This window comes from Eleutherodactylus coqui, chromosome 10 (assembly GCF_035609145.1).
Source record: "Eleutherodactylus coqui strain aEleCoq1 chromosome 10, aEleCoq1.hap1, whole genome shotgun sequence".
Lineage (NCBI taxonomy): Eukaryota > Metazoa > Chordata > Amphibia > Anura > Eleutherodactylidae > Eleutherodactylus > Eleutherodactylus coqui.
In genome coordinates, this window is record NC_089846.1 from 4,239,079 (window position 1) to 4,299,638 (window position 60,560).

Sequence of the window (60,560 nt, forward strand, 5' to 3'; positions counted from 1 at the left end):
TCTCCCGTTCCACCATTACTACCCTCAGCATCTCTCCCTCCACTATTACTACCCTCAGCATCTCCCGCTCCACCATTACTACCATCAGCATCTCCCGCTCCACCATTACTACCCTCACCATCTCCCGCATTATTATTACTACCCTTAGCATCTCCCGCATTATCATTACTACCCTCAGCATCTCCCGCTCCACCATTACTACCATCAGCATCTCCCGCTCCACCATTACTACCCTCACCATCTCCCGCATTATCATTACTACCCTTAGCATCTCCCGCTCCACCATTACTACCCTCACCATCTCCCGCTCCACCATTACTACCCTCACCATCTCCCGCATTATCATTACTACCCTTAGCATCTCCCGCTCCACCATTACTACCCTCACCATCTCCTGCACCACTATTACTACCCTCAGCATCTCTCCCTCCACTATTACTACCCTCAGCATCTCCCGCTCCACCATTACTACCCTCAGCATCTCCCGCTCCTCCATTACTACCCTCACCATCTCCCGCTCCACCATTACTACCCTCAGCATCTCCCGTTCCACCATTACTACCCTCAGCATCTCCCGTTCCACCATTACTACCCTCAGCATCTCCCGCTCCACCATTACTACCCTCAGCATCTCCCGCGTTATCATTACTACCCTCAGCATCTTCCGCATTATCATTACTACCCTCACCATCTCCCGCTCCACCATTACTACCCTCAGCATCTCCCGTTCCACCATTACTACCCTCAGCATCTCCCGCTCCACCATTACTACCCTCAGCATCTCCCGCATTATCATTACTACCCTCAGCATCTCCCGCATTATCATTACTACCCTCAGCATCTCCCGCATTATCATTACTACCCTCACCATCTACCGCATTATCATTACTACCCTCAGCATCTCCCGCTCCACCATTACTACCCTCAGCATCTCCCGTTCCACCATTACTACCCTCAGCATCTCCCGCTCCACCATTACTACCCTCAGCATCTCCCCCTCCACCATTACTACCCTCAGCATCTCCCCCTCCCCCATCACTACCCTCAGCATCTCCCGCTCCACCATTACTACCCTCAGCATCTCCCCCTCCCCCATCACTACCCTCAGCATCTCCCGCTCCACCATTACTACACTCAGCATCTTTGGTGCTGCACAGAGCTTTCTATGACTGGAAATCACAGCCTTCAGATCAGAACCTCCGGGTTTCGGTACGTCATCGGCCTCCGAACACCTTAGAACTCCTCTTCCTGGAGGGCAGTGATGACGACCTCATGCCGGGTCATGTGAGTCCTGCAGCTATTCACCGGCTGAAGGGAGCTAGTAATTGGCTGCAGCAGTCACATGACACATTACTGGCTCAGGAACTGAAGTTCACAAGGGACTGAAGAGTCAGCTGTTTGCACCTGGAGACCTAGGGGGGAAGCATATTAACTTTTCCCACATCATTTCTGCCCTATTCAGCAATTCCAGCAACCTGATTGGTTGTTTGGTGAATCAGCCAACCCAAACAACCAATCAGGTTGCTGGAATTGTGAATCAGCCAACCCAAACAACCAATCAGGTTGCTGGAATTGCTGAATAGGGCAGAAGTGTTGTGGAAAAAGTTAATATGCAGGGGGGAAAGGTAAGAACTACTGCAGACTGAAGAGGTTTTTGAACACAGTATGTCTGCGGTCATGTACCTTATCCAAGCCTTTGGGTTCCCTCTGGGTTCAGGTCTACTTTACTACAGCTGGTCTCCATACACACGGGCTGAGGCCCCTTTCTGGGCTGGTAACAACCCTGCAGCCATCATGTGCTGTATTCTACATCAGTGGAGTTGTTGTTAGCCATTTGGTCATTCACGACCCTCGGGGACCCTAAAGGCGAGCTCCCTTCATGTTCTTTGGTTTTGCCCTGCTTCTTTCGGTTGAGTGATATCAATGCCAGTATCAGCGCTGACAGTATCCAGCTAATACTGGCCTGGATATCACACAACTGAAACATCAGTGGCAGAGGCGTAACTTGAAGCTCCTGGGCCCCAATGCAGAACCTGTAACGGGCCCCCAACTATAATGCTTTATTCATAGTACTGGGCTCCCTATATGGAGGAGAGAGGTCTTATGGGCCCCCTAAGGCTCCTGGACTTGGGTGCAACTGCATCCCCTGCATCCTCTATAGTTACACCCCTGATCAGTGGGGTAGGGACAGATAAGTCAATTCCTACTGTGCTCTACTTTGACCCAAACAGGAAGTGAAGCTCTTATATCACCTCCCCTTCCAGAAGCTTCTAGAATCTTCTGGCTCAATCCCTCCTCTGCTAATCAGAGCTAAGGTAACACAGAGGGGATTTTCCAATTGCTAAGTGCAGGCAGAGATACAGACATATAGTTAAATACACAACAATATATGTATATGGCGACACAGCTTCTGTTTGATGTTAATATTTCTCAGTAGCATCAGTACTGAGTCACTACATTGTAAGTGTGTGTGTTCTGGCAGTGTAGCTATCAGAGTGACCAGCAGAGGGCTCCAAAGCAGTCATTCTGCTAACTTAGGAGAGAGAACACCTGTGTGGCAAGAAAGAAAGTAAAAGCTTCAGTTCCTGCCACACTCAGGGGGGTTTCCTCAAGGCTAGAGGAGACTGCCTTCTCCGTGATGAAGGCCTGTGAGACCCCAGAGAGCAGCTTATATGTTGCTGTCCCAAGAGAACATCTAAATAGAATGTCGTTGAAAATAAGCAGATTTGTTTACTTTCACCACAAACGGGCCGGTGTGGGTTTGCTAAGTGCTGGTGAACTGTCTCAGAATAGAAGACGGATATCCTGAGTGACAATCCCCCAGATGACCACAGTGTATTGTGTCTCTATATATTCACAGTATGTGTGAGAATATACAAATGTAATGTATGTCAGAAACAATTCGGCCTTAGAAGGAGTTGTCGTGTTGCTGCAGATTCCGGCATGCGGCTCCATCTCAGGCAGATCTGTAGATGATGAGAGTTGTGATGATTAGATGGACGGTCACCGGAGGCCCTAAAACTGGTTCCCCCCTTGGCCTATAAGAGGCTCTCGGAGGCCCCTTGTGTGTAGTGACCTCTTCTTCTGCTTGTAGAGCTTGTTGGCCACTAGACGCCTCTACGACGCAGAGAAGAGATGTCACCCCATTACCGGAGTCTGAGAGGTCTGGCGATGTCCTCCGAACAGCTAGACCTGGCTAAACCCAGCAATCATTCCACTCACAGCGACTCTTCCCAGAATGCCCTAGGAATAAGTAAAGTATCTTCCTTAAAGGGGTTGTCCCGCGCCGAAACGGGTTTTTTTTTTTTTTTTTTTAACCCCCCCCCCCGTTCGGCGCGAGACAACCCCGATGCAGGGGTTAAAAAAACAACCCGCACAGCGCTTACCTGAATCCCGGCGGTCCGGCGTCTTCATACTTACCTGCTGAAGATGGCTGCCGGGATCCTCTGGCTCCGTGGACCGCAGGGCTTCTGTGCGGTCCATTGCCGATTCCAGCCTCCTGATTGGCTGGAATCGGCACGTGACGGGGCGGAGCTACACGGAGCCGGCATTCTACACGAGCGGCCCCATAGAAGACCCGGACTGCGCAAGCGCGGCTAATTTGGCCATCGGAGGGCGAAAATTAGTCGGCTCCATGGGAACGAGGACGCCAGCAACGGAGCAGGTAAGTAAAAAACTTTTTATAACTTCTGTATGGCTCATAATTAATGCACAATGTACATTACAAAGTGCATTAATATGGCCATACAGAAGTGTATAGACCCACTTGCTGCCGCGGGACAACCCCTTTAACCTGCACTCTTTGGTCCTTTTTAAATTTGTGTTCTCTTATTTATTATTTTCACTCTCTTTATCCTTCTTCTTTGTTTTTACTATCCTGTATTACCCTGCACCTTTAACACTAGTATATACCCAGATGTCTGATGAAGAGGTCTGCAAACCTCGAAGCGCCTTACATTGCTGGCTCTAACTGGGAAAAATAAAGTATCTTTGGATTCTGAGGTCTTTGGCTTTAGTGGCAACAAAACCTGTGACCGACCACTGTCTAATACAGTGTGCTGCCGGACGCCTCCTCCCCCAGACGCTCTCGCGGAAGCAAGTGGTAAGAGACGTCGGGGCAGGTGGATCCCGGCTGCACACTGACATCCCAGTGTGCGCCGGGATCAGCGCTGCTACCGTTAGTAGCGCTGGTTAGTGAATACCAGCAGGGGAGCCGCGGCCCCTGCTAGTATACACTAACGTGGTGAACGGCTGACACGCGTGTCATAGGTTCGCCATCACGGGCCTATAGGTTGCACCAGTGTCCTAACTTTCAACTTCCTCCGTTAGTCCTTCAGTGCACTAGGCTGGCAGCATCCTTCGCACTCCTCCTACCCAGCCCACCGCTACATCAGTCTGATCTCTCTCTGGGGACGCTCCAACTGCTTTTTCCATCTTTCTCCATCCTGAGTTGTTGGCCAGGGACCTGGCTGCCTGTAACTCCTCCTGGAGCCTTTTGATGGCGCCACCGGCTATCCTGGAGGAAAAGCTGCTTACATCCTCCAGGGGCCGCAATGCCCCCCAGTCCTCGATGGGAGAACCAGGGTCTCCCACAGAAGCACCCGACTCCAGGAGGGCCTTTGCTGGAATTCCTTGTAGCCAAAGTCTTGAAGGGCTGCGGTCCCCCACCCTAGTTACCTAGATGACCGCTCGGGGTGTTTTCCAGGAGGGGTATCACACAGGATAGGATTAGATACATGGCTCAGCAGACAGTATCACACAGGATAGGATTAGATACACAGCTCAGCAGACAGTATCACACATGATGGGATTAGATACACAGCTCAGCAGACAGTATCACACAGGATAGGATTACATACATGGCTCAGCAGACAGTATCACACAGGATAGGATTAGATACACGGCTTAGCAGACAGTATCACACAGGATAAGGTTAGATACTTGGCTCAGCAGACAGTAGCAAACATGGCAGGATTAGATACACGGCTCAGCAGACAGTATCACACAGGATAGGATTAGATACACGGCTCAGCAGACAGTATCACACAGGATAGGATTAGATACATGGCTCAGCAGACAGTATCACACAGGATAAGATTAGATACACGGCTCAGCAGACAGTATCACACAGGATAGGATTAGATACACGGCTCAGCAGACAGTATCACACAGGATAGGATTAGATACACGGCTCAGCAGACAGTATCACACAGGATAGGATTAGATACACGGCTCAGCAGACAGTATCACACAGGATAGGATTAGATACACGGCTCAGCAGACAGTATCACACAGGATAGGATTAGATACACGGCTCAGCAGACAGTATCACACAGGATAGGATTAGATACACGGCTCAGCAGACTGTATCACACAGGATAGGGTTAGATACACGGCTTAGCAGACAGTATCACACAGGATAGGATTAGATACACGGCTTAGCAGACAGTATCACACAGGATAGGATTAGATACACGGCTCAGCAGACAGTTTCACACAGGATAGGATTAGATACATGGCTCAGCAGACAGTATCACACAGGATAGGGTTAGATACACGGCTCAGCAGACAGTATCACACAGGATAGGATTAGATACATGGCTCAGCAGACAGTATCACACCGGATAGGATTAGATACACAGCCCAGCAGACAGTATCACACAGGATAGGGTTAGATACATGGCTCAGCAGACAGTATCACACAGGATAGGATTAGATACACGGCTCAGCAGACAGTATCACACAGGATAGGATTAGATACACGGCTCAGCAGACAGTATCACACAGGATAGGATTAGATACACGGCTCAGCAGACAGTATCACACAGGATAGGATTAGATACACGGCTCAGCAGACAGTATCACACAGGATAGGATTAGATACACGGCTCAGCAGACTGTATCACACAGGATAGGGTTAGATACACGGCTTAGCAGACAGTATCACACAGGATAGGATTAGATACACGGCTCAGCAGACAGTTTCACACAGGATAGGATTAGATACATGGCTCAGCAGACAGTATCACACAGGATAGGGTTAGATACACGGCTCAGCAGGCAGTATCACACAGGATAGGGTTAGATACACGGCTCAGCAGACAGTAGCAAACATGGCAGGATTAGATACACGGCTCAGAAGACAGTATCACACAGAATAGGATTAGATACACGGCTCAGAAGACAGTATCACACAGGATAGGATTAGATACACGGCTCAGCAGACAGTATCACACAGGATAGGATTAGATACACGGCTCAGAAGACAGTATCACACAGGGTAGGATTAGATACACGGCTCAGCAGACAGTATCACACAGGATAGGGTTAGATACACGGCTCAGCAGACAGTATCACACAGGATAGGGTTAGATACATGGCTCAGCAGACAGTATCACACAGGATAGGATTAGATACACAGCCCAGCAGACAGTATCACACAGGATAGGGTTAGATACATGGCTCAGCAGACAGTATCACACAGGATAGGATTAGATACACGGCTCAGCAGACAGTATCACACAGGATAGGATTAGATACACGGCTCAGCAGACAGTATCACACCGGATAGGGTTAGATACACGGCTCAGCAGACAGTATCACACAGGATAGGATTAGATACACGGCTCAGCAGACAGTATCACACAGGATGGGATTAGATACACGGCTCAGCAGACAGTATCACATAGGATGGGATTAGATACACGGCTCAGCAGACAGTATCACACAGGATAGGATTAGATACACGGCTCAGCAGACAGTATCACACAGGATGGGATTAGATACACGGCTCAGCAGACAGTATCACACAGGATGGGATTAGATACACAGCTCAGCAGACGGTATCACACAGGATAGGATTAGATACACGGCTCAGCAGACAGTATCACACAGGATGGGATTAGATACACGGCTCAGCAGACAGTATCACACAGGATGGGATTAGATACACAGCTCAGCAGACGGTATCACACAGGATAGGATTAGATACACGGCCCAGCAGCACATTTTCCGCCAAGCTGATTTTACGGTGAGATTTGCAGTCAGGATGGTAACGGGTACATTTTCGGCTCCTCTCACCGCAGACGGTATATAATATTCATCAGCCGTATACTGGAGGGAAGACACAACAGACGCTTCAGGGTTAATCTGTACTGAAACTAATACAACGACATGTGATCCGCTGCTACATTGTTAATGATCAGTAACCTAAAGCTGCAGATGGAAGATGTGGAGAGCCTCGAAAGTGCCGGCGAGAGGAGAGAAGCAGGAAGAAGTGGTGGAAGAGACCCCTAAGACCCCTTACTGAGTGGTCCGTCATGGTCGTCCATCCCTCTAGACACTCCTCGGAGGATGGTGTCCTCTGTCTCCGCTGATGATGAGTACGCGGTGACCGTCCCTCAGATATAACCGCTACCCCCCAGGGTTCTTCACCATGTCGGTGGAGAGTGAGGGTGATACTTCTCCAGATGTCCTGCGTTGTACCGTGTGCCTGGAGGACTACAGACCCTACGGACCCTTCAAGCCTCGTATCTTGCCCGTCTGCCTGCATACATTTTGTGAGGGCTGCTTGGAAAGACTCGGGTTGGACAATGCTTACAGCATCTCATGCCCCATCTGCCGAGTCTTCAATGATGTCTTTGGAAAGGATGGCATACAGGCATTGCCCATCAACACCAAGGTGCCCTATTTTGAGACCCTAGAAGAGGAGACAGAAGAATCGGACATCTTGGCCTTCATTGACCCTTCCATCCCGTCTTGTCCCATGTGCGGCAGCATAACCTTGTTTGCCCCTTTTGGTCTGGATGCAGATATTACTCAATGCCACACTTGCCAATGGGTGAGCGTGGAGGTTATGGAGTTTGAGAAGACCCAACTCCTGCCAGCCCTGAGCACCATGGAGGTCCATATCGACAAAACTGTGCCAAGGCCTAAGAAAAAGGGGTCTGTTTGCCAGAAACATAGATCACAGCCACGAAGGAGGAAGACGTTGGTAGGAAGACTTATAAGCTACTTGAGGTGAGTTGGGCCTAGGTGACTTCCACTCTAAAATTGGCCTTAGCAATGGGGCAAAACAGTCGATAAAAACTGGTGTGATGGACTCTAGTCTTGGGAAGTACTGTTTCTCCTTATGCAGACCGCCAAGTAAGTGTGAGTAAACCTAAGGCCATACAATGCTCCCTAGGAAATTTGGTATGCAAGTTGGAAATCATATAACGCCTCTGCAGCGCCACCTGCTGAAAGGAAGCTTTCCTATAAGTCAACATCTGACCTTCTGAAAGGCCTTGTACCATGACGGAGGATATGAGTCAAACTGGAGTCTCCTCCAAAGGGAAGAGACCCCCATCTACAAACAGCAGTTCTGGGGTTCTTGCCCCTCATCAAAGCACAGTAGGGTTCTAGTTGACTGGGTGAGAGGCCTCCAACATGAGCTGTTATAGGGAAGCTACATTCCTATAGGTGGTGCTGCAGAGGCATGGACTATAGCCTTGATATGACTGGTATTAGTGTATCTTGACACCACCGGAAGCCAGGGGTTTGACAGGAGGAACGCCCCTCTCACACCCCTAGCTCCTGATTTGGTCAAGAAACAAAGGTCTTGGAATTACCTAAACTGCATGGGGAAGCACTGTAGTCAGTGAGTGAGGAGGCGTAGGTGTCTGTAATGGTCCGCTCACCTGCTGTGCTGTACATCACCTAAGCGGCTGTCCACCGTGCTCCCAGCTGTCCTGCTGCTTGAGGTGTCTGCGGCCCGATGCCTATAAGGAGGAGTCCCTCAGCGCTGTAGGCTGTCTCTTCTCCTAATGTTTAGTGTGTCATCCACCACTGCTGGATGTTACCTGTACTGCTGGTCTTGGTGGACTGGCCGCCGCTCAGTGCCCCGTTCTGCCGACCGGGGGTAAGGAAAGGGAGGGAGTGCCTTCTGCGGCGCCGCCGGCAAACGCACTTCACGGCCCAGTTGGTTCCCTCATGCCCACCCCGGTCAGCACTGTAACGCACAGCGGGCTGCGTTATTCTTTCCTGCCGCCAATGCGCACCTCCTGCGGGGCCTGGGAAGTCAGGTAGGTGCAGCCCTGCATGCTTAGCAGCGGAGCGGCCGGCGGGAAGGGGTTTACTCTAGGCCTCAATAGCAACACGCTCACTCCTTCTGGGCGGCCGACGGGAAGGGGATTTAAGCTTGCCGACACCGCACCTTGGGAAGGAAGCAAGGTCAAGGGCTCCCTAAATTGCACCAACAGCCTCTGCTTACTGGGCTGCCAGGACCTGCAGCACAGCCACCTATTCCAGCCAATCAGGACCAGGAGGGGTCACCCCCGTCAATCTTGACTTCACCAGTTCTTCTGGTGGCGTCAAGATACACTAATACTGATATGACCTGTTTTTATACCAACGTGCTTCAGCCATTGCATCCTGGACTACCTAAAGTGCAGCAGATGAGACGCCCCCTCCTCCTCCCAGCTCCCCCCATCGTATCGACACCAATAAAGGAACAAGTTTTGTATTTGTGTGATTACAAGACTCTTTTAAAGGGGATGTCCAGGGTTTGAAAAACATGGCTGCTGTCTTCCTAAAACAGTAACACATCTGTCCACAGGTTGTGTCTGGTATTGCAGTGTAGGTTGATTAACCCCACGCTGCTCCAGGACGTAACTTTATGTCCTAGCTAGGAAGGGGTTCCCATGTATGAATGTAAACTTACGTCCTAAGGATAGCGTGGGGCTCAGAAGGGAAGCCCGAGACATCTACAGCGGGAGCTGACTGTGACTGACAGCTGGCCTGCCACTGCAAAAGCCGATCCCGCTGCTAACCCTTAACACGATGCAATCCCTGCTGATCACGGCATGTAAAGTGTTCACAGAGGGAGGGAGCCCCCTTTGTGACATCATCGGCCCTCAGACATGTGATCGCAGAGGCCCAATGGGTTGCCATGAGCACCACACACCAAACAGAACTGAGCTCTGTGCTGTAATACCACTAACAACCTGTGGACAGGGATGGCACTGTTTCTGGTTGATGGCAGCTATGTTTTCCTAACTCTAGATAATCCATTAAAGCTACAAAATTTGGGTAAAATTTCCCTTCCTGCAGCAGCCTGGATGGCGGTGGACTCATGGCAACTCATGTTTTATTACACAGGAAACGGTTTTCATCGCGCTGAGACCCCCCGCTCCCCGGGACGGAGGAGGATGGAAGTCTGGTGGAAGACGACAAGAGCGCCTCTTCTGGCTCCTGTGTACATGGATCCGGGTGTCAAAAACATACCCCTGTGAGATATGCAAGGCCTGTAAGCCCACGCCCATTGTCACCTAATCCCCGCCCCCATCTGTTAGCCACACCCTCATTTATTTAAACATGTTGTAGTTTTCACAGTGGTTCTCCAAAAAAGGCAGATGTGGTAAAAAATCCTCGAAATTGTGGTGATTAAGGTAACTCCGCCCCTCCCCCGTTTCTTTTTTACCTGGTTTTACTCTTACCTGTGTTTTGCTCAGGCGTTCCTGCGCTATAGGTAGAGTCTTCCTTGTAGTAATGATGACACGCACCGGCGGTGGTCGCAGCTCCGCCCCTCTGACCATTAGTACTGATTTATAATCATATAGATATAATTAAAGGCTGAATCCACTTCATTCTTTTTGTCCTTCTTGCTCTGACAACGGCTGCGGCTGTGCGGCTGCGGCTGCGGCTGTGCAGGGGCGGCTGCGGCTGTGCAGGGGCGGCTGCGGCTGTGCAGGGGCGGCTGTCGTCAGCGGATCTCCTGCGGATGATGATGTGCGGGTATTGCGGTACAATCGTCTCTTCCAGGGGAGGACATGGGATTGTGTAGGGGAAGGGGCTGCTCAAAGCCATGATAATCCGCACCGCATGAAGGACTGCGCAGCCGCTCCGAAATAAAGAATACCGCCACATTGTACACTAGTGATCCGCCACGTGCACAGGTGGGTCCAGGCGAGCAGCGCAGACGGCCTAGACTCCATAGGACTGCTGGGAGCAGTGCGACCCCTGACCTCATCCCGAGGTCAGTGATCCTGCATGCAGACACTGGCGGAGAGGTCAGAGGTCATACTGATTACAGCAGCGGTGCCAGCAGGACTACAAATAAATTAAATGCTTGTCAGGTGGCTGGAAGCCCATTTTGGGGGTCACTGAGGCTATTAAAGGGGGTTGTTATGACTACTGGGGTCATTATGCAGGACACCATTAGTACTAGAACCACTAATATGGGGGGGGGGGTCATTATTACTACTGGGGCGACTATTACTATTGGGACAACTAACGGGGGTCACTATCACTACTGGAGCCACTATGAGGGGTGTTACTATTACTACTGGGACTACTATGCGGGTCACTTTTACTATTGGGGCCACTATGATGGAACACTATTACTACTGAGGCCACTACGGGGGGCAATATTACTACTGAGGCCACTACGGGGGGCACTATTACTACTGGGACTACTATGGGGAGTCACTTACTACTGGGACTGCTATGGGGGTCACTATTACTACTGAGGCCACTACGGGGGGGGGGGGGGGCACTATCACTACTGGGACTACTATGGGGGGTGTCACTATGACTACTGGGGACACTGTGGGGGACACTTATTACTGGGGCCACTATGGGGGTCACTCCTGAGGGTGTGTAGTTCTGTATATCAGCGGCGGGTCCTGTCACATATATTTGCCGCTCGTCTTCCCTCTTTTCGCTGGGCTCTTCTTTCATATCGTCTATCAAGGAGCCTCAGCCCGACATCCAATAACCATCCCAGGTGAGGTGGCTGATAACAGAGAAATAGCCTGCATGAAAGCAGGCAGACGTACAAGACTGTGTCCGGAGCTGTGAATGGCGCGGCCGGGGTGACCTTGGCCGACGATAGCTTATCACCCACCGATAGCATTCTGTTCTCAGAAACAAAAGACCGTTTTTTGCTTTAAAGGAGAACGCCGCCGCGACCGTAGAGTAGAACAACCCTCACCGCCCGCTGTGGGACCCGCTGAGTCCTGTGCTTGCAAGACGAGGTCACAGGTGAAGAGGAGTGTAAAGAGCGCCCCCTGGTGGTGGCAGCAGAATGTTAGGATGTCATTATGGCCGTGTGACGAGGATCTGCAGCCCCTACAGCAAACATGGAGTTGTGGCCTAAATACGTCACCCCGCTCGGTGGTGAAGACCACCGTAACACAACCCTCCTGTCCCGGGAGCCGCCGGCGGGGCTCGGCCCCTGCTGCCGTTCTTCTCATCTGCCGCTTTGGGATCCCTTTTGAAGTAGTCCAAGATGGCCGCTGCAATCTCCTAGCTACCTCATGCACACGGTGCTCTGCTCTCTGATTGGCCGGAGGGGTGATCATGTGAGCAGTGCTGACCAATCAGAGCAGTGCCGATCCCATTGAAAGCAATGGGATAGAATGCCGCAGACTTCTGCCACAGCTGTGGCAGAAGTCCGTGGCATTCTCCCCACGCTTTCACTGGGGCTAGCGCTGCTGCCGCTGGCCCCATTGAGACCACTAGCGATATGCCGGTTCTATACCGGCGTCTTTCTTGCGCTGTGAGACAAGAGTTTTTCGTGCTCTCGCAGCGCAAGATAGAAAATATCGCCAGTGGGTGTCCATCCTAAGGGCGGCTTTAGACGACCATATATAAGCCGGATTTTCACGCCTGACCGATATACGGTGTCCCTCGCTGCAGGGGAAGGAGGCTGGAAGAACCGGGAGCAGCGCACTGAGCTCTTGCCCCCTCTCCGCCCCTTGCCACTATTTGCAATGGGAGGGAGTGGGACGGGGGTGAAGCTAAGTTCCGGGACTTAGCTCCACTCCTGTCCTACCCCCCCCCCCCCCTTACAAATAGGAGAGAGGCGGGGCTCAGTTCCTGCTCCCGGCTCTTCCAGCCTCCTCCCCCTGCAGAGAGGGACACTGTATATCGGCCGGCTGAATAAGCCCTAAATTTGCTCTCGTCGTAATCGCACCGACCTGCAGAATAAAGTTACGCCGCAGTGCATATATTGTGAAGACAGGACTGCCAAAAATGGTTGAATTGCGTTTTCTTCTACTTCACTTTTTTCAGTACATTAAATAGTAACACTGAAAAATACAACTCGACCAGCAAAAACCAAGGAGCCCTCCGACCGCGGCGGCGCGGGGTAGAGAAATAATTCACATTTTTGGAAAGTGGGAAGGAAAAACAAAAGTGACAAAAAAAAGAAATGAAGTGGACAGGCGCCCCTCTACGAGGTGGGGGGGGGGGGCAGCGTGGATGGCTGGCCCCTTGCTCTAACATTGTATTCAGCCATATCCAAGTCCTGAGGGTGCAGATACAGTTGGACTCGGGACATAGAGCACACAAAACCCAGGACTGCCCCGCCGGACCTGAACCACTTGGGAGGTGCGCATGGTCATCCATCATCCGGTCAGGAATAACGCTGATCGCTTCCGTCTTCTTCCGCCTAGTCCGTGACCCCCACCCCATCCCTCCCCCTCCCCCCCCGCACCAGAAGGCGATTTATGTTGCATCTTTATTGTCTCACTTGCAAAAAACAATCATCAGAATAATGACCACAATGGGCAGAAAGAGGAGGGCGAAGCAGAAGAACTCAACACAGAGCAAGAACACCAAAGCGGAAAAATACAAGCAGCGGCAGCGACGCTCCAGCCGGGACAGCCTATCGATTAACCTGTGCGAGTGCCGGATACAGGGCGGGAAGAGGAAAAGACGCCCCGTCCGGAAGCGTTTTTGAAATCGGTATTCCAGAGCTCCACAGAGCCCAGGTCTTCTGACCAGCGGCTGTGGTGGCACATAGTCCTGCTGGATGCAGACGCCTCCACTTTCCATCATCTGCTCCTGCATTTTACGAACCTCCCATTCCAACATGGGTGTTGTCTGCCGACAGATTGGGCACGTGACCCGGCAGAGGTTGGCGCTATTGGCTGTGTTGACCATGGTTTTGATACAGTTGTCACAAAAGATGTGGTTACAATTGAGTAAGGACTGCTTGTGCTTGGTGGTATCATAGAACTCGGTGCATATGGGACACTCCTGCTCAGGGTCGTCCTCTTCTAGGAGAGGTTTGGAGGAGTCTACTGGTTCCTTAACCTCATTTTCTTCCAGTTTTTTCTCATTATCTTCTTCATCTTCAACCTGAAATCCAGATGAAGTCCTTGGCAAACCATGGAGCAAGTCAACCCCATCTATTAGTTGAGAACTTCCATGTTGAGCACCAACGCTTGTGTCCTCTCCAGCTGTATCGTCGGAGATGGTTACACACAAGTCCTTACTATGGTAAGAGGTGGAAGGGTCAACACTTGAAGTTTCTATGTCTAGCTTACAAGGGTCATTAAGAGGTTCACTCTCATTTGATGGCCCATCAGCATAAGTTCTACCATGAAGATGTCCTCCTTTATGAAGGTTTTCTATGAGCTCCGAGCTTTGATGTATGGATTTCTTGCTCAAGTTGGCACCACAGCCATCACCGCAGGTCGCTACTGATGCTATCATTTCAGCAAAGTCTTGAGAAGAAGATTGAAGTTCCTCTCTGGTTATTAGGCCTCCACATGTCCCTCGTGACTCCATTCCTTAGAACGATAAAGCTCCTTCTAGGAATCTTGCTTGGTTCTTCAGGATCAGGAACCTGAACACACAATATCAATGAGTTGTACATAAATCTATACAGTTATATCATGGGCCCTGTTCACATCTCCATTCAAATTCATTCTAGGGTGATAGGGCTCCTGGGCATGCAGGGTTTCTATGGAGCAGGATCATGAGCCGATCCTGTTTCGTATACAGGGGGTGTCGGCTGTCATTCACAGCTGACACCCACCCCCAACAGCCTTGAGCATGATGAATGCTGATTGCAGCTGTTAACCCTTTTAATGCTCTGATTGGTTTTTGGAGGTCCCAAAAAGCCCCTCCCCCATGATGAGATTGCAAACTGCCATTTGGTTGCCATGGCAGCATCGGGCCTATTGAAGAACGCAGTGGAATGCAATACTATGGTATTGCATTACACTCTATGAGCAATCAAATGATTGTAAATTCAAGTCTCTTATGGGGAAAAAATGAGTGAAAAGTTTAAATTATTAGAGAGAAAAGGTAATAAAAGTTTGCAAAAAAAACGCTTGTTTTTTCATATTTATAATAAAAAAAATCTAAAGAATCCAATTGTCGCACGAAAATCACCAGAGATAAAAAACACAACACAAATAATAAAAAGCGATCAAAAATTTGTATGTGCTCAAAAGGGGAACCAATAGAAACTACGGGACGCCCTGCAAAATAACGAGCCGCGCACAACTATGGTGACACAACGAGAAAACAGTCATGGCGGTCAGAAGATGGCGGCAGAAAGGAATTACCGACCCGCAGAATAAAGTTTTTGGCGCAGTGCGGTACATTAAACAGAACTACTGAAAAGCACAAACTGGTCCCATAAGAAACAACGAGCCGCCAGCGACGGCGACCGACAAATAAGAGATCGCACTTTCTGAAAGTGGGGAGAAGAAGCTAAAAATTAAAAAGAGGGCGGACCCTAAGGGGTTAATGGTCTATTTTGGTAATATTGACTAAGGGCTATTTCAGACCACCTATATCAGCTCTGTTTTCACGCTGAGCCGATATAAGGGGTCCTTGTCTTGCAGGGGGAGGAGGATGGAAGAGCCAGGAGCAGGAACTGAGCTCCCGCCCCCTCTCCACTATTTGCAATAGGAGGGGGCAAAATGGGGGTGGAGCTAACACTGCTTAGCTCCACCCCCTCCCCTAATTGCAATAGGTGGGCCCGAGACGGGGGCAGAGCTAAATACCACCGTTTAGCTCCACCCCCCTTAGCTCCGCCCCGTGGAAACCAATTGTGGTTTCTGCTCATGGAGGAAAAATCACAGTAGGCTCCAATTTCCTGCGGATTCCGCATGGACAGCTTGCATTGCAGTCAGTGGGCGCCGTCCGTCTGTAATTTATACTGTGGACGGGCCATGGATTCCGTGGGAAAAGCAGGAGTTTAATAAAAAAAAATCTGTACTGCACATGTCTGACGGCGAACCGCGCCGACCATCCGCAGGACAGAGGAAGAAATTACAGGTACGGGCGGACGGGATTTTCACGGCCTTACTGCATGCCAATGGAGAGGGCACACTGACCGCAGTACTGGACGGGGGCTGTAAGCCAGGTGAGGCTCGTTGGGTGGCTGGAGGGCCACTATTAATAAAGGGGGTCACTATTATGGAATACAGCATGCTTCTTATAGAAGGGGGTCACTATTATGGCTTCTTATTAAGGGGGCGTGGCCTGCCATGGCTCACCTCGTGGACCGCCACGTGTGTCCCTCTTTTTGCTCCCAGCTGGGAGGTCTGGTTTGGGGATCTGATTGGTTGATCGTATGAGTTGGCACCCAACTTTCGCAGATATAACTATGGAGCGGCTCTGCTGTCACCTCCCTCTAGGGGGCGCACACAGAGCATTGGTAAAGAGTGGATCCCCCTCCCCATCCTCTCCTACCTTGTGGCTCACGTCTCCCTTCCATCTAGGACCCCATTAATGCAGCGGCTGCAGGTCCTTGGCATGGAGAGTAGCTGAGCGTAGACCCGGCTCTGCACTGCCCCGCCCAGACCTGGCAGCAGACTGGAGGAACTGGTCCGGCCGGATTCATCAGCCGGGTCCAGCCAGCAGCAGCCGGAGACCTGCGGGGTGAGTGTAGGACGGCCAGGATCTCCAGACCCCGAGGAGGGGGCTACTGCACGCGACCCCCCCAACCGCAGGGTCCCTCCGCCGTCTGCAGGGCGTTGTTGTAGGTCACAGTGATACTTTATATCGTGCATTGAAACAATGTGACTTTCAGCAAAGTGATACAATTATGTCTCTCACTAATCGCAGTCTGACGAGGCTCCGGGGATACATCCCGCTCGCACCAATGGGGACCCGTGATATTTGTCCACTGCACCCACAAACTCCCCAGTACGCCCCCCGCAGGCACAGTGCAGCATCAGCATACACCTGAGCCTTATTTCCATATAACCCCCCCCATACGCACCTGACATCGCATTGTATGCATCCCCTGCCTGGGGGAACCGCGGCCCCCTTTTTTCCGTGCGGACGCCTATGTGCGTACTGCAGCTTTAAGCACTGACTTACCTGCGGCGAGGCTGATTGGATCAGAGCAGCTTCTCACCTGTAACAGGAACAGCAGAAATAGCGACTCGTTACCAGCCGGGGGAAGGTTTATAGATGATGTGGTAAGTGGAGTCTGGGGATACAGGGGTAGAGTGGGCAAGCATCACACCCCAAATACACCCCAGTACTCCTAACCCCGCGGAGCCAATAATGTGCTATACCCGCACCCCCCGAGTACTCAGCACGTCACATACAGCTCCGATATCTCAGCTTCCAGGACACGGAGGGTCCTTATACAGGATGATTAATAGTGGGAACGAGTCAAACTTATACGCAGAGAAAATCCCTCACCCTTCATGACCCCAATATATATATATATCTACTGCCCTCAGTACCGGGCTTCATACCTGCAGAACACCGACAGCCCGGCTCCTGCTCCAACCAGAGAACATAAAATAAATATGGTATTAGTACAGCACCAAGTTATTCCGCAGCGCTTTCAGGTAAATTATTTATTAGCTCTTAGACTGCAGCAAAGTGGCTTCAATCATTTCTCTTTAAAAACTTATTATTGTGCAAAAGGAGTAAAAAATGATACAATCTTTATAAACGTATCGCAGGTATTACACCGATAACAGATAAGAACGGCATCACTATAAGTGCGGCCAGTAACATCAACACATTATATGTCCCCCAGAGTGCGGCCAGTAACATCTCCAACACATTATATGTCCCCCGGAGTGCGGCCAGTAACATCTCCAACACATTATACGTCCCCCAGAGTGCAGCCAGTAACATCTCCAACACATTATATGTCTCCCAGAGTGCAGCCAGTAACATCTCCAACACATTATATGTCCCCCAGAGTGCAGCCAGTAACATCTCCAACACATTCTATGTCCCCCAGAGTGCAGCCAGTAACATCTATAACACATTATATGTCCCCCGGAGTGCGGCCAGTAACATCTCCAACACATTATACGTCCCCCAGAGTGCAGCCAGTAACATCTCCAACACATTATATGTCCCTCAGAGTGCGGCCAGTAACATCTACAACACATTATATGTCCCCTAGAGTGCGCCCAGTAACATCTCCAACACATTATATGTCCCCCAGAGTGCGGCCAGTAACATCTCCAACACATTATATGTCCCCCAGAGTACAGCCAGTAACATCTCCGACACATTATATGTCCACCAGAGTGCGGCCAGTAACATCTCCAACACATTATATGTCCCCCAGAGTGCGGCCAGTAACATCTCCAACACATTATATGTCCCCCAGAGTGCGGCCAGTAACATCTCCAACACATTATATGTCCCCCAGAGTGCGGCCAGTAACATCTCCCACACATTATATGTCCCCCAGAGTGCGGCCAGTAACATCTCCAACACATTATATGTCCCCCAGAGTGCGGCCAGTAACATCTCCAACACATTATATGTCCCCCAGAGTGCGGCCAGTAACATCTCCAACACATTATGTCCCCCAGAGTGCAGCCAGTAACATCTCCAACACATTATATGTCCCCCAGAGTGCAGCCAGTAACATCTCCAACACATTATACGTCCCCCGGAGTGCGGCCAGTAACATCTCCAACACATTATACGTCCCCCGGAGTGCGGCCAGTAACATCTCCAACACATTATATGTCCCCCAGAGTGCAGCCAGTAACATCTCCAACACATTATGTCACCCAGAGTGCGGCCAGTAACATCTCCAACACATTATACGTCCCCCGGAGTGTGCCCAGTAACTACAAGCCCTCATGCGGCTGTCAGCGAGTTGTGGCTCCTGGAATGAGATGATGACTCGGCCCCTACAGCACACAACAGGCCGGTCATGAAGGAGTTGTTTCACGATTCACAATATAGGGAACAACTTCCTAATCGGTGGGGATCCGTGTGTTACCCCCCCCCCCCACCCACCCACCAATCCCAGATGAGGGCACCTAAGGTCCCCGCATGAATGGCGCAGCAGCATGCCTGACCTCCGTCCCATTCAGAGCCTCCATTCTTGGGGTCCGCGGGGGTCCCAGCAGTCCTTACAAGGCAGCTGTTATTTCGGTCAGTTACACAGGGCCCTTTTTCAGTGTTTTCCCCCCATTTAAGGTTTCCGATCGTTTTCGTGGGACAAGTTGTATTTTTTAATGCCCCCTTCCACGTATATAAGGGGGGACGTTGTAGTATTCGCCCTCCAAGCCGGCTCCATACTCCCTTCAGGACCACCCAACATAAACCTACGTTAGGCGGTCGTGAAGGGGTTAAAGGGGCTGTCTGGTTACTGGACATCCTCCCCTTTAAGGGGGCCGTCCGCAGTAAGATAATAAAGTGAGTTCTACTCCCCCCCTCGTTGCTGCTGGATCCCGTGTTTATTGCGATGGCCGATGTCACTGGCAGTCAGGTGACCGCTGCAGCCAATCAGAGGTTCCTGGAGTTTGAGAACTTGGCGCTGCAGCGGGTTCCTGACTTGCGGTGACAGCCGGTCACAAACTGCGGGCCGGCAGCAGACGGCAGCGCTGCATCCTGGGAGCAGCTGGTTATTTTACTACCATTAAAGGGATGAGGTTCGGTTTCCAGCCGCCCCCTTAAATTTATTCTTGCGATTTTCCCACACAGCTGGCGTCCAATCGAACGGTCCGTTTCCCAACGTGTTATAAGCAGATCCGGTTCCCGCGGCATGGGACTGGGATCCGCTTTAGAACGCAGCGATTTTCAAACTCCGTCTATCGGTGTGAGCGAAGATCGGCATGTATGAATTAACCCATTCAGCTTCTGTCCCCGTGTGAGCGCGGCCCGCCCCAGACTCGGGAGGAACTCGCCTTTTAAAAATGCCCATGTGCACAGAGACTAAAAAAAAATAGCGCCACTCTTGTGCGTTGGTCATGTGTGGTATTACAGCTCAGCCCCACAGACGACCCTTGGACAGGTTTGGGGTGTTTTCAGAAGGCAGTCCTGTATTTCCTCTTCAGATCGTCCGCCTTCTCATTTATTGATTATTACAGCCATTCAGCGATCAGAGCTTCACTTTTCATTCACAAATCCCCTCAATTAGTAGTAAATAGAGACTCAGTAAGGGACAAGACTCCAGCGAGTATGGTCCTTTTGAGTACCTGCCTGCTCCTCAGAAAAGGGGGGGGGGGGGGGGAAAGAGACCTCTCTTCTTCCCCCCCGCCCCCCTCTACTCACTTCCAGAACCCACCGCTCACCCCTGCCGGCACCCGAATCTTTTCTGACGAGCGGGCAGGTACTCGAAAAGGATGATACTGGCTGGGTTATTGTAACTTAACGAGTATGCTCGCTCATCTCTAGTAGTAAAGTATAAAGTCTGCAGCCATCACTAGTGGCAGCTCACTGCAAGTACAACTGGGATCAATGACAGTCCCTGAGCTCCCCCTAGTGGTGGTTGCAGGTAGCTGGATTGTTATCATGTAGCTTTATGGCCGTGTACAGGGGAAGTCTCGAGTTCTTTCACCATAGTCTTCACTTGACTTCTGTGGTCTGAAGAAGTAGGAGGGTCTCTACTGCCTGGTGGGGGTCTCAGGGCCCGGCTCCGCACCATCTTCGGACATCTCTAACAGTGCAAACATAAATAGCAGCCGACCATAAAGATCACATCAGAGGAGGTAGATCCCCGGAGCGCCGCTCATCCTGCAGGACACCATGTCTCCGAACGCAGCGGGCAGGATGGCAGCGGTGCAGCGCTCCCAGCTGGTCCCCATTGCAGCGGTTAGAATGAGGTAGACGGCTCGGCGGTCGTTTATGACCAGGTCTCACTCTGGAAGCGCCTACACTTCTCCAGCATGACCAGGTACTGCTCGGCCTCCGGGGCGGACATGTGACCCTCAGACTGGAAGACGCATTTCAAGGCATCGGTCACCTGCGTCGGCATCGACTGCGCATTTCTAAATACGGGAAACAGTAAAATAAGACAAAGGACTACTAGAAGTGACAGAAATGTGAAGGTAGGCCCACCGGGCTCCGCTGTCCCATCGCTGCGTGCCCCTCCCCCAACTCACAGGCCCCTCCCACTGCAATCCCAGCTGAGCACGGCCATTTAACCCCTTAATGACACAAACCATTGTTTCTCCTCCCACTTTCAGAGCAATCATGGCCCTTTCTATCACCCTCCGATGGTGGCTGTGTCCTGCGGGGCGAGTTGTATCTTTCAGGGGTTCCATCTAATGTCACATAATGGACTGAAAGTGGAGGAAGATGGAGGGAAAAAGGGAATTCTGTCATCTTGGGGGGAGGTGGGGGGGCTGCAGCAAAGCCGGGGGAACTCCTGGCACCAGTGCTCACATCCTGGACGCCATGATGCCAGGAGTTGGGGACAGTGATGCTGCAGTCTGGTATTAGCCACAGTGGTCATCTGACTTCTGTCGGACCGTACACCAGGGAGACGGGGCCATGGGAGCCACTCAGCTGTGTCAGGGGGTTCGGGGAGAGTATGGGGTTTATATTATTTTCGGCCGGGCCCAGCTGCTCCAGGTAGTGATAAAACTCCTTTATATTCTCCTATGGCTGCAGGGAACTCCTACACTTACAGCTACAGATTCCAGCTGATTGCTGGGGTCCCAGCGGGGGTGGGGGGGTGACCCGTCACCAGCTTCACACAAGGAGGCATTGCTCCCAGTGGAGGATCCCTTTAAGTAACGGCATGCATTACCCGGCTATGTAGAAGTAGGCTTGTCTAGTGCCGATCAGTTCCCACAGGTAGGCGCTGTTCTCCTTTATCCGATGCTGAACGTAAACCTTATCCTCCTGTGAAATAAGAAAAAGTGACGCATGAATGAGAATCCGTCTCACAAGGTGCCGGCGCTCCTGATCATCAGCGGCGATCACACAGAATCCTCCAAGTGCTGTCCACCGACAGCAGCCCTGACTACTTCCTGCGCCGATCACTGAGGTCACTGCAGCAGGAGAAAGTTACACAGGAGCGACCTCTAGTGGCCACTTACAGGTAACGCCCTCAGTGCAATGCTGGGACAGAAATGTACACGATGTTGGCAAAAGTATTGGCCCCCCAGCAGTCCTGTGCGGTCAGGTGATGAGTGAGCATTAGGTATAAAGGAGAGGATGACACAGGAGACCCCAGTACAGAAACCATCAGATGTCACCAGGTGTAGAGCTGACAACGGGGTCTGGTGGGGGGATGTCACCAGGTGTAGAGCTGATAACGGGGTCTGGTGGTGGGATGTCACCAGGTGTAGAGCTGACAACGGGGTCTGGTGGTGGGATGTCACCAGGTGTAGAGCTGACAACGGGGTCTGGTGGGGGGATGTCACCAGGTGTAGAGCCGACCACGGGGTCTGGTGGGGGGATGTCACCAGGTGTAGAGCTGACAACGGGGTCTGGTGGTGGGATGTCACCAGGTGTAGCGCTGACAACGGGGTCTGGTGGGGGGATGTCACCAGGTGTAGAGCTGATAACGGGGTCTGGTGGTGGGATGTCACCAGGTGTAGAGCTGACAACGGGGTCTGGTGGTGGGATGTCACCAGGTGTAGAGCTGACAACGGGGTCTGGTGGGGGGATGTCATCAGGTGTAGAGCCGACCACGGGGTCTGGTGGGGGGATGTCACCAGGTGTAGAGCTGACAACGGGGTCTGGTGGTGGGATGTCACCAGGTGTAGAGCTGACAACGGGGTCTGGTGGTGGGATGTCACCAGGTGTAGAGCTGACAACGGGGTCTGGTGGTGGGATGTCACCAGGTGTAGAGCTGACAACGGGGTCTGGTGGTGGGATGTCACCAGGTGTAGAGCTGACAACGGGGTCTGGTGGGGGGACGTCACCAGATGTAGAGCTGACAACGGGGTCTGGTGGGGGGATGTTACCAGGTGTAGAGCTGACAACGGGCTCTGGTGGGGGGATGTCACCAGGTGTAGAGCTGACAACGGGGTCTGGTGGTGGGATGTCACCAGGTGTAGAGCTGACAACGGGGTCTGGTGGTGGGATGTCACCAGGTGTAGAGCCGACAACTGGGTCTGGTGGGGGGATGTCACCAGGTGTAGAGCCGACCACGGGGTCTGGCGGGGGGATGTCACCAGGTGTAGAGCCGACAACGGGGTCTGGCGGGGGGATGTCACCAGGTGTAGAGCTGACAACGGGGTCTGGCGGGGGGATGTCACCAGGTGTAGAGCTGACGAGGTCTGGTGGGGGGATGTCACCAGATGTACAGCTGACAACGAGGTCTGGTGGGGGGATGTCACCAGATGTACAGCTGACAACGAGGTCTGGTGGGGGGGATGTCACCAGTTGGTAGAGCTGACAACGAGGTCTGGTGGGGGGATGTCACCAGTTGTAGAGCTGACAACGAGGTCTGGTGGGGGGATGTCACCAGGTGTAGAGCTGACAACGAGGTCTGGTGGGGGGATGTCACCAGTTGTAGAGCTGACAACGAGGTCTGGTGGGGGGATGTCACCAGTTGTAGAGCTGACAACGAGGTCTGGTGGGGGGATGTCACCAGTTGTAGAGCTGACAACGAGGTCTGGTGGGGGGATGTCACCAGTCGTAGAGCTGACAACGAGGTCTGGTGGGGGGATGTCACCAGTCGTAGAGCTGACAACGCTCTACAAGTGTTGTGGACAGATGAATCACAGGACACCATCTTCCGATCGGATGGCGCACTTGGGTGTGGCGGTTGTCTGGAGAGCGGTTTCTACATGACGGCATCGTCCCGACTGTGAGGTTTGGAGGAGGTTCTGTTATGATGGGGGGTGTTAGGGCCATTGGTTATAGTGAAGTCTATCCTCACTGACAATGGGCACAGAGACATCCCGGACAATGTGGCATCACCTCCCCTGTGCTAATACTCTGGTGCAGCTCTGTGTCTCCACCAACATGACAAGCGCCATGTCATACGGCACGCAGGGTGGAGGGGCAGAACATCTGCAAACGTCCTTGTTAGCCCAAAGTCTAGATTTCAACCCCATTGAGTATCTTTGGGATGAACGAGAACGCCGTATCCGTGCCGCCCAACACAAGGGACAATATACAGTAGCTGGAACTCAAGGAAGGGGTTGGAGGGGGGAAAACAGCGGCTAATATTATTAGGAGGGGCATAAAAATGTTTGTCTGCACCGGGGGAGAATTGTCTAACATGAACAAGCCACTTTGCATCTGCTCCATCCAATCCATCAGTGGAACCCCAAATTAATGTTCACTTCGATGACGGCTGTCCTCCCAGCTCCCCTATACATGTGCACTCCATAACATAGCGGGTATGCTTCCAATGGGGAGGTCATAGCCCGATTCTTCTTCTGACCCGACACCTGCCAGTAGAGCAGAGTCCCCCCAACACACACAGTTGTCGGGTTCGTCTGACACCTTTAGACTTCTATTGATCAGACACTTTCATAATAATGCCCATTTAACCCTTCATACGGCTCCGTATTTGGAGACCCTGCGCTGCGACAGCACTGATGCATGTGATACCAAAGAACCCAAGTCCCATCCAAACCGAGGACACAGACCTGATCCCGGCTGAAGGCAGTGAATATCTGGAGGAGCCGCCTCTTCTCCAGATCCTCCCACTCTTCCTGGTAGTAGAAATCTTTACTTTTTCCTCGGCAGCCAAAAAACAAATTACACCCTAAAGACAAAGATGACAGGATGTCATGTTGGTTCTCTCCAGTAGGGGGCAGCATTGTGAGAATTAACAGCTACAAGCAGCAGGACGTACCAGGGATACCGAGTGCTGCTCTTTCCTGGATGGCTGAATGGAACGGAGCCACTCCTGTTCCGGGTCCCACCATCACCAGCGGGGTGTCGGGGTCACTGGGGAACTTTAGACTCCCCTTTTTCACCCATAATGGAATCCGCTCACCTGTACAAAGAAAACAACGCAATGACTTAAAGGGGTTGTCCAGCACTACCCTTGTCCATAAGATTGCGTGGTACTACAGCTCAGCTCCATTGAAATGAATGGGAGCTCAGCTGCAATGCCAGACACAACCTGCAGACAAGGGTGGCGCTTCTTCTGGGTTCCCTGCAGCAGGCACTATGGCTGCAGTGCTGGACGGGGAGCCACTGGGATAAGTTCAGTATTCACCCTGATAACATCACTGCCGCTGTCTGAGGGCTCGTTGGTTCTTTGCGGGACGAGTTGTATTCTTAATGGTACAATTTAATGTACTGAAAAACTGTAAAAATAAATTCTTAGTGGAGTGAAAAGGAAAAAAAAACTAGAACTCCACCATCTTTGGATGCATCTTGTTTCTATGGCAACACCTTGCAACAAGAACGACCCGATAACTTCATTCTGCGGGTCGTACGTTTACCACCAAACTTAGAACGTTTTTTTTTGTTTTTGCTGCACGACTTGTTTTTTTCCCAAAGACATTGAATTTTTTTAAATTCACTCTCTGTCGCCATCTGCTGGACACAATGACCTGTCTACTCCATCTGTGGGACGTCCTGTAGTTTCCGTTGGCGCCATTTTTGAATGCATATGCTTTTTTATTACATTTCTTTCTTGGAGGCAGGGTAACCTAGCGTTCTTTATTTCTGATGACATTCATGGGGCGGGTTAAATGATGCGTTCCTTCGATGGATGCAGCGATATCAAATATGGATTATTGCTTTATTATTTGGATTATTGTATTAGAAATATTGCAAAAAGTTTTTCTTGTTTAACTTTTATTACTTTTTTTTTTAAATAATTAGTAAAACCTTTTTAAACTTATTGTTACTTTACTGTCTTTAGTCCCCCGAGGGGACCACAACTTGAGATGCTTTAAATCGCTCCTGCAGTGTGATGTAACGCCATAGTATTACATCATAGTATTTAAGGGGTTAACAGCTCAGATGAGCCACACGGCTAATCGGAGCCCTTACAGCCGGCAGTTGCTTCGCGATCTCCCTCTGTACAGACCCCGAATGTGCAGGACGTAACTTTACGTCCTGCAGCGTTAAAGGGTTAAACGGGTTTCCAGGGGATAACTATTGATGAGCTGTCCTCAGGATCGGTTATCATTGGTCGATTGGGGCCGGTCCGCTGCTTGGGATCCCCGCTGGTCTGCTGCTTTAAGGGGAGGCTGTCAGTGCGGACAGAGCCAGAAGCAGACCGCGCTGTCTACACTGCAGCAGCCCAGGTTGGCACTGCATTGGAATCAATGAGAGCGGTGCCGGCATAACCAACCCGGCCGCTGCAATACAGCCAACACTATCTGCTTCCAGCATTGTCCACAGTGACAGACGACTCGGCGTCCCAAGCGGCGGACCTCCACTGATCCACTACTGATGACACATCAACAGTCACGCCCGCACAACCCCTTTAAGATGGCAGCAGAATACTTACCATCCTCTGGACTGATGGACGCCAGCCACGAAGAGCACAGACCTCGGCGGACCTCACGCAGACGTGTCTTGTACTCTACCACAGCCATCAAGATCTGCAGTTTCTTGGGGTGCGCCTTAATGAAAAGATGGGGACGGGGTGAGACTTCCTTACAGCAATCACATTCTGCATCCCCAGCCTGGTCTGAGGTTCTCACCTGCATGGCTGAGGCAATGGAGAACGAGCGGGGACGAATCCGAGGAATGAGCTCCAGGAGATAATCTGCGGGGACACTGGAGGCTGTGTGAGGAAAGTCAGCGAGAACCTGGAGCAAAGAAGAAGGGTCAGTGACATCCATGCTAGCAGAGGCCCGAGGCACAGGACGCCCCTCCGATCAGTACAGGGAGGGCTCCTTCACACTCTAGTGTCCCATTCTGTCACTGCGAGAGTCGCTTCTACCCCCGTAGTGACGTCACTGTGAAGTAAGCGCTGGCATCTCGGCAGTCCCACTGTAAGTGAATGGAGCGCTAGTGCGCTTACATGACCGGCACTCCATTCAGTCTCCTCCTCACTGCAGTAACCCATTAGTGAGGGGGACATTGCTCTCGAATGGGTATGCCATGAGACCCCCACTGATCAGCAAGTTATCCCCTATCCTGTGAATAGGAGGTAACTTGTAATTGTGGTACAACGCCTTTAAATCTGAGAGCTCACCTCCATGGTTGTCCTCCGGGGCCGGTTGCAGTAGGTATACAGCTCCTCCTGGCCGGCTGCAGAGCTAAATTCCTGCAGCTTCTCCCTTTCCTGTTCATCTGGAGAGAAGTAAGAAAGCAGCTGGAAGAAGGAGCGTCGCGGCACGCAGCGGATATCCAGGTACCGCTCTACCAGGTGCTGCACCGAGCACGGCTGGGGGAGATATGGGGGTACCGGGGTGTCTGGAATTAACGTAGAGGAAAACACATCAGACCCAATTATATCCTCAATCATAATGTCCATTTGTAAAGAGCGCCCCCCCCCCCCCCTTTAAATAATTGGAAAATCCATTTCTGCGCCTCAATACAGAAGCCTCAAGATCAACCGGCTGCCCAATCTATGAGACATCCCGACCCCTATCTACCCGCTGGTGAGGCTGATGACCACCCCACAGGGGGGCGGTAAGGTCACCCATCACTAGGAATGTCATTGTAAATAGCCATAGAATGATCTATTCACCTGCATCGCGGGGCTCCAGGACAAAGACGCTGTTCGCATCCAGCCGGAGGACAGAACAAAACTCCCGAACATCCCGAGGGGAATTCCGAGGCTGAATCATCACCACATCGCCGGGTGCGTATCTGACGGACATGAGAGACGGGGGGCTTGTGAGCAACTGGACCCCAAACCACCAACATGTACAAACAGCCTGCAGACCCCCTGAATGCATCGTGGTAAGCTGGATGGAGAGAGGCTAGCTGCCCCCCCAGCACCGGGCGGCACAAGAACCTCCGGACCCCCGGACTACAATCCGCTGAACTCACTGAATGTCGGATCCCGTGATGTCGAACTCGATGAGCCGCACGTCCTGGAAATGCTCGGGCGCGGTCACACGTCGGTTGGTCACCAGCGGCGCTCGGTGTGGCTGCAGTTCTGTTGGGGCGCCGCCGCCTTCTCTCGCTGTGGGGTTACAGGGATCCCCTTGTTTATCCAGGAAGTGGAGAGAGAACTTTGGGGGCAACCTGGAAATATAACATGACAGATTTCGTGAGAAGACCACCATGAAGAACCGGAACGTGCTCAGCGCCTCGTAACATGTACCTGCCGCAGTGGGGCCGATATCTGTAACAATCCGAGCTGCCTGTTGTCACCACTAGGGGAGCCAATCTGCACACAGACTCAAAGTAATATAGATCGCCCCCTAGTGGTGGCAAATGAAACAGAAGTCTGTACCAAAGTAGTGGGGCAGCAGAGCTCTACCAGGTATTCCAGCGATGAGGCGTTTTTCTCATTTTTTCCCCCCATTGACTGGATGGGTGTAAATTGATAAATTGGTGGGACACTACGAATCTCGAGAATGGGGGACCCATGCCCCCCTATTTTGTTGTAGTGTAGCAGGGAATGGACCCTTGGTCGCACAAGCACAGCAGCGCTCTGTTGGCTGTCTGCCCCATTGAAATGAATGGAGTGGTACTGATTGGTGGATGGGTGAAAACTTAAAAAAAACACACACAAAAAACACGTCTCATCGCCGGAATCCCCCTTTAAGTAAACTCTAAGTATTACATACTGGCTGTACATTATAACGGAAGGGGCAGAATAACATAAGAGGTCAGGTGCTTACACAAGGAGGTCACTGATGAGGCCGAGCCCAGGAGGCAGGGGATAGACGGACAGCACCTTGTCCCACAGCTGTGTCAGCCACGGATCCACCACGGCATCAGGGCTGCAGGAAGAAGGAGACGTGGCTGAACGGCACGGTATAGAGCACTATAATGGGCAGTAACCCCTGCAGTGCCAGTCAGAGGTCACAAGACACAAGAGCGGCGCTTACCCCAGATCATGCTGGTCGTCCCCCAGGGCCGGAGGTTGCAGAGGGTTCGCTCCGAGCTGCAGCAAGCGCTTGTGGAGTTTCTTAGCGATAAAGTTAAACCTGATTTAAGAGAGAAAAGGGGATTCTGGGTCATGATGGGCCCTGAGACAAGGACGCCCCCCGCCACACACCGCCAATAACCACGCTCCATCAAACTGCAAGAAACACTACTCCTCCCACAATGCAACACAGCAGGCCATGCTCTACACCCTATCATCTGAACCCGGGGTGCATGTATATGGATCATATTGTAGAAGACGGCGCAGAGTACGATGGAAACTGGGGAAGCACAACTCTGTACAGCCGGAGAGCCAACAGGAAGCCGGCAGACTTGTGATGGGGGGTTAATGACCCTTGTAGATGAGCAACTGACTGTCCATTATAAGGAGCAAATATCCCAATGATTGCCCTTGGTGCGGCCATGCCCACGGTAGGAGCGTTAGTCTGGTCACACTGGTCAGCAGCACAGGGGAAGATGTAACGATGACGAGCGGCATTCGTGTTCACATAATCAGCGTTTGCCCTTTCGCCAGCATTTCTGGGTGGGCTGATGATTAGGCAAACGAATGTTCATGCCCAACAACCAACTGTGTAAAAGGGCCTTAAGACACGATGTATCTCAGCATCAGTAGTGCCAACATCAAGCCCCATCCACCCGCGTGCTAGTCACATGTATAGTGTCAGGGAGGTTGGGGAGCGCACGCCTCTGTTGTTACACACGTCAGGGAGGTTGGGGAGCGCACGCCTCTGCTGTAACATACGTAAGGGAGGTTGGGGAGCGCACGCCTCTGCTGTAACACACGTCAGGGAGGTTGGGGAGCGCACGCCTCTGTTGTAACACACGTCAGGGAGGTTGGGGAGCGCACGCCTCTGTTGTTACACACGTCAGGGAGGTTGGGGAGCGCACGCCTCTGCTGTAACACACGTCAGGGAGGTTGGGGAGCGCGCCCCTCTGTTGTAACACACGTCAGGGAGGTTGGGGAGCGCGCGCCTCTGTTGTAACACACGTCAGGGAGCGCGCGCCTCTGCTGTAACACACGTCAGGGAGGTTGGGGAGCGCACGCCTCTGCTGTAACACACGTCAGGGAGGTTGGGGAGCGCGCCCCTCTGTTGTAACACACGTCAGGGAGGTTGGGGAGCGCACGCCTCTGCTGTAACACACGTCAGGGAGGTTGGGGAGCGCGCGCCTCTGTTGTAACACACGTCAGGGAGGTTGGGGAGCGCGCGCCTCTGTTGTAACACACGTCAGGGAGGTTGGGGAGCGCGCGCCTCTGTTGTAACACACGTCAGGGAGGTTGGGGAGCGCGCCCCTCTGCTGTAACACACGTCAGGGAGGTTGGGGAGCGCACGCCTCTGTTGTTACACACGTCAGGGAGGTTGGGGAGCGCACGCCTCTGCTGTAACACACGTCAGGGAGGTTGGGGAGCGCGCCCCTCTGTTGTAACACACGTCAGGGAGGTTGGGGAGCGCGCGCCTCTGTTGTAACACACGTCAGGGAGGTTGGGGAGCGCGCGCCTCTGTTGTAACACACGTCAGGGAGGTTGGGGAGCGCGCGCCTCTGTTGTAACACACGTCAGGGAGGTTGGGGAGCGCGCGCCTCTGTTGTAACACACGTCAGGGAGGTTGGGGAGCGCGCGCCTCTGTTGTAACACACGTCAGGGAGGTTGGGGAGCGCGCGCCTCTGTTGTAACACACGTCAGGGAGGTTGGGGAGCGCGCGCCTCTGTTGTAACACACGTCAGGGAGGTTGGGGAGCGCGCGCCTCTGCTGTAACACACGTCAGGAAGGTTGGGGAGCGCGCGCCTCTGTTGTAACACACGTCAGGGAGGTTGGGGAGCGCGCGCCTCTGTTGTAACACACGTCAGGGAGGTTGGGGAGCGCGCGCCTCTGTTGTAACACACGTCAGGGAGGTTGGGGAGCGCGCGCCTCTGTTGTAACACACGTCAGGGAGGTTGGGGAGCGCGCGCCTCTGTTGTAACACACGTCAGGGAGGTTGGGGAGCGCGCGCCTCTGTTGTAACACACGTCATGGAGGTTGGGGAGCGCGCGCCTCTGTTGTAACACACGTCAGGGAGGTTGGGGAGCGCGCGCCTCTGCTGTAACACACGTCAGGGAGGTTGGGGAGCGCGCGCCTCTGTTGTAACACACGTCAGGGAGGTTGGGGAGCGCGCGCCTCTGTTGTAACACACGTCAGGGAGGTTGGGGAGCGCGCGCCTCTGTTGTAACACACGTCAGGGAGGTTGGGGAGCGCACGCCTCTGCTGTAACACGCGTCAGGGAGGTTGGGGAGCGCGCGCCTCTGTTGTAACACGCGTCAGGGAGGTTGGGGAGCGCGCGCCTCTGTTGTAACACGCGTCAGGGAGGTTGGGGAGCGCGCGCCTCCGTTGTTACACGCGTCAGGGAGGTTGGGGAGCGCGCGCCTCCGTTGTTACACGCGTCAGGGAGGTTGGGGAGCGCGCGCCTCCGTTGTTACACGCGTCAGGGAGGTTGGGGAGCGCGCGCCTCCGTTGTTACACGCGTCAGGGAGGTTGGGGAGCGCGCGCCTCCGTTGTTACACGCGTCAGGGAGGTTGGGGAGCGCGCGCCTCCGTTGTTACACGCGTCAGGGAGGTTAGGGAGCGCGCGCCTCCGTTGTTACACGCGTCAGGGAGGTTGGGGAGCGCGCGCCTCCGTTGTTACACGCGTCAGGGAGGTTGGGGAGCGCGCGCCTCCGTTGTTACACGCGTCAGGGAGGTTGGGGAGCGCGCGCCTCCGTTGTTACACGCGTCAGGGAGGTTGGGGAGCGCGCGCCTCCGTTGTTACACGCGTCAGGGAGGTTGGGGAGCGCGCGCCTCCGTTGTTACACGCGTCAGGGAGGTTGGGGAGCGCGCCCCTCTGTTGTAACACACGTCAGGGAGGTTGGGGAGCGCGCGCCTCTGCTGTAACACACGTCAGGGAGGTTGGGGAGCGCGCGCCTCTGTTGTAACACACGTCAGGGAGGTTGGGGAGCGCGCGCCTCTGTTGTAACACACGTCAGGGAGGTTGGGGAGCGCGCGCCTCTGTTGTAACACACGTCAGGGAGGTTGGGGAGCGCGCCCCTCTGCTGTAACACACGTCAGGGAGGTTGGGGAGCGCACGCCTCTGTTGTTACACACGTCAGGGAGGTTGGGGAGCGCACCCCTCTGCTGTAACACACGTCAGGGAGGTTGGGGAGCGCGCCCCTCTGTTGTAACACACGTCAGGGAGGTTGGGGAGCGCGCGCCTCTGTTGTAACACACGTCAGGGAGGTTGGGGAGCGCGCGCCTCTGTTGTAACACACGTCAGGGAGGTTGGGGAGCGCGCGCCTCTGTTGTAACACACGTCAGGGAGGTTGGGGAGCGCGCGCCTCTGTTGTAACACACGTCAGGGAGGTTGGGGAGCGCGCGCCTCTGTTGTAACACACGTCAGGGAGGTTGGGGAGCGCGCGCCTCTGTTGTAACACACGTCAGGGAGGTTGGGGAGCGCGCGCCTCTGTTGTAACACACGTCAGGGAGGTTGGGGAGCGCGCGCCTCTGTTGTAACACACGTCAGGGAGGTTGGGGAGCGCGCGCCTCTGCTGTAACACACGTCAGGGAGGTTGGGGAGCGCGCGCCTCTGTTGTAACACACGTCAGGGAGGTTGGGGAGCGCGCGCCTCTGTTGTAACACACGTCAGGGAGGTTGGGGAGCGCGCGCCTCTGTTGTAACACACGTCAGGGAGGTTGGGGAGCGCGCGCCTCTGTTGTAACACACGTCAGGGAGGTTGGGGAGCGCGCGCCTCTGTTGTAACACACGTCATGGAGGTTGGGGAGCGCGCGCCTCTGTTGTAACACACGTCAGGGAGGTTGGGGAGCGCGCGCCTCTGCTGTAACACACGTCAGGGAGGTTGGGGAGCGCGCGCCTCTGTTGTAACACACGTCAGGGAGGTTGGGGAGCGCGCGCCTCTGTTGTAACACACGTCAGGGAGGTTGGGGAGCGCGCGCCTCTGTTGTAACACACGTCAGGGAGGTTGGGGAGCGCACGCCTCTGCTGTAACACGCGTCAGGGAGGTTGGGGAGCGCGCGCCTCTGTTGTAACACGCGTCAGGGAGGTTGGGGAGCGCGCGCCTCTGTTGTAACACGCGTCAGGGAGGTTGGGGAGCGCGCGCCTCCGTTGTTACACGCGTCAGGGAGGTTGGGGAGCGCGCGCCTCCGTTGTTACACGCGTCAGGGAGGTTGGGGAGCGCGCGCCTCCGTTGTTACACGCGTCAGGGAGGTTGGGGAGCGCGCGCCTCCGTTGTTACACGCGTCAGGGAGGTTGGGGAGCGCGCGCCTCCGTTGTTACACGCGTCAGGGAGGTTGGGGAGCGCGCGCCTCCGTTGTTACACGCGTCAGGGAGGTTGGGGAGCGCGCGCCTCCGTTGTTACACGCGTCAGGGAGGTTGGGGAGCGCGCGCCTCCGTTGTTACACGCGTCAGGGAGGTTGGGGAGCGCGCGCCTCCGTTGTTACACGCGTCAGGGAGGTTGGGGAGCGCGCGCCTCCGTTGTTACACGCGTCAGGGAGGTTGGGGAGCGCGCGCCTCCGTTGTTACACGCGTCAGGGAGGTTGGGGAGCGCGCGCCTCCGTTGTTACACGCGTCAGGGAGGTTGGGGAGCGCGCGCCTCTGTTACACGCGTCAGGGAGGTTGGGGAGCGCGCGCCTCTGTTGTTACACGCGTCAGGGAGGTTGGGGAGCGCGCGCCTCTGTTACACGCGTCAGGGAGGTTGGAGAGCGCACGCCTCCGTTGTTACACGCGTCAGGGAGGTTGGGGAGCGCGCGCCTCTGTTACACGCGTCAGGGAGGTTGGGGAGCGCGCGCCTCTGTTGTTACACGCGTCAGGGAGGTTGGGGAGCGCGCGCCTCTGTTGTTACACGCGTCAGGGAGGTTGGGGAGCGCGCGCCTCCGTTGTTACACGCGTCAGGGAGGTTGGGGAGCGCGCGCCTCCGTTGTTACACGCGTCAGGGAGGTTGGGGAGCGCGCGCCTCCGTTGTTACACGCGTCAGGGAGGTTGGGGAGCGCGCGCCTCCGTTGTTACACGCGTCAGGGAGGTTGGGGAGCGCGCGCCTCCGTTGTTACACGCGTCAGGGAGGTTGGGGAGCGCGCGCCTCCGTTGTTACACGCGTCAGGGAGGTTGGGGAGCGCGCGCCTCCGTTGTTACACGCGTCAGGGAGGTTGGGGAGCGCGCGCCTCCGTTGTTACACGCGTCAGGGAGGTTGGGGAGCGCGCGCCTCCGTTGTTACACGCGTCAGGGAGGTTGGGGAGCGCGCGCCTCCGTTGTTACACGCGTCAGGGAGGTTGGGGAGCGCGCGCCTCCGTTGTTACACGCGTCAGGGAGGTTGGGGAGCGCGCGCCTCCGTTGTTACACGCGTCAGGGAGGTTGGGGAGCGCGCGCCTCCGTTGTTACACGCGTCAGGGAGGTTGGGGAGCGCGCGCCTCCGTTGTTACACGCGTCAGGGAGGTTGGGGAGCGCGCGCCTCCGTTGTTACACGCGTCAGGGAGGTTGGGGAGCGCGCGCCTCCGTTGTTACACGCGTCAGGGAGGTTGGGGAGCGCGCGCCTCCGTTGTTACACGCGTCAGGGAGGTTGGGGCGCGCGCCTCCGTTGTTACACGCGTCAGGGAGGTTGGGGAGCGCGCGCCTCCGTTGTTACACGCGTCAGGGAGGTTGGGGGAGCGCGCGCCTCCGTTGTTACACGCGTCAGGGAGGTTGGGGAGCGCGCGCCTCCGTTGTTACACGCGTCAGGGAGGTTGGGGAGCGCGCGCCTCCGTTGTTACACGCGTCAGGGAGGTTGGGGAGCGCGCGCCTCCGTTGTTACACGCGTCAGAGAGGTTGGGGAGCGCGCGCCTCCGTTGTTACACGCGTCAGGGAGCGCGCGCCTCCGTTGTTACACGCGTCAGGGAGGTTGGGGAGCGCGCGCCTCCGTTGTTACACGCGTCAGGGAGGTTTGGGGAGCGCGCGCCTCCGTTGTTACACGCGTCAGGGAGGTTGGGGGAGCGCGCGCCTCCGTTGTTACACGCGTCAGGGAGGTTGGGGAGCGCGCGCCTCCGTTGTTACACGCGTCAGGGAGGTTGGGGAGCGCGCGCCTCCGTTGTTACACGCGTCAGGGAGGTTGGGGAGCGCGCGCCTCCGTTGTTACACGCGTCAGGGAGGTTGGGGAGCGCGCGCCTCCGTTGTTACACGCGTCAGAGAGGTTGGGGAGCGCGCGCCTCCGTTGTTACACGCGTCAGGGAGCGCGCGCCTCCGTTGTTACACGCGTCAGGGAGCGCGCGCCTCCGTTGTTACACGCGTCAGGGAGCGCGCGCCTCCGTTGTTACACGCGTCAGGGAGCGCGCGCCTCCGTTGTTACACGCGTCAGGGAGCGCGCGCCTCCGTTGTTACACGCGTCAGGGAGCGCGCGCCTCCGTTGTTACACGCGTCAGGGAGCGCGCGCCTCCGTTGTTACACGCGTCAGGGAGCGCGCGCTTCCGTTGTTACACGCGTCAGGGAGCACGCGCCTCCGTTGTTACACGCGTCAGGGAGGTTGGGGAGCGCGCGCCTCTGTTGTTACACGCGTCAGAGAGGTTGGGGAGCGCGCGCCTCCGTTGTTACACGCGTCAGGGAGGTTGGGGAGCGCACGCCTCCGTTGTTACACGCGTCAGGGAGGTTGGGGAGCGCGCGCCTCCGTTGTAACACGCGTCAGGGAGGTTGGGGAGCGCGCGCCTCTGTTGTAACACACGTCAGGGAGGTTGGGGAGCGCACGCCTCTGTTGTAACACACGTCAGGGAGGTTGGGGAGCGCACGCCTCTGTTGTAACACACGTCAGGGAGGTTGGGGAGCGCACGCCTCTGTTGTAACACACGTCAGGGAGGTTGGGGAGCGCACGCCTCTGCTGTAACACACGTCAGGGAGGTTGGGGAGCGCGCGCCTCTGTTGTTACACACGTCAGAGAGGTTGGGGAGCGCGCGCCTCCGTTGTTACACGCGTCAGGGAGCGCGCGCCTCCGTTGTTACACGCGTCAGGGAGCGCGCGCCTCCGTTGTTACACGCGTCAGGGAGCGCGCGCCTCCGTTGTTACACGCGTCAGGGAGCGCGCGCCTCCGTTGTTACACGCGTCAGGGAGCGCGCGCCTCCGTTGTTACACGCGTCAGGGAGCGCGCGCCTCCGTTGTTACACGCGTCAGGGAGCGCGCGCCTCCGTTGTTACACGCGTCAGGGAGCGCGCGCTTCCGTTGTTACACGCGTCAGGGAGCGCGCGCCTCCGTTGTTACACGCGTCAGGGAGGTTGGGGAGCGCGCGCCTCTGTTGTTACACGCGTCAGAGAGGTTGGGGAGCGCGCGCCTCTGTTGTTACACGCGTCAGGGAGGTTGGGGAGCGCACGCCTCCGTTGTTACACGCGTCAGGGAGGTTGGGGAGCGCGCGCCTCCGTTGTAACACGCGTCAGGGAGGTTGGGGAGCGCACGCCTCTGTTGTAACACACGTCAGGGAGGTTGGGGAGCGCACGCCTCTGTTGTAACACACGTCAGGGAGGTTGGGGAGCGCACGCCTCTGTTGTAACACACGTCAGGGAGGTTGGGGAGCGCGCGCCTCTGCTGTAACACACGTCAGGGAGGTTGGGGAGCGCGCGCCTCTGTTGTTACACACGTCAGGGAGGTTGGGGAGCGCGCGCCTCTGTTGTTACACACGTCAGGGAGGTTGGGGAGCGCGCGCCTCTGTTGTTACACACGTCAGGGAGGTTGGGGAGCGCGCGCCTCTGTTGTTACACACGTCAGGGAGGTTGGGGAGCGCGCGCCTCTGTTGTAACACACGTCAGGGAGGTTGGGGAGCGCGCGCCTCTGTTGTAACACACGCCTCTGTTGTAACACACGCCAGGGAGGTTGGGGAGCGCACGCCTCTGTTGTAACACACGTCAGGGAGGTTGGGGAGCGCACGCCTCTGTTGTAACACACGTCAGGGAGGTTGGGGAGCGCACGCCTCTGCTGTAACACACGTCAGGGAGGTTGGGGAGCGCACGCCTCTGTTGTAACACACGTCAGGGAGGTTGGGGAGCGCACGCCTCTGTTGTTACACACGTCAGGGAGGTTGGGGAGCGCACGCCTCTGTTGTTACACACGTCAGGGAGGTTGGGGAGCGCACGCCTCTGTTGTTACACACGTCAGGGAGGTTGGGGAGCGCACGCCTCTGTTGTAACACACGCCAGGGAGGTTGGGGAGCGCACGCCTCTGTTGTAACACACGTCAGGGAGGTTGGGGAGCGCACGCCTCTGTTGTAACACACGTCAGGGAGGTTGGGGAGCGCACGCCTCTGTTGTAACACACGTCAGGGAGGTTGGGGAGCGCACGCCTCTGCTGTAACACACGTCAGGGAGGTTGGGGAGCGCACGCCTCTGTTGTAACACACGTCAGGGAGGTTGGGGAGCGCACGCCTCTGTTGTTACACACGTCAGGGAGGTTGGGGAGCGCACGCCTCTGTTGTAACACACGACAAGGAGGTTGGGGAGCGCACGCCCCTGCTGTAACACACGTCAGGGAGGTTGGGGAGCGCACGCCTCTGTTGTAACACACGTCAGGGAGGTTGGGGAGCGCACGCCTCTGTTGTAACACACGTCAGGGAGGTTGGGGAGCGCACGCCTCTGTTGTAACACACGTCAGGGAGGTTGGGGCGCGCACGCCTCTGTTGTAACACACGTCAGGGAGGTTGGGGCGCGCACGCCCCTGCTGTAACACACGTCAGGGAGGTTGGGGAGCGCACGCCTCTGTTGTAACACACGTCAGGGAGGTTGGGGAGCGCACGCCTCTGTTGTAACACACGTAAGGGAGGTTGGGGAGCGCACACCTCTGTTGTAACACACGTCAGGGAGGTTGGGGCGCGCACGCCTCTGTTGTAACACACGTCAGGGAGGTTGGGGCGCGCACGCCTCTGTTGTAACACACGTCAGGGAGGTTGGGGAGCGCACGCCTCTGTTGTAACACACGTCAGGGAGGTTGGGGAGCGCGCGCCTCTGTTGTTACACACGTCAGGGAGGTTGGGGAGCGCACGCCTCTGTTGTAACACACGTCAGGGAGGTTGGGGAGCGCACGCCTCTGTTGTAACACACGTCAGGGAGGTTGGGGAGCGCACGCCTCTGTTGTTACACACGTCAGGGAGGTTGGGGAGCGCACGCCTCTGTTGTAACACACGACAAGGAGGTTGGGGAGCGCACGCCCCTGCTGTAACACACGTCAGGGAGGTTGGGGAGCGCACGCCTCTGTTGTAACACACGTCAGGGAGGTTGGGGAGCGCACGCCTCTGTTGTAACACACGTCAGGGAGGTTGGGGAGCGCACGCCTCTGTTGTAACACACGTCAGGGAGGTTGGGGCGCGCACGCCTCTGTTGTAACACACGTCAGGGAGGTTGGGGAGCGCACGCCTCTGTTGTAACACACGTCAGGGACGTTGGGGAGCGCACGCCTCTGTTGTAACACACGTCAGGGAGGTTGGGGAGCGCACGCCTCTGTTGTAACACACGTCAGGGAGGTTGGGGCGCGCACGCCTCTGCTGTAACATACGTAAGGGAGGTTGGGGAGCGCACGCCTCTGTTGTAACACACGTCAGGGAGGTTGGGGCGCGCACGCCTCTGTTGTAACACACGTCAGGGAGGTTGGGGCGCGCACGCCTCTGTTGTAACACACGTCAGGGAGGTTGGGGAGCGCACGCCTCTGTTGTTACACACGTCAGGGAGGTTGGGGAGCGCACGCCTCTGTTGTTACACACGTCAGGGAGGTTGGGGAGCGCACGCCTCTGTTGTTACACACGTCAGGGAGGTTGGGGAGCGCACGCCTCTGTTGTAACACACGTCAGGGAGGTTGGGGAGCGCGCGCCTCTGCTGTTACACACGTCAGGGAGGTTGGGGAGCGCACGCCTCTGTTGTTACACACGTCAGGGAGGTTGGGGAGCGCACGCCTCTGCTGTAACACACGTCAGGGAGGTTGGGGCGCGCACGCCTCTGTTGTAACACACGTCAGGGAGGTTGGGGCGCGCACGCCTCTGTTGTAACACACGTCAGGGAGGTTGGGGAGCGCACGCCTCTGTTGTTACACACGTCAGGGAGGTTGGGGAGCGCACGCCTCTGTTGTTACACACGTCAGGGAGGTTGGGGCGCGCACGCCTCTGTTGTAACACACGTCAGGGAGGTTGGGGAGCGCACGCCTCTGTTGTTACACACGTCAGGGAGGTTGGGGAGCGCACGCCTCTGTTGTAACACACGTCAGGGAGGTTGGGGAGCGCACGCCTCTGTTGTTACACACGTCAGGGAGGTTGGGGAGCGCACGCCTCTGTTGTTACACACGTCAGGGAGGTTGGGGAGCGCACGCCTCTGCTGTAACACACGTCAGGGAGGTTGGGGAGCGCACGCCTCTGTTGTAACACACGTCACTATCTCCGATGTACATCAACTTACTTTGGATAGGAAGAATCTCCCAGACCCAGAACGGCAAAATCCATCTGACACAAGGAATTATGGGGCAGATTCCTGCGGAAGACGAACCGCCAGAAGTTCTGGAGAGAGAAGCAACAGTTTACGTTTCAATTCCTCACCATTTTAACCCTTTACCACCCCAGGGCATTACTGCACGGCCTGGCTGAGAAGCAGTTCCTGCGAGTGGACATACACTTACATTCTGAGGATAGCGCCCCCTGCAGTGGGAGCCGGCTGTGATGGATAGCTTGCCAGGGATGGGTGAGAATACACATCCCCCCCCCCGCCCCCGCTGTTAACCCCTTACATGGCATGATCAACATGGATAATGGTGTTTAAAGAGTTCACAACTCGCACATGGACGGATTTTCGCTGCAGAATCGGGGGCAGGCTTCCGTTTCCGGGCTCCGCAGCAGTGACCCCCCCCCGGCGGTCCCAGGGAAATCTGTACTGCGCATGTGCGACGGCCGGAGCGTCCGCAGTACAGATCAAGAAGAACAACAGGTACGCGGGGTCACCGGCTGCGGTCAGGGCTGGACTCTGTGCGCGATTGTGCAGCCGGAGTCCGGCATTGCTGCGTGCACGAGGCCCTACGCTTAACCCTTTCCAATCCATTGTCTGACATCCTAAGACATTAAGATTTAAGGCTGTACAGCTCCGATGTTGGAAGACGTCCGTCGGGGTTCTCTTACTGTGTATTGCCAGCCTCTCTGCTGTCGGAGCCTATCCAACGTGTCACCTCATGCAGTACTGGCTTTAGCCAGCAGATAGCGCTGTTGTATAACAGCAGAAAAAGAGTAAGCCCCCTAGGAAAACCAGGATACAAATTGGATTGGAAAGGGTTAATATAAAACACACCCCAAAAAAAGGCAGAATTGGTGGGTTTTCTTCGTCCTCCAAAAAAGATTGATAAACCTTCCATGATATTTTACATGGAGCCACATCTGGTCCCAAGGAAAACGGCAGCTGGCGGCGCAAAAAACACCCGCGTCAACGTAAAGAACGGATGGCTTTAGCAAAGTGGAGGTGGAAATACCACCAAAATGTCATGTCCTTAGGTCCAAAATAGGCGGCGTCACTATGGGGTTAAATACCAATGCTTGCTGTCAGTGAACGGGAGTATCCTTGTTTACATCCAGAGGTAACAATTCCTCAGGCTGAGGAGCTTCTACAATTGTATCCACTGTGAACCGTCCGGGGACTCCAGACGGATACATTGTAACACCTCAGGCAGCAGTACTTAGCTGTATCCTGCTTACAGAGGATTGTCCAGACTGAATACCACTGTAACAAACCCTCAGCTGTGAGAAGTAGGAGGTCTGCACAGCCTCAGGTTGTCAGCAAGCAGAGATCTTGAAAATGGTGAAATATTGAATAAGCTGCACATCCAGCCCAATGCTATAATCACTTGGGGGCGCTCTTTAGCCCCCTCATGTACCTTCATGTTATCCGGGGGGTCACCTTGTCCGGTTGTGGCGCAGACGAATATCACCAGCTGCTCGTGGACGAGATTCGCCTATAAAATCAGAATACAGATAATCTCAGCAGGTCCCGCAGGCCGCGACCCCCAAGTAGTCCGTACCATCACCGGCACTTCTCAGCTCCATCAGCACATGGCCATAATTATCTGAACTCCACCTCCTGTCACATCCCAAGGTCAAGCTGCTGCTTTCTTCCCCATGCTTTGCACTGCAGCTCTGCTCACATTAACAGACCACCATGGGCTTCACTAGACCCACCACCATGGAAACCCTGAAAAAGGAGCGACCTACAATATTGTGGCTGTCTATAGCGTCCACCCTGCAGGTGAAGTGTCGGCGTCTCGCCTCCTTGCCGAGCCTCTCCGCCATGTCCTCCGCCGTCCCCGTCTGACTGCCATAGAGAACCAGGATCCTCCGCTCGGCCATTAGAGAAATCTACAAGAAACAAGAACAGAAGAGGAATAACATCCTAAATGACTCCAAACTTCTGTTCCTTCACTGTCATCTACATCACCCCTATACTTATACCCACTGACCCCACTATATCCTACATCACCGCTATACTCATACCCACTGACCCCACTATATCCTATATCACCCCTATACTTATACCCACTGACCCCACTATATCCTATATCACCCCTATACTTATACCCACTGACCCCACTATATCCTACATCACCCCTATACTTATACCCACTGACCCCACTATATCCTACATCACCCCCTATACTTATACCCACTGACCCCACTATATCCTACATCACCCCTATACTTATACCCACTGACCCCACTATATCCTACATCACCCCCTATACTTATACCCACTGACCCCACTATATCCTACATCACCCCCTATACTTATACCCACTGACCCCACTATATCCTACATCACCCCTATACTTATACCCACTGACCCCACTATATCCTACATCACCCCTATACTTATACCCACTGACCCCACTATATCCTACATCACCCCAATACTTATACCCACTGACCCCACTATATCCTACATCACCCCAATACTTATACCCACTGACCCCACTATATCCTACATCACCCCAATACTTATACCCACTGACCCCACTATATCCTACATCACCCCAATACTTATACCCACTGGCCCCACTATATCCTACATCACCCCTATACTTATACCCAATGACCCCACTATATCCAACATCACCCCAATACTTATACCCACTGACCCCACTTTATCCTACATCACCCCTATACTTATACCCACTGACCCCACTATATCCTACATCACCCCAATACTTATACCCACTGACCCCACTATATCCTACATCACCCCTATACTTATAACCACTGACCCCACTATATCCTATATCACCCCTATACTCATACCCACTGACCCCACTATATCCTACATCACCCCTATACTTATAACCACTGACCCCACTATATCCTATATCACCCCTATACTCATACCCACTGACCCCACTATATCCTACATCACCCGTATACTCATACCCACTGACCCCACTATATCCTACATCACCCCTATACTCATACCCACTGACCCCACTATATCCTACATCACCCCTATACTTATACCCACTGACCCCACTATATCCTACATCACCCCAATACTTATACCCACTGACCCCACTATATCCTACATCACCCCAATACTTATACCCACTGACCCCACTATATCCTACATCACCACTATACTTATACCCACTGACCCCACTATATCCTACATCACCCCTATACTTATACCCACTGACCCCACTATATCCTACATCACCCCAATACTTATACCCACTGACCCCACTATATCCTACATCACCCCTATACTTATACCCGCTGACCCCACTATATCCTACATCACCCCAATACTTATACCCACTGACCCCACTATATGGTATATCACCCCTATACTTATACCCACTGACCCCACTATATCCTATATCACCCCAATACTTATACCCGCTGACCCCACTATATCCTATATCACCCCTATACTTATACCCACTGACCCCACTATATCCTATATCACCCCTATACTTATACCCACTGACCCCGCTATATCCTACATCACCCCTATACTTACACCCACTGACCCCGCTATATCCTACATCACCCCTATACTTATACCCACTGACCCCACTATATCCTACATCACCCCTATACTCATACCCACTGACCCCGCTATATCCTACATCACCCCTATACTTATACCCACTGACCCCACTATATCCTACATCACCCCTATACTTATACCCACTGACCCCGCTATATCCTACATCACCCCTATACTTACACCCACTGACCCCGCTATATCCTACATCACACCTATACTTACACCCACTGACCCCGCTATATCCTACATCACCCCTATACTTACACCCACTGACCCCGCTATATCATACATCACCCCTATACTTATACCCACTGACCCCACTATATCCTACATCACCCCTATACTTATACCCACTGACCCCGCTACATCCTACATCACCCCTATACTTATACCCACTGACCCCGCTATATCCTACATCACCCCTATACTTATACCCACTGACCCCGCTATATCCTACATCACCCCTATACTTACACCCACTGACCCCGCTATATCCTACATCACCCCTATACTTACACCCACTGACCCCGCTATATCCTACATCACCCCTATACTTATACCCACTGATCCCGCTATATCCTACATCACCCCTATACTTACACCCACTGACCCCGCTATATCCTACATCACCCCAATACTTATACCCACTGACCCCACTATATCCTACATCACCCCTATACTTACACCCACTGACCCCACTATATCCTACATCACCCCTATACTTATACCCACTGACCCCACTATATCCTACATCACCCCTATACTTACACCCACTGACCCCGCTATATCCTACATCACCCCAATACTTATACCCACTGACCCCACTATATCCTACATCACCCCTATACTTACACCCACTGACCCCACTATATCCTACATCACCCCTATACTTACACCCACTGACCCCGCTATATCCTACATCACCCCAATACTTATACCCACTGACCCCACTATATCCTACATCACCCCTATACTTACACCCACTGACCCCACTATATCCTACATCACCCCTATACTTATACCCACTGACCCCACTATATCCTACATCACCCCTATACTTACACCCACTGACCCCACTATATCCTACATCACCCCTATACTTATACCCACTGACCCCGCTATATCCTACATCACCCCTATACTTATACCCACTGACCCCGCTATATCCTACATCACCCCTATACTTATACCCACTGACCCCACTATATCCTACATCACCCCAATACTTATACCCACTGACCCCACTATATCCTACATCACCCCTATACTTATACCCACTGACCCCACTATATCCTACATCACCCCTATACTTATACCCACTGACCCCACTATATCCTACATCACCCCTATACTTACACCCACTGACCCCGCTATATCCTACATCACCCCAATACTTATACCCACTGACCCCACTATATCCTACATCACCCCTATACTTACACCCACTGACCCCACTATATCCTACATCACCCCTATACTTATACCCACTGACCCCACTATATCCTACATCACCCCTATACTTACACCCACTGACCCCGCTATATCCTACATCACCCCAATACTTATACCCACTGACCCCACTATATCCTACATCACCCCTATACTTACACCCACTGACCCCACTATATCCTACATCACCCCTATACTTACACCCACTGACCCCGCTATATCCTACATCACCCCAATACTTATACCCACTGACCCCACTATATCCTACATCACCCCTATACTTACACCCACTGACCCCACTATATCCTACATCACCCCTATACTTATACCCACTGACCCCACTATATCCTACATCACCCCTATACTTACACCCACTGACCCCACTATATCCTACATCACCCCTATACTTATACCCACTGACCCCGCTATATCCTACATCACCCCTATACTTATACCCACTGACCCCACTATATCCTACATCACCCCAATACTTATACCCACTGACCCCACTATATCCTACATCACCCCTATACTTATACCCACTGACCCCACTATATCCTACATCACCCCTATACTTATACCCACTGACCCCACTATATCCTACATCACCCCTATACTTACACCCACTGACCCCGCTATATCCTACATCACCCCAATACTTATACCCACTGACCCCACTATATCCTACATCACCCCTATACTTACACCCACTGACCCCACTATATCCTACATCACCCCTATACTTATACCCACTGACCCCACTATATCCTACATCACCCCTATACTTACACCCACTGACCCCGCTATATCCTACATCACCCCAATACTTATACCCACTGACCCCACTATATCCTACATCACCCCTATACTTACACCCACTGACCCCACTATATCCTACATCACCCCTATACTTACACCCACTGACCCCGCTATATCCTACATCACCCCAATACTTATACCCACTGACCCCACTATATCCTACATCACCCCTATACTTACACCCACTGACCCCACTATATCCTACATCACCCCTATACTTATACCCACTGACCCCACTATATCCTACATCACCCCTATACTTACACCCACTGACCCCACTATATCCTACATCACCCCTATACTTATACCCACTGACCCCGCTATATCCTACATCACCCCTATACTTATACCCACTGACCACACTATATCCTACATCACCCCTATACTTATACCCACTGACGCACCTCAGCACCCCTATACTGTACTTGTACTGTATATAACGCCCCATAACTTCTAGACCCCCCAGCACCCCTATACTGCCCCTGTACTGTATATAACACCTCATATGTGACATCCCATAGCTTCTACACATCCCCTATACTGTCCCTGTACTGTATATAACACCTCATACATGATACCCCATAACTTCTAGCCCCCTATACTGTATATAATACCCCATATATGACACTCCATAACTTCTAGACCCCCCAGCACCCCTATACTGTATATAACGCCTCATACATGACACCTCATAACTTCTACCCCCCCCCCCCGTACTGTATGTAACACCTCATATGACACCCCGTAACTTCTAGACACCCCCATAATCCTCCTGTACTATATAACACCCCATACATGACACCCCCATAACTCACCCACTATACTGCCCCTATACTGTATATAACACCTCATACATTACACCCGTCCTATTCTGTCCCTGTACATTCAGTCTCCATGACACCCCGTCCTGCACTCCTTCACCTGCCGGTCTTCCTCCATTCCCAGTCAGTGCCTTGGCTCCGCCCTCTCCTCTACGTCACTTTATCGCGCGGCGCTTTCTGATGACGTCACCGCAGAGTGATGGCGGAAGGAGCGGGCGGACCGGAGCTCGGTGAGAAGCAGAAGCTGCAGCGGGCCGTGGGGAACTGGGCAGAGCGGAGCGCCCCCGGAGGCTGCGGGCCGTGGGGAACTGGGCAGAGCGGAGCGCCCCCGGAGGCTGCGGCTTTGTGTTGGAGCGTCTCGGTGAAGGGCTCGTTCACACGGGGGGCGGCGGGGCTGCGGACATTCCATTCCAGTAGCAGTGGTTGGAAATCCCCGTCCCTGCGGCGTGCTGCCCGCGGGGGATCAGCAGGTGAAGCCGCCGCAGGGATGTTAGCAGGCGGGCGTCCGGAGTGGTTTGCAGACTCGTGCACCAACTGCCTCCGTCCGTTACAGTCCGTCCGCAGTCGTCGCTCTGCGCTGCACGTCGGCCGCCACAGGCCGGAAGATGGCGGACAGCAGGAACGGGTCATTTCCTGTACGGCGGAGCGGTCGTGTGCCGGCGCGGACCGGTCATTTCCTGTACGGCGGAGCGGTCGTGTGCCGGCGCGGGCCGGTCATTTCCTGTACGGCGGAGCGGTCGTGTGCCGGCGCGGACCGGTCATTTCCTGTACGGCGGAGCGGTCGTGTGCCGGCGCGGGCCGGTCATTTCCTGTACGGCGGAGCGGCCGTGTGCCGGCGCGGGCCGGTCATTTCCTGTACGGCGGAGCGGTCGTGGCAGCCGCTGCCAGCTGGGCTCAGGACAGAGTGTTTCCGTATTTTCGTCACCGTGGCCATGATGCAGAGACCTTTCCGCAAGGACAATCATCGGCCGCGGCCGGCGGCATCCAGGGACTGAAACGGAGCGTTGCGATTGGTCTGAGCGAGCGGGAGCGTTTACACAGCGGTATGAGCTGCCATTGAAGTCGTCTCCGGCCAGCGTGCGGGACATCACAGTAAATGTCCGTAACGGCGTGTGCCGCGGTCTTACGCCGTCCATACACATGAAGGCTTCGCTCGCACGGCGTATTTCTGCACCTCTCCTGCGCCGCGATCCGCGTACGGTGCGTGTCCGGGATTTGTGTCGCTTCTTGCTGACGGGTTTTAGGCCCACAGACGGATTATGGCTGCAGAATCCGTGGCCGGACACCGCCATGGACTCCGCAGAAACGCCCGCACACGCCTTGGTATAAGATGCTTCCTGCCCGCGGGCGAAAAACAACTGCGATGTGCGGAGGAATGGCGGCACGCCGTGTATTGTGCCATCAGGAGAGGCCGTCCGATCCGCCGCCATGCCACAGCGCACAGCTAGAGCACCGCCGGATGAAGCGCGTCTGAGGCGTGAGCCAGGGGTGCCGCGGTCTACATCGGATGGCTCGGGTTCTGGGGGGCGCCGCTACATCCAGGGCATGTTTGAGAGCGGTGTTGTAGCGATCAGCAGCCAGGTTGGGGCAGGAGAGGAGAGAGATGGGGGACAGAGAGGACTGTAGGGACTAATATATATATATACACAGGTGAGAGAGAGGGGGGACAGAGAGGACTGTAGGGACTAATATATATATATACACAGGTGAGAGAGATGGGGGACAGAGAGGACTGTAGGGACTAATATATATATATACACAGGTGAGAGAGAGGGGGGACAGAGAGGACTGTAGGGACTAATATATATATATACACAGGTGAGAGAGATGGGGGACAGAGAGGACTGTAGGGACTAATATATATATATACACAGGTGAGAGAGAGGGGGGACAGAGAGGACTGTAGGGACTAATATATATATATATATATATATACAGGTGAGGAGAGAGATGGGGGACAGAGAGGACTGTAGGGATTCAGCAAAGTCCTGGGTGTGAACGGCCTTAAGGTTCCGGTAGGTACTGTAGGTAGGTGGGTCTGGAGAGATGTTAGGGAGCGTGACAGAGAAAGAGAGGAGCTTATGATCCAAGAGCGGGGGAGGGGAGTTAGTGAAGTTGGCAGCAGAGATGGAGGAAGACCAGATCCAGAGTGTTGCCATCCCTGTGAGTGGGGGGAGGCCGAGGGAGGAGGTGAGAGACAGATGGGGAGTTGGGGTCATTAGTGGGGAGGTTGAAGTCTCCTAGGATGAGGGTTGGGATTTCACAGGAGAGGAAGTGGGTCAGCCAGGCGGCAAAGTGGTCCAAAACCAGGCGAGCAGCACCTCGGGGGCGATAGATAACTGCTACTCGCATGGACTGCGGGCGCAAAAGCCGTAGGGCATGTACCTCGAATGACGAGAAGGTGAGTGAGGGTACAGGGGGGGGGGGGGATGAGCTGGAGAGAGGAGAGCAGACACAGAAACTATGAAGGATGCGGAGGGGATGACGTCGTGAGGAATAAAGGGTTAACCCAGAACACGCAGGGTGTGTTAGACTCCTCCCATCTCGCTCTGATGATGGTTTGCGCTCTCGCCATTCTCTCCTTCGTCCTCATGCTGACGGTTCTTGCTGGCCGGGTATAAAGTCTTGTTGAGGACCTCGTGGCAGAATTCACCCCGGAGCTCATGCCCTCGCAGTCAGTGGGCAAACCCCGTGTGCCCCCGCACTTCAGCACACCAAGAAGCTCGTTTCCATGTGGGCGTCCCGCTGAATCTGCGTGCGGATTAACGCCATAAACCCGGGCAGGGGTGCTGTTCTTATAGGTGGTACTCGTGAGGATGCCTCAGGGCACGGTTACACGGGCACTAGTGGCAGCTGCACCTCCCTGACAATTGTGGGAAACGCCTTTAAGTGCAGTATGGCAATTGGCGCTATTAACAAGCAGATCCCGCGCTTACAGATGATGCCCAGCAATTGCTGGGAAAATGCTTAAAGGGGTTGTCCGGGGTTAGAAAGCACAGCGCCACCTTTGTCTGTATGTTGTGTCTGGTATTGCAGCTTAGCTCCTTATACCCGACTACCCATGGACAAGGGTGGCGCTGTAATTGGAAGAAAGCAGCCATGTTTTTGTAAGCCTGGGGCCCCCGTTGCTGAGGCCATCGGTTGTGCAGTGGTAGGGTTGGTCCGCAGTCCCACACGGGACTGTTCTCATCCACATTATGGCAGGAAGCGCCCAACCATGTGAAGACCAGCGACCGGCTGCCATTCCTGTAAGACATGGCGGTCGGTCCGGGAACTTCAGGAGCTTTGAAGGTCTACTAAGTGCGGTCATGAAAACCATCAAACGCTCCGATGAAAGGAGGACCGAGAGTCGCCTCCGCTGCGGAGCCACCAATCAGCCACGGTTAGAGCCACGTAACTGCTTCACGGAGACCAAGCACCAACAAATCGGCTGTTCAGACTGCGGGAATCAGGACTCTGTGCAGAGGAACATCAGAAAACACGCAGCGGGACGGACCGCCGAGCGGACGAAGGCTGAACGCTTGTTTGATGAACCCTGATCTGTGATTAGTGGCGCAGAGGAGGTGAGCGGCTGCTTCTACATGCAGTTTCCTCAGAGGCCTGTAGGAGGAGCTGTGATGGGGGGGGGGGGGGGGTTGGTGAGTTAGAGACCTTTCACACAGGGCGGAGTTGTGCGCAGGACGCGGCGCGGCTGTCGGCTTTGTTGATCGCTGCGGATTTCGTTGCGTTTTTAACTGCGGAATATTTTGTGAATTTCTTGCGTTTTTCAGATTCCGTCTCCGGTGCGTCAGAGATCCGCGACAACAATCCCGCCGGTCGCCCTTCGTTCCGCGACAGAAAGCTTTTATTTTTGCGGTTTTGAAGTAAAGACGTTCGGATTTTAATAGATACGGAATTCAAGCCCCGCGGGGATAACATTGTGGCGCAGAAGTGTCCGAGGGACTAATCCCATCCCTTAGTCCTAACCAGCATGGCCGCCCCTGCGTCCTGCAGCCACGCACCATCCCATCAGGACAGTAACTGCAAACACCCCTCCAGGGAGGTCGGGGCTATCGGGGGAGAGATGGAGCGCTGCATCAGACCACGGTCGCCGACCGAAGCACAAAGCGGATGGTTAGTGACCGCGGAGTGAAGGACAAGCGGCTCCTCTGAGAACTCCCTCAGGACTGCTGGACCGTTCCAGGAAATCTCAGGCAGCGGATGGAAGGCCGAGAGCACAAAGGGCCGAGCGAGAGGGGAGAATGTAGAATAGAACATTCTGGTTTAACCCTTTATGTTTACACACAATTTCAGGCCGTCCTTCATAATTTTCGTGTCAATGTGAATTTACAATATAGAAAATCGCTGGAATGAAAAGGTGTGTCCAAACTTTTGACTGGCTCAGGCAGTCAGTAATGTTGGAAGCAGGAAGGCTGGAGAAGCGTGCGGCTCGCAGGGACTGTGACAAGGACTGATGTGTAGACGACCGGTCAGAGCGTCTGCGGAGCAGCCGGTCTCGTGGGGCTCCCGGGGTGAAGGGGTGAGTCCCAACCACAAGAGCTCCACGGAAGGACAACCGGCGGCCGGGTGATGGACGCCCGAGGCTCAGTGATGTGGGGGGTGAAGACTGTCTGTCTGGTCCGACCCCACGGAGGAGTGACTGCAGGACACCTTACTGATGGACTCCCTGCAGGCCGGGATAGAAAGCTGCCGTATCGCACCGGGTGTTGCGGCTCACTGAGTAGCCGTATAGTTTGCAATATTGGGCGGGTGGGCTTGATGTTATGGCTGACCGGTGTGATGCCGTCATATAGTGCACATACTGCCAGGATGGCAAATCACTGCTGTCTTGTGCCCTAATTATACCGCCAAACAATGCCTGTATATTGCCATATAGTAATACCATAATGGTGCTATACTGCCATCTCGTAAATAAGCCATACAGTGTACAAATAATGGCCATACTGTGCCCACATAATGCCACCACTCTGGATAATGGAGACAGCATTATTCCACCCCAACAGTGCCTACATAATAAGCTCCAGTGTCCCCTAGTGGTATCACCATCTAGAGCATAAATAGTCCCGCCATACTGAATCCGAAAAACAATGCCACCACACAGTGCACATATTCTGCCATATAGTGACTATTATCAAGCATCCAGTGCCTATATAACACTGCCAGTAATATCTCCATATAGAGTATACATAGTCCTGCCATGCAGCGCCCAGCAATACCTCCACACCGTCTGTATAACACCGCCATACGCTGCCTGAAGAATACCGTCACCAAAACCCCACATTGCAGTACCGTATACTAGTGCGTGCTATAATTTCCGTTCTACCTGGAGGGGGCAGCACGTTGACCACCCGTGGGCGTCCGGTCACAGGGGAGCAGACATCTGTAAGGCCCGAGGGCACACATCTGCGATCGGCACGGGCGATCCTTGGCATTCCGCACACAGTGAAAGAATAGCCCCTCCATCTGCCCGCTCACGGGACGTTCTGCCAGTTCTGTGAGTGGATTTGAAATCTCAGTATGTTTGATTTTTCTGCGGAAACCGCACAGACGGCTTCCATCTGACCCGCGGCTCAGCGGAGAGGTCGCCGGTACCTGCCTCATCGCCTAGCAACTGCGCAGGAAAAACAAAGAGTTTTATTAAAAAAAACCTGTACTGCGGGTGTCCAGCAGCGAGCCGCCGCGGTCATCCGTGATACAGAAAAGACCAGGTAGTTGGGGTCGCCGGCCAGGGACAGAACCAGATTCCACTGTGGGCTCCCGCATGGAGAATCCGACCCACTCGTGTGCCGCCGGTCTCACTCCTGCCCGCTCACGTCCCGCGGCCTCTCCTGCCTGCTCACGTCCCGCGGCCTCACTCCTGCCCGCTCATGTCCCGCGGCCTCTCCTGCCTGCTCACATCCCGCGGCCTCACTCCTGCCCGCTCTCCTCCCCTGCAGCAGGTTGTATCCGCAGGTACTGATATCCTTTTATTCCTCTCTTCTGCAGTGTGACTCGACCAATGCGGACCCCGGCGCCCTGAGCCCCTGCCGCTGCCATGCTGTTCTCCCTGCGGGAGCTGGTCCAGTGGTTGGGGTTCGCCCAGTTTGAAATCTTCATCCACATCTTAGCGCTGCTGGTCTTCACTGTCCTCTTGGCCATCAAGGTGGACGGACTGGTGTCGGATCTGGGCTGGTGGAACGTCTTCATCCCCTTCTTCGTGGCGGACGGGCTGAGCACCTACTTCACTGCCATCGTAACGGTGCGGCTGTTCCAGGATGGAGAGAAGCGGCAGGCGGTGCTGCGGCTCTTCTGGATCCTCACCATCCTCAGCCTGAAGTTTGTCTTCGAGATGCTGCTGTGCCAGAAGCTGGTGGAGCAGACCAAGGGGCTGTGGTTCGGCCTCATCATGGCGCCCGTCTTCATCCTGCTGCAGCTGCTAATGATCAGAGCCTGCAGGGTGAACTAGGTAGCCACCATGATGGCGGGTTATCGCCGCCGCACACGCATGTCTATTTATTAAAACTTTATTTAGAAGAACAATGGCGTCTGTTCTGTACACAGCTGGTTCTGGGGGAATTGGGGAACAGCCAATACGGCTGCAGTCTGCAGAACAATGAGCGCAGCTCTGGAGTATAATACCGGATATGGAATGTATGTGTACACGGTGGCTGTACTCTATCTGTATATAGATGGCTCTCCGTGACTTTCTAAGCCCGGGTGATGGAGGAGCTGAGCTCATACAGCAGGGGGCGCTCTGCCCATAGTTGACTACAGTGGAGGAAACCATGCAACAGAAGAGCCAGGATGGTGGGAGTTTTCCCTCGTGTCGTCTCATGTTCCCGAGGTGACACCGGAGTCTGCAGTTACGGGTGAATTAGTTTGTCATCCGGTTACAATGAAGAGGTCTCCCCAGATGCTTGCGGCGTGTTCAGTGCAGTGGAGGGCTCTCCCCGGATGGGTGGGGGATGTGCAGTAAAGGAGTCTCCCCGAGGGTTGTGACACATTCAGCGCTGTAGAGGGGTCTCTCCAGATGGTTGGGACATGTGCAGTAGAGGGGTCTTTCCGAACAGTTTTGACATGTGCAGTGGAGGGGTCTCCCCCGGATGGGTGGGGCACATTCAGTGCAGTAGAGGGGTCTCCCCGGATGGTTGGGGCATGTGCAGTAAAGGGGTCTCCCCAAGGGTTGTGACACGTTCAGTGCAGTAGAGGGGTCTCCGTGGATGGATGAGGTATGTGTAGTAGAGGGGTCTCCCCAGATAGTTGGGGCATGTTCAGTGCAGTAGAGGCGTCTCCTCTGATAGTTGGGGCACGTTCAGTGCAGTAGAGGGGTCTCCTCTGATAGTTGGGGCACATTCAGTGCAGTAGAGGGGTCTCCCAGATGGTTGCGGCACATTCAGTGCGGTACAGGGGTCTTCCCGGATGGTTGGGCACATTCAGTGCAGGAGAAGGGTCCCAATGGATGGTTGGGCACATTCAGTGCGGTAGAGGGGTCTCCCCGGATGGTGGAGGCACGCTCAGTGCGGTAGAGGGGTCTCCCTGGATGGTTGGGGCACGTTCCGTGCGGTAGAGGGGTCTCCCCGAGGGTTGGGGCACGTTCAGTAGAGGGGTCTCCCCGAGGGTTGGGGCACGTTCAGTAGAGGGGTCTCCCCGAGGGTTGGGGCACGTTCAGTAGAGGGGTCCCCGCGAGGGTTGGGGCACGTTCACTAGAGGGGTCCCCGTGAGGGTTGGGGCACGTTCAGTAGAGGGGTCCCCGCGAGGGTTGGGGCACGTTCAGTAGAGGGGTCCCCGCGAGGGTTGGGGCACGTTCAGTAGAGGGGTCTCCGCGAGGGTTGGGGCACGTTCAGTAGAGGGGTCCCCGCGAGGGTTGGGGCACGTTCAGTAGAGGGGTCTCCGCGAGGGTTGGGGCACGTTCAGTAGAGGGGTCTCCGCGAGGGTTGGGGCACGTTCAGTAGAGGGGTTCCTGCGAGGGTTGGGGCACGTTCAGTAGAGGGGTCCCTGCGAGGGTTGGGGCACGTTCAGTAGAGGGGTCTCCGCGAGGGTTGGGGCACGTTCAGTAGAGGGGTCTCCCTGAGGGTTGGGGCACGTTCAGTAGAGGGGTCCCCGCGAGGGTTGGGGCACGTTCAGTAGAGGGGTTTCCGCGAGGGTTGGGGCACGTTCAGTAGAGGGGTCTCCGCGAGGGTTGGGGCACGTTCAGTAGAGGGGTCTCCGCGAGGGTTGGGGCAGTTCAGTAGAGGGGTCCCCGCGAGGGTTGGGGCACGTTCAGTAGAGGGGTCCCCGCGAGGGTTGGGGCACGTTCAGTAGAGGGGTCCCCGCGAGGGTTGGGGCACGTTCAGTAGAGGGGTCTCCGCGAGGGTTGGGGCACGTTCAGTAGAGGGGTCCCCGCGAGGGTTGGGGCACGTTCAGTAGAGGGGTCTCCGCGAGGGTTGGGGCACGTTCAGTAGAGGGGTCCCCGCGAGGGTTGGGGCACGTTCAGTAGAGGGGTCCCCGCGAGGGTTGGGGCACGTTCAGTAGAGGGGTCCCCGCGAGGGTTGGGGCACGTTCAGTAGAGGGGTCCCCGCGAGGGTTGGGGCACGTTCAGTAGAGGGGTCCCCGCGAGGGTTGGGGCACGTTCAGTAGAGGGGTCCCCGCGAGGGTTGGGGCACGTTCAGTAGAGGGGTCTCCGCGAGGGTTGGGGCACGTTCAGTAGAGGGGTCTCCGCGAGGGTTGGGGCACGTTCAGTAGAGGGGTCTCCCTGAGGGTTGGGGCACGTTCAGTAGAGGGGTCCCCGCGAGGGTTGGGGCACGTTCAGTAGAGGGGTCCCCGCGAGGGTTGGGGCACGTTCAGTAGAGGGGTCTCCGCGAGGGTTGGGGCACGTTCAGTAGAGGGGTCTCCGCGAGGGTTGGGGCACGTTCAGTAGAGGGGTCTCCGCGAGGGTTGGGGCAGTTCAGTAGAGGGGTCTCCGCGAGGGTTGGGGCAGTTCAGTAGAGGGGTCTCCGCGAGGGTTGGGGCACGTTCAGTAGAGGGGTCTCCGCGAGGGTTGGGGCAGTTCAGTAGAGGGGTCTCCGCGAGGGTTGGGGCAGTTCAGTAGAGGGGTCCGCGAGGGTTGAGGCACGTTCAGTAGAGGCGACTCCGCGAGGGTTGAGGCACGTTCAGCGCAGTAGAGGGGTCTCCCCGAGGATTGGGCCATGTTCAGCGTAGTAGAGAGGTCTCCACGGATGGTTGGGACACGTTCAGTGCAGTAGAGGGGTCTCCCCGGATGGTGGAGGCACGTTCAGTAGAGGGGTCTCCCCGAGGGCTGGGGCACATTTAGTAGAGGGGTCCTTGAGGGTTGTGGCATGTTCAGTGCAGTAGGAGTCTCCCAGATGGTTGCGGCACATTAAGTGCGGTAGAGGGGGCTCACCGGATAGTGGAGGCACGTTTAGTGCGGTAGAGGGGCCTCTCCGGATGGTGGAGGCACGTTCAGTGTGGTAAAGGGGAGGCACGTTCAGTGCGGTAGAGGGGTCTCTCCGGATGGTGGAGGCACGGTCAGTGCGGTAGAGGGGTCTCCCTGAGGGCTGGGGCACGGTCAGTGCGGTAGAGGGGTCTCCCTGAGGGCTGGGGCATGTTCAGTGCAGTAGAGGGGTCTCCCCAGATGGTTGTGGCACGTTCAGTGCAGTAGAGGGGTCTCTCTGAGGGTTGGGGCACATTCAGTAAAGGGGTCTCCCCAGATTTTTGTGGCATGTTCAGTGCAGTAGAGAGGTCTCTCGGGATGGTGGAGGCACGTTCAGTAGAGGGGTCTCCCTGACGATTAAGGCACATTCACCAGAGGGGTCTCCCTGAGGGTTGAGGCACGTTCAGTAGAGGGGTTCTCCGCTGTGTAGTCTGCTAGATTGGGGGATGACTGAATGCATTTACTGTATCCCCTAATTAGAACTGTTGGGGACGGAATAGGCTGCATGACGAACGCAGAATGTGGTAAATTCCCCCTAAAGTTCTCCGGCGCCCGCTGATTTTTATGCGGAATAGAAAATAGCGTTAACCGGCCTGTAAATCCACATCAATATCCGCATTCAGACCGGCGGCGTTATTCCATCCCGCATGGAAGGTCCCTTAGTCTTATAATCCTACAAACCAGCAAATCTGCTGCGCTACTATCACAGTGAGGGAGCCCCCTACTGGAAGGCAGCATCCCTGCAAGTCAATGTTAGACATTTTATACAATCCTTGTAACAAGAATTGGGAATTGAAGAGCAAGCCAGACTCCATGTACAGACAGCTGTGTCGGGATGTTTGCTCATTAGTGTGCAGTAGGATCCTGGCTGGGCTAGAGTGAGGCCTGCGATGGGGGTCAGGGACGCCATCTTTTCTCCTTAGGGAGAGCACCTAGCAGGTGAGTAAGCAGACTTATAGGGCCATTTATGCTCCTCTGGGCAATATGCAAATAAGGGAGATGGAATAATAGCTCTGCAGCTATTGGAAGGCAGCATTCCTGCAAGTCAATGTTAGACTCCCAGTGAGTGATTTGAAATGTTTTATACTATATGACCACCAGATGGTGCTGCTGTTTTTCTTTATTTTGCCTCCTGTGACATCACCGCTAACACTATATACCATTCTATAGAAATGGATGGTACACAGGAGTGACGGTCATCGCTGATACCCTAGTGGGGGTCGTGAATAGCGTCAGCAGACCCAACGCCACAAACGGGGGACACAGCGGCTTTAAAGGGGTTACAAAAACACATCAGCTCTGTTTAAGAGAATGGGAGCTGAGCTGCAATACAACCCACAGCCATGGGTGGTGCTGTGCTTAGAAGAAAGCAGCCATGTTTTCTAACCCCAGCAGCGGAATCCGACCCTGCCCGCGGACACTGCGTACTTGTCTGGGTCTTCACTGCGGATGCCACACATGGGCAGTAGAGGTTTTTGGTTTTTTTTTAAACTCCTGCTTTCCCCCAGAATCTGCGGCCGTCCGTTTGGTCAACTGCAGAAGGGCCGCAGATCGGACGGCTTCCGTTGACTTCAATGAAAGCCAACCATGCAGGAACCGCCCTGAAATGGGGCATGCTATAATTTAGCTGCAGATATATCCCTACGGCCTCCCGACCCGCGGCTCATCCGCCCACGCTGGGGCTAGGGCCGGTTTCCACGTGCCGAGTTCGGCCCTGGGAGCAGCAGCGTCCGTGCCTACCCGCTTCATCTGTACTGTGGATGGTCCGCATGGCGAGCCGCCGCACACGCAGCACGGATTTGTTTTTTAGAATTTGTACTTTTCCTGCATCATCGCCTGGAGATGATGCGGAATCCGGGACCTGTCCGCAATGTGATTGTGGAAGGGCGGCGCATCGGACGGCGTCTGCGCGAAATCCGCACACAAATAGCGCATGCTGCGATTAGACCTCCGCTTACAGAAACTGCAATTCTTTTCTGCAAGAGTGCATGAACAATCGCCTTCCCACAGCAAGCGCACGCCAGAGCAAATACCTGTCCGTGGGCAGGAGTGCCACACATTTATAACTGCAGCTTTGGAAGTGACTGGAGTATAAAGCGTAATGTAAGTGAGGATTGGGGGGGGGGGGGGGGGGGGGCTGATATGTAAACATGACAACCTGCATCCATCGTAGTCCGTGTTCCATTTTTACCTCACTTGCCCTTTAATTAGCGGTCGTCTTGCTCCTCAGCGCCGGTTATGGCTCGGGATGACATGATGTTTGAGTGTTCCACGTTTGATGCTCGTGGCGTCGCATACAGGAAATGGCGCAGATTAGTGTAACAGATCGGAGAAAACGTGTTACGTTATGTGTGCTACAAGCCCTGAGTAGGCACAGCCCAACAGAGAATTTGCCACCTACCCATCACAGGTTGCACGGTCGTCCATCTTCGGCCCCCAGGCCTCAGCCGAGCGGCTCTCGCAGCCCCATTCCCAACCAATGCATCACCATCCAAACGCCTGGCATCAGCGCTCCCTTCCTAATGGCCAGGATTCTAAGGCTTCTGATTGGCCACAGTGGTCACCTGACTTCAGTAGACCTCTGCAGTGGCAATGGGGACCTGAGAGTTGCTCAGCTGAGTCTCAGAGTGCCAACTTCAGCCATTACATTTCTGTTTGGTACGGACAGCCCCTTGCTGTTAGTCAGCGGTGGCCGGGCGTGGCAGCGGTACCATCAACCAACTGCTTGAACTCTGCCAACTCCCATAACCCCATTGGCATGTTTATGTGACCACTTTGAATTCTGAGTCATGTTAGGCATGATTTCTCTGATGAGTGGAGGGCCCAGCGGTTGGAGACCCCGACAATTGACAAGTTCTCCCCTACCCTGTGAACAGGTGAACCTGAAGAGATGGGACCACCCCTTTAATGAGACTAGTCTTCTCTTGGGGCCACAATGATGGGCAAAGGACACACGAGCGACAGCTGCAGAGAGGACTAATCCGACATCCATCACAAACCACTCCGACATCTTGTAAACCAGGAGGAGCGGACGGGCCGCACCACCATGGGGGGAGCAGGTCATGCCAAGGCGGAGGAGATGCTGCAGACAGAGAGCAAGACTGTGGAGGAAGAACAAAAGGAGCTGGATCTAGGATAAGAGGAGGAGCCACACCACAGGGGAGGAGCTATAAGCTACATATCACAAACCTATGCACAGTTATGAGGGCGGTCCTCACAACTAGTCAATTATAGGGGTTTTATTATTGTACATAAGAGGCAGTATTATAGGTGTTATGGTCTTGTACATAGGGGGCAGTATTATAGCAGTTATATTCTTGTACATAGGGGGCAGTATTATAGCAGTTATATTCTTGTACATAGGGGGCAGTATTATAGTAGTTATATTCTTATACATAGGGGGCAGTATTATAGTAGTTATATTCTTGTACATAGGGGGCAGTATTATAGTAGTTATATTCTTGTACATAGGGGGCAGTATTATAGTAGTTATATTCTTGTACATAGGGGGCAGTATTATAGTAGTTATATTCTTGTACATAGGGGGCAGTATTATAGTAGTTATATTCTTGTACATAGGGGGCAGTATTATAGTAGTTATATTCTTGTACATAGGGTGCAGTATTATAGTAGTTATATTCTTGTACATAGGGAGCAGTATTATAGTAGTTATATTCTTGTACATAGGGAGCAGTATTATAGTAGTTATATTCTTGTACATAGGGGGCAGTATTGTAGTAGCTATATTCTTGTACATAGGGGGCAGTATTATAGTAGTTATATTCTTGTACATAGAGGACAGTATTATACTAGTTATATTCTTGTACATAGGGGGCAGTATTATAGTAGTTATATTCTTGTACATAGGGGGCAGTATTATAGTAGTTATATTCTTGTACATAGGGGGCAGTATTATAGTAGTTATATTCTTGTACATAGGGGGCAGTATTATAGTAGTTATATTCTTGTACATAGGGGGCAGTATTATAGTAGTTATATTCTTGTACATAGGGAGCAGTATTATAGTAGTTATATTCTTGTACATAGGGAGCAGTATTATAGTAGTTATATTCTTGTACATAGGGGGCAGTATTATAGTAGTTATATTCTTGTACATAGGAGGCAGTATTATAGTAGTTATATTCTTGTACATAGGGAGCAGTATTATAGTAGTTATATTCTTGTACATAGGAGGCAGTATTATAGTAGTTATATTCTTGTACATAGGAGCAGTATTATAGTGGTTATATTCTTGTACATAGGGGGCAGTATTATAGTAGTTATATTCTTGTACATAGGAGGCAGTATTATAGTAGTTATATTCTTGTACATAGGAGGCAGTATTATAGTAGTTATATTCTTGTACATAGGAGGCAGTATTATAGTAGTTATATTCTTGTACATAGGAGGCAGTATTATAGTAGTTATATTCTTGTACATAGGAGCAGTATTATAGTAGTTATATTCTTGTACTTAGGGGCAGTATTATAGTAGTTATATTCTTGTACATAGGGGGCAGTATTATAGTAGTTATATTCTTGTACATAGGGGGCAGTATTATAGTAGTTATATTCTTGTACATAGGGGGCAGTATTATAGTAGTTATATTCTTGTACATAGGAGCAGTATTATAGTGGTTATATTCTTGTACATAGGAGCAGTATTATAGTAGTTATATTCTTGTACTTAGGGGCAGTATTATAGTAGTTATATTCTTTTACTTAGGGGCAGTATTATAGTAGTTATATTCTTGTACATAGGAGCAGTATTATAGTAGTTATATTCTTGTACATAGGGGGCAGTATTATAGTAGTTATATTCTTGTACATAGGGGGCAGTATTATAGTAGTTATATTCTTGTACATAGGGGGCAGTATTATAGTAGTTATATTCTTGTACATAGGGGGCAGTATTATAGTAGTTATATTCTTGTACATAGGGGGCAGTATTATAGTAGTTATATTCTTGTACATAGGGAGCAGTATTATAGTAGTTATATTCTTGTACATAGGGAGCAGTATTATAGTAGTTATATTCTTGTACATAGGGGGCAGTATTATAGTAGTTATATTCTTGTACATAGGAGGCAGTATTATAGTAGTTATATTCTTGTACATAGGG

At 53.8% G+C, this 60,560-nt stretch overlaps 4 protein-coding genes across 6 annotated transcripts; 2 read left to right on the forward strand and 2 right to left on the reverse strand.

The window, feature by feature from the left end:
- The first annotated feature begins 7,435 nt into the window (after positions 1-7,435).
- Positions 7,436-10,270, forward strand: LOC136579996 (E3 ubiquitin-protein ligase TRIM56-like). The gene is made up of 2 exons (XM_066580138.1): positions 7,436-8,019; positions 10,138-10,270. The coding sequence occupies exons 1-2, from the start codon at positions 7,436-7,438 to the stop codon at positions 10,157-10,159; spliced, it is 606 nt and encodes a 201-aa protein (XP_066436235.1). The 3' UTR covers positions 10,160-10,270.
- A 3,201-nt stretch (positions 10,271-13,471) lies between these two features.
- LOC136579929 (uncharacterized) lies at positions 13,472-17,279 on the reverse strand. 2 transcript variants are annotated; one of them, XM_066580031.1, is made up of 2 exons: positions 17,009-17,279; positions 13,472-14,614 (listed from the first exon to the last, which is right to left on the reverse strand). In XM_066580031.1, exon 2 carries the CDS (start codon positions 14,554-14,556, stop codon positions 13,510-13,512), a length of 1,047 nt encoding a protein of 348 aa, XP_066436128.1. In that variant the 5' UTR covers positions 14,557-14,614; positions 17,009-17,279; the 3' UTR covers positions 13,472-13,509. The 2 variants fall into 2 exon arrangements, with proteins under 2 accessions (XP_066436128.1, XP_066436127.1); XM_066580030.1 differs by lacking the exon at positions 17,009-17,279 and adding an exon at positions 16,477-16,665.
- Positions 17,280-20,261: 2,982 nt separating this feature from the next.
- Positions 20,262-46,198, reverse strand: NDOR1 (NADPH dependent diflavin oxidoreductase 1). Of its 2 annotated transcripts, none has more exons than XM_066580032.1 (15): positions 46,152-46,198; positions 41,141-41,284; positions 40,807-40,884; positions 39,351-39,448; positions 28,893-28,991; positions 28,683-28,784; positions 27,883-28,080; positions 27,578-27,699; positions 27,080-27,300; positions 26,583-26,690; positions 26,387-26,501; positions 24,770-24,913; positions 24,561-24,679; positions 21,758-21,852; positions 20,262-20,993 (listed from the first exon to the last, which is right to left on the reverse strand). In XM_066580032.1, exons 1-15 carry the CDS (start codon positions 46,167-46,169, stop codon positions 20,849-20,851), a joined length of 1,806 nt encoding a protein of 601 aa, XP_066436129.1. In that variant the 5' UTR covers positions 46,170-46,198; the 3' UTR covers positions 20,262-20,848. The 2 variants fall into 2 exon arrangements, with proteins under 2 accessions (XP_066436129.1, XP_066436130.1); XM_066580033.1 differs by lacking the exon at positions 46,152-46,198 and adding an exon at positions 46,085-46,142.
- Positions 46,199-46,209: 11 nt separating this feature from the next.
- TMEM203 (transmembrane protein 203) lies at positions 46,210-52,570 on the forward strand. Its single transcript, XM_066580034.1, has 2 exons — positions 46,210-46,281; positions 52,037-52,570. The coding sequence occupies exon 2, from the start codon at positions 52,086-52,088 to the stop codon at positions 52,494-52,496; it is 411 nt and encodes a 136-aa protein (XP_066436131.1). The 5' UTR covers positions 46,210-46,281; positions 52,037-52,085; the 3' UTR covers positions 52,497-52,570.
- The last annotated feature ends 7,990 nt before the right edge of the window (positions 52,571-60,560 follow it).

What these genes read in the sequence shown, in the direction of transcription:
- LOC136579996 (XM_066580138.1), top strand. Translation starts at nt 7,436, where the DNA reads ATGTCGGTGGAGAGTGAGGGTGATACTTCTCCAGATGTCCTGCGTTGT. An exon ending in AGACTTATAAGCTACTTGAG is followed by an intron (nt 8,020 to 10,137) that starts GTGAGTTGGGCC and finishes TTTATTACACAG; the next exon opens with GAAACGGTTTTCATCGCGCT.
- LOC136579929 (XM_066580031.1), bottom strand. Translation starts at nt 14,556, where the DNA reads ATGGAGTCACGAGGGACATGTGGAGGCCTAATAACCAGAGAGGAACTT.
- NDOR1 (XM_066580032.1), bottom strand. An exon ending in GGAGATTCTTCCTATCCAAA is followed by an intron (nt 28,992 to 39,350) that starts GTAAGTTGATGT and finishes CTCTTAAATCAG; the next exon opens with GTTTAACTTTATCGCTAAGA. An exon ending in ATCACGGGATCCGACATTCA is followed by an intron (nt 27,700 to 27,882) that starts GTGAGTTCAGCG and finishes CATGTCCGTCAG; the next exon opens with ATACGCACCCGGCGATGTGG.
- TMEM203 (XM_066580034.1), top strand. Translation starts at nt 52,086, where the DNA reads ATGCTGTTCTCCCTGCGGGAGCTGGTCCAGTGGTTGGGGTTCGCCCAG.